The following is a 71065-nucleotide window of genomic DNA, read 5'->3' as shown; positions in this document are numbered from 1 at the left end:
CTCACTCTCAGGCTCTGAGCCACTTGCCTGCAGTGGTGGATTAGAACCAGATTAAGCAGATCAACCAGAGTCTTAACCTCACGTCACAGAGGGATTTCTGGTTACCTGGGTACGGAGGAAACAGGCAGCCAGGTATCTAGGAAAAGAGGCGTGTTTCTCAGTGTACATTCCTGGCAGTGCCCACTTCCCCACAATGGGGATGCTACATTTTTGATCAATCCAGGTCACATTTAGCCACTGGATTCCACTGGGGCCTTTGTGAAACTGATCAGAAGTTCTGGAATGAGATACTCCAGCAGGCAATGAGGGCAGCTTCTTAGTCCTCTGTCAACCCTTCATGGGAGCCAGGTTCTCCTTTCACTCTGGCCCCTGGAGTCGTTTGGTGATAGGGATTATGGAGTTAGACCAAAGCGTGTTCTACATTGTACCAAAATGTCGGTACAAACGAACTGGAATCCGGACTTTAGTTCCTGTGTTGTTTGCTTCTGCTCCTGGAAAGAAAGAAAGAAAGAAAGAAAGAAAGAAAGAAAGAAAGAAAGAAAAATTAATTTGCAATATTTTAGCACAGGTATTGTACTTTTGGGGAGGTGTGGCACTTTTACAGCTGACTAATAAGTCCTTGAGCAATTACACTTTGTACCAGAGAAAGAACCTTCATCCACCGTTGTTCCTCAGTGACTATCACGTCCCATATTAGCAGATGTAATAGAGACTGCTCTGGCCCATCAGAGGGCAGGGGGTGGGGTCCACACCTCAAATCCCACATCGAGATCCACATATTCCAATGTTCAGGGGTGTTTGAGTCCCGGCTCAGGCCCATCTTTAACTTAAACCTTCAGGTGATGTGCCCTATATACATTTGGTGCCCAAATATAATGATGAGAGGGTAGGTAGGCAGGCAGATATCATGAGAAGCAGTGTCTATCAATCTGTGTTATAAATAAATCCCTTAGTCTCCTTTTCCCACTCCTATATGAGTTGCTGATGTCCTGCAACAAAATCCATTAGCAAGGATCTTGTCTGAAGAGCCTCTGAGCCCTGTCCAGCCTTTGATTCTTTACACAACTCTCCCTGTCCCATCCTGATTGAGATAATTCATTGCCAACCTTTGCCTTGGGTCTCTGCAGAAGTGATCATTCATGCACAAATGGCACAATGCCAGATGAGTGTAAGCGACACAGACCATTAGGAGAGTTGGAGACACAGCCTCCTGAGTTCTTCCTCCAAGACGTTACCCCGCAGGGACTCAGAACAGGAGCTGGGAGGATACCTTGACCACTACAGCCTATACCTGAGCCCCACAGCCATCCTCAGCTGTGGTCTTTGCCAACTTGGTTAAACCCAGGTGTGGACAGGGAAAGGGCTCTTCTGAGATTCATTTGGCATTGGAAAAGGAGATGGGAATGGTAAATTTTTCATGAAACATACTGTCCTGAAGATGAAAAGTGCTGGATTGGCGGCTCCATGGCCTTGTTTGCACACAAAAGTTGCACCAGTTTAGGAACCGATTTAGTTAAATCCATGCAGTCTCCTAGTATGTGTGGACATGGAGAAAGCCCCACAGTCACAGAGAACTTCCTCCTTCTGGATTGACAGACAACCATCTTGCAGCCCTGGAGTGTGAAGTCCTCTTCTCCATCTGTCCAGCACTGTCTATCCTGGGCCACTGTCCCTTCCCACAGGAGACTGATGTGTCCTTTTAGCCTTCCTGCAACCCGACCTTCATGCCTTGATGTCTCCGCTGAGGCTGCCGACTAAGGGAGAGAGTTGTCCTGCTGGCTGCCGTATTTGGTGGCTCTTCTACAAACGTCTCACTGGACATGGCACCCTCAGGGTTGCCAGGTGTCTAGTTTTTGACCAGAAAGTCCGGTCGAAAAGGGGACCTGACAGGATCCAGTCAGATCCACTGACCGGACATCCAACCTCTAGTTTCTGCAGCAGGGGGAAGCGCTGGGTCATCAACCTGCCAGTCCTTACTCAACCGAGGCCGCCTTCTACCTGCGTCGGGCGGCTGCAGCTCTCAGTCCCCGGCTCTGCAGGCGAGTCGCTCTCGACCTAGGTGGTGGGGGGGGGGAAGAGAAGCAAATGGGGGCATGGCCTCAGGGGAAGAGGCGAGACGGGGTGGGGACTCGGGGGAAGGAACGGGGCAGGGGAGGTTCTGGCACTCCCGTTGGAGTATCCAGTTTTTAAATACGACAAAGTTGGCCACCCTAGGCACTCACAAGGCTGCTGTCCGCATCCGGCGCCTGAGCTGAGAAACCACGCCCAGCAAAATATTGCCATGGTGGAGTCAATCCACAAGCCCCAGGGAAGATGAGGTAGTGCCCCCCAGCCCTCCCTTCCCCCCGCTGTCTGCCACCTCACATGCTAAGGCCTACGAATAGCTTGTAGGGTGACGTTCCTCAGGGGTGCTCGACTCCTTCGCCCCCCGTAACAGAAGGAAGCCCTGGGAAACCTGGGGCCTGATCCGCAGCCCACTGAAGTCAATGGGAATCTTCCCGATACCGTCCCAGATCTGCGGGCATCTGGCCCCGCACCCCCGAGGAGCAGGACTGCAGATTGTAGCAGCAGGGCAAAGACACGAGAGGTGGCTCGTGGTGGCAGGGAAAGGTCAGCAGGGCCCCGACCCAGGACTGGCTTTTCAATCCCTCGGCCACAGAAAAGGCGGTGGGGGGTGGGGGGTGTTTGGCTGCAGATTTTGGCTCCAGGCCCTGCGAGGGAGACAGGTCGGCTACAAACTCCAGACCTAGGTTGAGAGTGCAACCCCCTCCTCCAAAGTTAAGGGGCTCTTGTGCCCCGAGTTTAGTTTGGGGCCCATGGAGAAACCAGGGGTGACTGCAAATGATAAAAAGGCTGCTGTTTATAGGATGCCATATGGGGACAATGGGGGGGGGCGGGGTGTGGAGACAGCAGAGAAGATGGAAGCACACCAGCCCCGTCTGCTCCCCCCCCTCCCCGCCGGGCACATCACCAGCTCCTTATGGAAGCCACCAGCTCACTTAAAGCTGCCCCCGTGAGTGGATTGATTTCTAATGGCTCCATTTCACCTTGGCTCGGAGTCATTCCTTGTCTTTATAGCCCTGCATTACTCTGCCCGGCTGGCGCTGGCAAGAGACCCCCCCAGGGCCCCCCCACCCCTTCAGCTGCTGCAGGGGAGGCAGAGGACCCCCCTCTGCAGACCGCAACACCCCTCCCCTCACCCCCTCCAATCAGCCAGCTCTGCAGATGGACCTAGCAAGAACGAGCCAGTGAGCAGAAAGCACCAGGGCTGCAAGGAATAATCAGCAATCTCATTAGTTTTCATTAGGGGCAGCCAGCATGGTGCGGCTCAGCCAGTCCGGCTGCTGGAGTCTTGCTGGAATACGGCTCTGCAGAGTGACTCGACAGCAGATGCAGCCTGGAGCCACTGATCTGTTCCTGGAGGGTTGGGGCAGCCTCCCTGCCTTCTCCAAGGGCAGGGCACCCCCTATTCCCGCTGCATGTCATGGGAGACTGACTCCCAGCCACACCGGAAAGTCTCCTTCCAGAAGGGATCTGCATTCTAGCGCGGCTGCTGGTCAGAAGGAATCCCAGTGCAGAATCTACAGGGACCTCAGTAAAAACACACCAGCCAATGAGCAAGTGTGCACACATAGGTTCTGCTTGCCAGGCAGTCATATTAAAAAGTTGGCCTAGTGGTTACAGCTGTGGATTGGGAGCAAGGGCGTCTGGGGTCTAGCCCCAGCTCTGCCACTAATGCACCGCATGAACTGGAGTAAGTCTCTGTGCCTCAGTCTCCCTCGGTGTAAAACTGCCTCTTGCGGAAGATTCCTTTAGCGCTAAGGAAGACGTTCTCTATTTAGATGGTAAGCTCGTTGGGTCAGGGGCTGTCTTTTACTATGTGTCTATGCCACATCTAGCACCATGGGGCCCTGATCTCAGCGGGCACTACTGCAATGCAAATAATTACGAGTAGCATACTCCTCAGGGAGACCAGAACCATGAGCCACTGTGTTATCTCTGCTTAGAAAGAGAGAGCTTTGCTGGAGCTTATGCTGCATGATAGCTCCCTGTCACACCAGTCTGTCCACCTCACCAGCAAACTCCTCCAGGTTCTGCCAGTCTAAACCTGGCCTTGCAGGTAACAGCCAGGTCCTGAGTTCCCCTTTTATGGGGACTTTATGTTTGTTCTTTCTTGTTACTCTCACAAAGTCATTTTCATCTGCACATGGCCACTCTGCACGCAAGGAGGAGCGTAATATTACTAATGATGGATACCGGCATTTGGGTTTCGCAAATCTCAATTTTACCCAGGCCAGCCCAGTGCAGGGAGGGGGGAGACGCATTCTTTCGGTTTTGTCCTATGTCCCTTTATCACTGCGGCCGCTCATGGACTTCCTGATGGACTGGCAGCAGCAGGTGGGTCTTTTTTTCCTGCACAATGTGGATGAACCAGTCTGTGTAATTTGAGTGGTGCTGCAGAGACCTGGCTCCTTCGGGTCGATTCAAGCAGTTGATGGTCAAGTTCACAAGGTCAGCACTCAGAGCCTGAGGCAAGTGCCTGTATATAGCCCCTGTGCCATATCAGTGTCGTGTCCCCCGGTTGGTGTGAGCACCTCTAACGCATGCTGCATGCCTGCCCTGAAGCAAAAGGGACTCTAGTCCTGCTGCTGCTCATCACGGAGGCTCAAAATAAGCAAACGCTAGTCACAGATCACAGCAAATGGCCCATGTGGTGCCCTCAAGCTGCAGGATCAGCTCTGGTCTCTGACCACTCGCTCGGCAGCACCAAAATCCAGCTCTGCCTGGGGAAAATCCCTGCTCCAGGAAGTAGATTATTAGGATCAGCTCAGGGGTCCCACACATGGCTCTGGAGGGGTCAGAGGAGGAAACAAACAATTGTGTGTCCAATTCCCTTGGGGGGAGAAGGGAAAACTCTGCCCTCCCTTATACCACTGATTCCCTGCTGTCTCCCAGGGTCTTTCACTGGAGTAACAGAGGGCAGACATGGGTTTAAGCAGGAGCAGGATTTGGGCCCTGCAATTGGAAAGCACATAATTCTGGGGATGACCCGTGAGCTAGAGTAGAATAGGGTTTGTCCTCTCCTAGCTGGATCTGCTCGGCAGCGGAAACAGTGAGACCATGTGTTTGGCACTGTCGAGAGCCGATCTGACTCCCAATGTGCAGTGGGGCCCGATGCTCAGCCCCTTCGTTCTTGCACTTGGGGCAGGAGAAGGAGGCAGCTTTTACACGTCTTTGCGCTTCCCATATTCTGGAGCAGCCAGGACCCAGTGTAAATTAGAGCAGCCTCAGGGCTGCGGTAATTCGTGCCCCAATCCTTTTGTGCCATATTTGGCCCTGACAAGCAGTGCACTCTGTCCTCTCCCTGCCCTCAGCCCGCTCCTGACATGGTCCCGACACTCCAGGCTGGGAGCTCCAGCTCTGCACCGGTCTGGGGGGCAGCTGGGACTTGCAAGGTCCCTTTTGTCACCAGAGTGTCCTGAGTCCCAGGCCCTGGAAGTGGATCTGCTAGGTGAGGAGGTGCCATTTGTACGTGGCCACTTTCGACTAGGCTTCTCTGGCTTTGACCATGGGCAGCGTGGACCAGCCGCCAGCACAAGCCAGGAGGGGCAGATGCTTTGTGCGGGACCATGGCCTGCCTGGGATGATTTCCTCCCCTGCCCCGACCTCTCTGCCCACCTCCCTTTCGGAAAGTGATTCTCCCCCCAGCGTCCGGCCCTGTGGCTCTAGTGGGGTGTGAGAGGAACCGGTCGCAGCCGTTAAAGGGCCAGCGCCTTGCTCTGCTCCTTGGGTACTGACAGCAGCTGCGGCTCTGACCCACCGCGAAGCCAGAGGGGATTTTAAGGACCTCCACCACCCGGAGAGCAGGGAGGCAGGCCGGCGGCTCGCCAAGGGGGCCCTGAGGCAGAAGCAGGGAGGTGCTGCTCCACTCGCCCGGACCCCAGGAACAAAAGTGGCAGATAGTGCACACACACACACCCCGGCTCCCTCCATGGGGCTGCCCTGTGTGGGGCCAGAAGGAGCGTGGGACAGATCCCCTAACCAGGAGACTCTGCTCCCCAGCAACCCCACCCCATTGCACGTCCCCGTCAGAAACAACAAAGCATGAAACCAAACTGGGGCCAGGAAAGCCCTGGCCCTGTGGGGGTAAGGGCCCCATCCCCTGAGGGTGAGGGGAGAGGAAAGTGCCCCTCCCCTGCCCCAGCAAGGAGCCGGGGTCCCAGTGCGAGGCTGTTTGCCTGACCGCGGTTTCAGGGATGGGGTGAACTGGAACCTAGCACTTCCTGGGAGCAGGCTTTGGCCCCCTGAGCCACTGGCCTGGGGTCTGGCCCTGCACTGACATGAATCCCAGCAGCCCCCTGCAGCCCCTAGCCAGGTCCCTGCCCATGGTGCGAGACATTGTCCACACACGCTCAGAGGCAGTCCCTGCCCCAAAGAGCTCACAGTCTAAAGAGGCCAGGCAGACAACGGCCAGGGGGGAAAGTGACTTCTGCCTTGACACTCCCCAGGTTAGCAGCCGAGCCGGCTACCGAGCCCCAGTCCCCTCCCACCCAGCCCAGCGCTGCGGCTTTCCACCACTAGGCTCTCAGGGGCCAAGTCTCCAGGCCACAATGTCCCCACTCAATGAGGCCGGGAGCCTGACTGAGCCCCCCCAGACCAAATCCATCCAAGGTGCAGCACCACTGCAAAGAAGGGGTGTCTCTGGCACCTCCGGCGCAGACCCTACCCTGGTGCTCACTCCGGGCAGCCCAGGGCAGCAGGACCATGGGCCCTTTAAATCAGTCAGCAAGGGGCAGGCCTGACTTTAAATTGCTTTTCAAAGTTCACCTGCCCAGGTGCTCATTACAGAGGTTTCCTGGCTTCCTTTGCAGGGGACTCAGGGCTAGGCAGGCTGCACTGCACAAAGGAGCCTTCTGCCTAGCCCCAGTGTGGGCCGGCTCCCACCCTCCTCCGCTAACGCCCTCTCCAGCAGCCTTTCTGGAGAACGGCCTGGCCCACTAGCTGCTCCGCTGAGTCTGCTAACAAGGGGCCTCACTGGGTGACTCTGATTTTTAAGTGGACCTTTGGGAGCAGGGCGGTGCTCACCTACATGTGCCATGCAGGACAACAAACAGCTGCCCCATGGAGTGGTATTCAGCCAGCAAGAGCTCTGCTTAATCCCCTTCCAGCTCGCCCCGGGCATCACAACCAGAGCTTCCCAGGGCCCTGCCCGGACTCTCTGGCTGGGAAGCTCAGCCCTTAAAGGCACAGTGCCCCCTACCACTACGTGGTGCCAGCTTTCAGCTATGTGGTGCCAGAGTCTGGGGCCACAGCTAGCGCCACTGAAGTCAATGGTACTGCACTGATTGACACTAGCTGAGGATCTGTCTCAGGGGGGTTTCAATTTGAGGGTGTAATTTTGCTGGTATTCACACATTTGTGTCTCCTAGGAGAACCTCAGGGGTCTCCTTTCCTCTCTGTCCCCTGTCTCCCATCATCCCAGGTCTGTGCCACAGCCACCGCCTTCCCAGCCACCAAGGGCTAGAACTCCAGAGCTCATGGGTTCTCCTCAGTCAGCCAAGGTGAGCGCTGGGGCATGATCCCAGGGACTGGGCTAGCTATGCACTGGTGCCTTGGCCCTAGGAATGGGGTGACATCATTACTCAATGCAAACACCCGGCAGACGGGGGAGTCCCCTTTACCTTCCCCTGGGGCAGCAGCCAGGATCCCATGCCACTGCTGCCAAGTCCCACCATGCAGGAGACGGGGAAAGGCATGACACCCGGTCCTCTACCTGCCTAGTATGCTGATCTAAAGACTGGTGAGATCCAAGGGCTCATGTTGCAGCTCTGCATCCCCTGCCCCACTCCGCAGCATTTTGGTGTTGGCCTTGCAGGTGCTCTGCACCCTGGGGATGAGTGTGGCATGAAAACCTAGACACAGGAGATGGCCCCCCAGTCTCTGTATTCCCAGAATGACTCCACGAGCTCCCACCTCCCTCCTTAAGCAGAACAACATCTTCCAGCCAGCCGGGCAAGTGCGGGTGTGGATCACCTTCCCAAGCTGCCACAGTGCTGCTCCTGGTTCATCCGGCAGAAGAGCAGGTGCCCTGCCGCAGGGGGTATCTGTGTTCACACACTCCCCCATCCTCCTCCAGGGAGAGAGGCTGAAACTCCAGCACGACAGCTGGCCTCCATCTGCCTCCACTCAGGGGAGTCCCCGCAGCACTTTCACACTCAACTCCCCTAGGTAGGTGCCACCCTCATATTTATTTAGATCAGAGCCAAGCCCGACTGAAAACCTGGATCCAAACATCCCTGGATTCTGGAGCCTCTGCAGGCCGGATCCGGAAGTAGAGCCACCTTTTTGCAGCTTGAGCCGATCTCTAATGATGGGCCCACAATAGCTGTCGTCAATGCAGCGTTAACTCAAGTTCTCTGTGCCTCTAGCTTGAGTGTGGTGCAGAATAATACCGGAGCAGCACCGAGCCATGATGTTAGCCGAGGGCTCACTTGAGCTGTAGCCTGAAACTCATTGTGGACCAGCCAATGCAAGATAAAAGCACCCCCACACTTGAATTATGGGGTTTTGTGTGTGGGCAGGACTTGAGTTAGGGCCAACACTCGTGTTAACTCTGCATTAAGGACAAGGTTAAAGTCACAATGTGGATTCTGTTTAAAGCTAGTCGAAACAGAACCAGGGGCTGGCTTTGCCTTTGCAAACCCTTCTAGTGGGACTTAGCCAAGACTAAGGACAGTTCAAATGCGGGGCCCATTTTAACAGAACTAGAGCTGAATAGGAAATTGTTTTCCATCCCACAAGAAGTTTTGCAATTTTTGAAGTTTGTTCCTATCCCAAATCAGGGCAAAAAGTCGAAATCTTGAAAATTTTTGTGGGCCGAAAATCGGAAACACATTCAGCGTGGGTCAGTTGAAACATTTGCATGTCAATAATTTTGAAACATTTCCTTTTGATTTTGACCCTTATAATTTTTCCTATTTGCATTTGTTTTTTACTATAAGTTAACTTGAATTGCAAAACGAAACATGGAATGTTTTGTTTCAAAACTGGCAACATCTTGGCAACGTCAAAACTCTCGTTCCAAATTTTTTTGAAATGCAAAATTCATCCAGACTGACCTCTTGCCACTAATGGTGTCAGTCAGGACAAATCAGCATTTTCCAGTGAAAAAAAAACATTTTGCCACAAAAATTCCCAGCCAGGAACCCCTAATCTGAACCCCTAACGTCTATCTGGGTGGGGCAGTGGATTGATTTTGTCCTAGAAGATACTAACCAAGAAAAACAGCCTTGAGATGATTCCATCAGAGCGCACCACGGAGGTGAAACAGAATCACTTCTATGTGATAGCACCTCGCCAGCTGGCAAACCCCTCCCCGCTCCCCTCTGGAACTCCCATAGACACAGGTTCGGGACCTTGTGAGGAACGTGGACTGAAACGCACATCACTTGTGTTGCTGTGAGTTAATGGCGTTCATGCCCTCTGTAAATAAAAATGACTGCAGTGCAGGCTGACAAGTTGGCTGCAATAAGGATTACACTATTGCTCTGAGACCCACAGGGGAATCGCCCCAGTCACGGGGGAGAAAAGGATAGATGGAAAATGTTGCCAATGTGGATATTTACCCGTCTCAGCTGGAATCCTCGGAACCTCGAGGATAAGTGGAGATACAAATCTTTGTGCCGCAAGGGTTATTGGTTTCCGTCAAAACCCTGCCAAAGCGACGGAGCGAAACTACAGAGCGGCGTCAAACTAGCCCAGCCTTCGCTCCTTGCGTTGTTCACTGTCTTGCCAGTTCAGAAATTGCATTGGTGACTGCACGGTTCCTGAAATAGCTCCTCGTCACTTAACTAGGGCTACGGAATGGAGAGCCAGAGAGGAAGGATGGTTTTATGTTTAAAAACCTGGGGCCAGGAGTGCAGGTCCCAGCTCTGCCACAGTCTCTCAGTGTGACCTTGGGCATGTCACTTGGGGGCTGATTTTTAAAAGAGCTCAGCCTGTGGGGATTGAAAATTACAGCCCTGATCTCTCATAGTTCCCTGTCTGTCAAAGGGGGATCATAACCCTTCTCCTCTGTCGGGGCCCAGGGAGACCCTCTAGGCTCGTTATTCTAATGAGAAGGCCTGCTGGATCTGGGCCATCTCAGTCATCTCCGACACAGGCATGGGGAGAAATGGCATTGGCAGAGCAGTGGGAGAAACCCAGGCTGCTGGTGCTGCCCATAATGATGACGGATGGAGCTCGCTGGGGCTGCACTTCCCTGTGGTGCCCTCTCTAGGGCGACCAGGAGGAAAGTCTTGATCGCAGTACCGATGTGGGCGGCCATGGTGGGCCCGATCCTGAGTGCCATCAGGCACCAGCAGCTCCCACTAACACCAGTGGGTGCCCAGCACCTCTGAAAAATCAGCCCTTGTATTTAGGTGCCCAACTTTAGACTGCCACGCAGGGGTGAGGGGGAGGCTTTAGCTGGTGGCCCCCGGCACTGCTCACCTAAGGTGGGTGAGAATTGTTATGAGATGGGAAAACTGAGGCAGAGAAAAGGGAAGGGAGACAGTGGCAGCGCTAGGACAGGAACCCAGGTCAGCTGCTCTACGCACGGATAACGCTGCCTCTTGTAAGCAGCTGGACTTGCAGGGAACATCAAGATGTGTAAGAAATGCTCGGTGCACCCTCTATCACATCTGTAGTGAAAGGGTCCAAACATTGCAACATGTGACCTCATCGTCCCCAGGCAGAAGAGCGGGTAGGTCCATATCCAAACAGGGAAACTGAGGCACAGAAGGGTTTGATGACTTGGGCCCAGGAACAGGAAAATGCACAAAAACAGGGTAGTTGCTTCCAGCTGTACAACTGCTTGTGCATTGAGTGACTCATGCCAGCTCCAGTGCTGGGCTGCTCAGGTGTCTGATGGCCTTAAAGGGGCTCATCATCATGACACTCGGCCGGCTCGGCTGCTCCCTTCCCCTCAGACCTACTCAGAACCACAACACCAGAGCCAGCCCCTGCACTTTGGAGCCGGATAATAAATCAATATGTCATAAGACGTGGATCAGAGCTGGGCAACTCCGGGTCATGTCTGCAATGGGGCAGGCTGCCCCCCCATCCCCAAAATACACCCGCACTCCCCCCGCATTGGGGGACAGAACCCCCTTACAAGACACCAGCCCTCCATGTGGGAGGATGCCTGTTTTAGGGCCTGGGCCCTAGCCTGTTTGAAGTCAGTAGATAGACTCCCATGGATTGCAGTGGGCTTTGGATCGGGCCTTGAAGGCAGACCCCACTCGGAGCAGACCTCTGTACCTTGATACCCCGGGCAGCTGCAGCCAAGCCAGTCCCCACCCAACCAGGGACCCACGGCCTGGGCTTATCTTTTCCCTCCCGCTTTGGGTTGGTTTCAAAGGGCCGACGCAGCTCTACCCTTACCCACGACTGGAAGCAAAGGCAATTCTCAGCCAGGCCAGGTCCTGCCCACAGGGCTCTCTCAGGGTGCTGGCTGGGCGCCCGAGCTGGCTGGGGCTGGGGGCACGTCTGACACTTGGCTCGGCAGGTCTGTAGTCCCTGCAAAGCGGGGGCAATGGCTCAGCAGCGCTCGCCAGCAGCCTCTGCACTAGGCGGCACTGCCCGTTTGGCACAAAGCTGGGGCCGATTCTCTCTTTTACCAAAGCCGGATTAAGGTTGGAGGAGTAAAGATCCTGAACCGCTCTCCACACGGGCCCATCCTGAGCACAGAGACCGCTCCCTGCTAGTCGTGAGGGGCATCAGTCACCCCCCAAGGGACACCCCACCCCTGTTAGGCTGCACTGGTCTCAGTGGGGTGCGCGCGCGCGCACACACACACACACACACACACACCTGCTTGCAAGCTGGCTGCTGGGTTACCCGGAGGCACATGTGATTCCTGCTCTGGGCCACTCAGGACTGGCATTAGGAAAGGGGAGGGGGGATTTCCCAATCCCTCGGGCTCTCCTCTTCCATCCCAGTCTTCCCACGCCTAGGCACTGCTCCCCGGGACTCCGGCAGCAGCAGAGCCCATAGCTGCAGGCTAATTTAAGGGCAAGGCCTGCCAGTTTGAGGCAGGGAGCCGTGGATCCAGGACTCCCCAGCGCCCGCTGTAAGCTAGTGTAATGAAACGAGGACCCTGCCTTTCTGCTGTGGACACAGCACAGAGCCTGCCCTGGGGGCCAGCTGGATCCAGAGCTCCGGCCTTCCCTAGCTGGGGGGAGCCGAGCCCTGGCACCAGAGTTCTGACGGCTCTTCTGCTCCTGACCTCCAGGACAAGCGGTGGGACGGACCCAGAACCCCAACTCCCGCCCCCAGCTGCAGGGATCCAGAACCTGGGTTTATGGGCTTGATTCTAGGTCAGAGCCAAAGCCAGAAGTGGCCAGGTTTTCTGGATGCCGTTCGGAAGCAGCCTGGCATGGTGGGAATCTCTTGAGAACGATGGATCGCAGAAGGCTCTCACCCCTTGAGTCTGAAATCACCTGAGAACAGCTGGGAATATAGGAATCATCAGACTGGATCAGAACAGGGGCCAGAATCCTGCCTCAGACAATGGCAGCACCAGATGCCCTGAGGATGGTGTAAGAATCCCCCAGTAGCAGAGGCAGGACACTCTGCCCCCCACATTAGGTCTCAGGCCTGGTCTATAATAGTCAGAGATTGATTCAGCCCCGGGAAAAGCAGGTTTAAGACCCCTTCCAGAATTTCTGTTTTCATTAATTACAATCACTCGGGACACTCTTGTCCAGGTTAGGAGATTTCACCTCTTGTGAATCTTGCTCGAACCTCAAGCCGCTGCTGATCTAAATCGAATTCAGATCCTTGGCCCGTCTCTGTCACACAGCAGCCCCTGGGTACCTCCACGTTGGGAAACCCATCCACTGAGTGTCCCAGATGTGCCCCTTGGACGCCACAGATCTGGAACCCCTTCAGGCTAGCACTGGGCTTGAACCAAACTGGCCGTGCTCAGCCTCTGCCCATGGGAATCAGAGTAGCAGCCGTGTTAGTCTGTATTCGCAAAAAGAAAAGGAGTACTTGTGGCACCTTAGAGACTAACAAATTTATTAGAGCATAAGCTTTCGTGAGCTACAGCTCACTTCATCGGATGCATTTGGTGGAAAAAACAGAGGAGAGATTTATATACACACACACAGAGAACATGAAACAATGGGTTTATCATACACACTGTAAGGAGAGTGATCACTTAAGATAAGCCATCACCCACAGCAGGGGGGGGAAAGGAGGAAAACCTTCCATGGTGACAAGCAGGTAGGCTAATTCCAGCAGTTAACAAGAATATCAGAGGAACAGTGGGGGGTGGGGTGGGAGGGAGAAATACCATGGGGAAATAGTTTTACTTTGTGTAATGACTCATCCATTCCCAGTCTCTATTCAAGCCTAAGTTAATTGTATCCAGTTTGCAAATTAATTCCAATTCAGCAGTCTCTCGTTGGAGTCTGTTTTTGAAGCTTTTTTGTTGAAGTATAGCCACTCTTAGGTCTGTGATCGAGTGACCAGAGAGATTGAAGTGTTCTCCAACTGGTTTTTGAATGTTATAATTCTTGACGTCTGATTTGTGTCCATTCATTCTTTTACGTAGAGACTGTCCAGTTTGGCCAATGTACATGGCAGAGGGGCATTGCTGGCACATGATGGCATATATCACATTGGTAGATGCGCAGGTGAACGAGCCTCTGATAGTGTGGCTGATGTGATTAGGCCCTATGATGGTATCCCCTGAATAGATATGTGGACAGAGTTGGCAACGGGCTTTGTTGCAAGGATAGGTTCCTGGGTTAGTGGTTCTGTTGTGTGGTGTGTGCTTGCTGGTGAGTATTTGCTTCAGATTGGGGGGCTGTCTGTAAGCAAGGACTGGTCTGTCTCCCAAGATCTGAGAGAGCGATGGGTCGTCCTTCAGGATAGGTTGTAGATCCTTGATGATGCGTTGGAGAGGTTTTAGTTGGGGGCTGAAGGTGATGGCTAGTGGCGTTCTGTTGTTTTCTTTGTTGGGCCTGTCCTGTAGTAGGTGACTTCTGGGTACTCTTCTGGCTCTGTCAATCTGTTTCTTCACTTCAGCAGGTGGGTATTGTAGTTGTAGGAATGCATGATAGAGATCTTGTAGGTGTTTGTCTCTGTCTGAGGGGTTGGAGCAAATGCGGTTATATCGTAGCGCTTGGCTGTAGACAATGGATCGAGTGGTATGATCTGGATGAAAGCTAGAGGCATGTAGGTAGGAATAGCGGTCAGTAGGTTTCCGATATAGGGTGGTGTTTATGTGACCATCGCTTATTAGCACCGTAGTGTCCAGGAAGTGGATCTCTTGTGTGGACTGGTCCAGGCTGAGGTTGATGGTGGGATGGAAACTGTTGAAATCATGGTGGAATTCCTCAAGAGCTTCTTTTCCATGGGTCCAGATGATGAAGATGTCATCAATGTAGCGCAAGTAGAGTAGGGGCATTAGGGGACGAGAGCTGAGGAAGCGTTGTTCTAAGTCAGCCATAAAAATGTTGGCATACTGTGGGGCCATGCGGGTACCCATCGCAGTGCCGCTGACTTGAAGGTATACATTGTCACCAAATGTGAAATAGTTATGGGTCAGGACAAAGTCACAAAGTTCTGCCACCAGGTTAGCCGTGACAGTATCGGGGATACTGTTCCTGACGGCTTGTAGTCCATCTTTGTGTGGAATGTTGGTGTAGAGGCTTCTACATCCATAGTGGCTAGGATGGTGTTTTTAGGAAGATCACCAATGGACTGTAGTTTCCTCAGGAAATCGGTGGTGTCTCGAAGATAGCTGGGAGTGCTGGTAACGAAGGGCCTGAGGAGGGAGTCTACATAGCCAGACAATCCTGCTGTCAGGGTGCCAATGCCTGAGATGATGGGGCGTCCAGGATTTCCAGGTTTATGGATCTTGGGTAGCAGATAGAATATCCCAGGTCGGGGTTCTAGGGGTGTGTCTGTGCGGATTTGTTCTTGTGCTTTTTCAGGGAGTTTCTTTTTTATGGCTGACTTAGAACAACGCTTCCTCAGCTCTCGTCCCCTAATGCCCCTACTCTACTTGCGCTACATTGATGACATCTTCATCATCTGGACCCATGGAAAAGAAGCTCTTGAGGAATTCCACCATGATTTCAACAGTTTCCATCCCACCATCAACCTCAGCCTGGACCAGTCCACACAAGAGATCCACTTCCTGGACACTACGGTGCTAATAAGCGATGGTCACATAAACACCACCCTATATCGGAAACCTACTGACCGCTATTCCTACCTACATGCCTCTAGCTTTCATCCAGATCATACCACTCGATCCATTGTCTACAGCCAAGCGCTACGATATAACCGCATTTGCTCCAACCCCTCAGACAGAGACAAACACCTACAAGATCTCTATCATGCATTCCTACAACTACAATACCCACCTGCTGAAGTGAAGAAACAGATTGACAGAGCCAGAAGAGTACCCAGAAGTCACCTACTACAGGACAGGCCCAACAAAGAAAACAACAGAACGCCACTAGCCATCACCTTCAGCCCCCAACTAAAACCTCTCCAACGCATCATCAAGGATCTACAACCTATCCTGAAGGACGACCCATCGCTCTCTCAGATCTTGGGAGACAGACCAGTCCTTGCTTACAGACAGCCCCCCAATCTGAAGCAAATACTCACCAGCAAGCACACACCACACAACAGAACCACTAACCCAGGAACCTATCCTTGCAACAAAGCCCGTTGCCAACTCTGTCCACATATCTATTCAGGGGATACCATCATAGGGCCTAATCACATCAGCCACACTATCAGAGGCTCGTTCACCTGCGCATCTACCAATGTGATATATGCCATCATGTGCCAGCAATGCCCCTCTGCCATGTACATTGGCCAAACTGGACAGTCTCTACGTAAAAGAATGAATGGACACAAATCAGACGTCAAGAATTATAACATTCAAAAACCAGTTGGAGAACACTTCAATCTCTCTGGTCACTCGATCACAGACCTAAGAGTGGCTATACTTCAACAAAAAAGCTTCAAAAACAGACTCCAACGAGAGACTGCTGAATTGGAATTAATTTGCAAACTGGATACAATTAACTTAGGCTTGAATAGAGACTGGGAATGGATGAGTCATTACACAAAGTAAAACTATTTCCCCATGGTATTTCTCCCTCCCACCCCACCCCCCACTGTTCCTCTGATATTCTTGTTAACTGCTGGAATTAGCCTACCTGCTTGTCACCATGGAAGGTTTTCCTCCTTTCCCCCCCCTGCTGTGGGTGATGGCTTATCTTAAGTGATCACTCTCCTTACAGTGTGTATGATAAACCCATTGTTTCATGTTCTCTGTGTGTGTGTATATAAATCTCTCCTCTGTTTTTTCCACCAAATGCATCCGATGAAGTGAGCTGTAGCTCACGAAAGCTTATGCTCTAATAAATTTGTTAGTCTCTAAGGTGCCACAAGTACTCCTTTTCTTTTTGCCCATGGGAAGATTCACTTCCAGAGCTGAACGTTGCAGGTCAGGCTCGTCTGATCCAAGGAGAGAGGGATGGACGAGGCCGGAGCTGGACACTGCCCAGACTTACCCACTTTGGCCAGGATCAAAAATCACCTTGATTTTTCCTCACCTCTCCTGGAAAATGCTCTCTGTCCCCTTTAAGCAAGGCTTTCCAGTGTGGCCCACTGGCCGGGCGCTACCCTGGCACTCAGGGAACTTGTGAGCTCGTCCCAGCTCTGCCACTGACACATGGTGTGAACTAGGGTGAGCGGCTTGCATTTTCCGTACCCCTGTTTCCAGCTCCGAGGAGAGGCTGATGCTGCCCCGGTGCCGGGGCGATGTGTTCTCTAAGGGCCATGGGCCAGATTTTTTAAAGCCCCAAGTCTTATTATTCCAGAATTCAGTGAAATCAAATTCAAGCCCTGCCCCTTTCCCCTGCTGTCTTGGGTTTTTTCAGCTTGGTTTAATAATCTCCTTCCCTGTTAATCGCCCCTCGCCCGGACACAGACTCATCCCTTATTCCTCAGAGGCCATAAATCCAAACCCAAGCTCGCCTGGGCCTTATGAAATATTTATTCTCTCCATCTTGCGCCACCGTCTCCCGTTCAAAGGGGACGAAGGGAACCGCTCGATGCTATTGATCTGTGTAGAATTGCAGTGGCTCCGGGCAAGAGCTGGGGAAAGCAAAGGGAAAAAAAGCTTACGGTGGCCAGTACAAAAGAGCCCATCTGGTGCGCGCTTGTTCCCTGAGCATTTGATTAGATGCAGCCATTGCCCACAGATGGGGCGACTTCCTTCGTCTGTGCACAGGCCATGAGATCAGGAGCCTCAGCTGTGCTCTTCCTGTCGCTTGGCACATGGGAAATAAGCAGCCAGGAATCCCCCTGCCGTTCCCCACTCCTGAGCCGGGTCCACCCTCGCCCTTGCCTGGAGCCGTGACTAGAAACAGCATCTAGCTGACGTGGAAGGGCCAGCCAGATCCAAAGGTGGGAAACACGGGGACTCAGGCTTTTGGCCCAAGTTCTTCTCTAACATTGCCACATTAGGGCCCCATATGGTCTTACTAGGTAGCCATCCCCAGCTCTGGTGGGTAATCTGGAGCCAAAGGAAACTCAGTTTCTCCAGCCTAGGTCCTGCAGAAGGACATTTGCCCGGATGCATTGTGCTTTGCAGGGCAGCAGCAGTGCACTGGGCCCAGAAGCCAGAGACCAAGGTCAGACAGAGGGAGGGGACTGGGTCTCCCCACCTTCAAGCTAAAGGGAGCGAGTTGTATCTGACAAGTACAGAATACGACCCCAGAAAGGCACAAGACACCCCCCTACGGGCCTGAGATGGGAGGGAACAGGTGCTCTGATGCTACCCTTGGACCTGATTCACTAGAGCATGGTGGGACGCCGTATACAGTGTGACACATGGCACCTATGCACAGTGGGGTAAGATACTCCCAGGGATTTAGGCACCATAAATGCAGAGAGACCCTCAGGCGGGACTTTAATACTGCCTGAGCAGGTTAGGCACCAATGTCCCATTGAAATCCAGGGGGCCAGGTGCCTTCAAAACTCCTACCAGGCCTCTCTTTAGGCTCCTAAATCCCTTTGACAATTCTGGCTCTATGTGACTGGAGATCTGGGGGCGTTTGAAACCCGCCTAGTGCGAGGCAGTGGAGAGCAAGGCTCTGGCGTTTGCTCTGCTGCCCTCTCTCCAGCAGGACACAGAGGGCTAGAATATCCATAGAACGGTAGGACTGGGAGGGACCGCAGGAGGTCACCTAGTACAGCCCCCCGCACTGAGGCAGGATTAATAGATAAATAATTGCTAGCTCTTCTATAAGTGCTTTTCATCAGCAGATCTCCTAGAGCTTTACAAGGAGGTCATTGTCTTTATCCCATTGTGCAGCTGGGGAAACTGAGGCACAGTGGGGGCAGTGACTTGCCCAGAGTCACTGGCAGAGCCACGAACACAACCCACGGTTCCTGAGTCCCAGTACAGTGCTCTAATCCCTAGGCCACACCACAATCATAGTTGTCCCGATGCAAATGGATCCCTGCTCAGCTCAAATAGTCCCGTGGGGGGTAGGAAAAGCAACCCAGGATGGCCCAGTGGTTAGGGCACTAGCTTCGGACTTGAGAGATGAAAGGTCAGTTCCCTGCTTGGTCACAGACTCCTGGTGTGACCCTGGGCAAGTCACTTGTCTCTCTGTGCCTCGGTTCCCTATCTGTGCAATGGGGATTGCAGCCCTGCCTTGCTGGGAGTGCAGAGGGAGGGGGGTGATGTAAGTGTCCCAGAGACAAGCCAAAGCCTACCCCGGGGGTTTGCTTAGGGACCCCTGCTGGTCCCCCATCCTGAGTGAAGTAAAGCCCTGGGAGGAGACCCTGGATCCTGGCTCACAGAGCCCAGGAGCTTTGCCCACTCTGGCTCCTCTGAGGTGGTTGGTCTCCTTCCCTGCTGACGGAGCAGAGCCTGGTGCAGGCAGCCAGTGCTCCACTGCTTCCACCAGTTCCTCTCCTCCCGGCTCTCATGAATCCCTCTCCTCCTGCAAGGCTGCAGCAGGGAGGCTGGCAGTGCCAGGCTCCGAGCCCTAGCTCTCTTTCTCAAGTCACTCACTCTCCAAGGGGGCGTGATGTGCCTTTGAATAATGGGGTGTGTAACATATCCCACAAGGACTAATGGGGAGTTACCCGGGGAGCCCAGAGTAATGACTTTATACCACATCCCCGGGCTCCATCTTCCATGACAAATCAACCCCTGCCACGGGCAACCTGCAGGCCCCAGGGCTGCTCCCCTGATCTCTCCGACAGGTTGCTGTGGCGCCGGGAGTATCCTCAGCTCCCATCCCTTTCCTTCCTCTCTTTTCCCAGCAAGCCGTCTCTGCCACCGCTTCAGCATCCATCTGCCCTTCCAGGGAGGGCAGAATGGCTGGTGGGGATGGGATGGTCCCGGAGCAGAAGTCCAAGGCTGGCAGGTTATCCAGCCAACCAGTAGCCGGCCAAAGAATTGGTCTGGAGGTTTTACCCACATGAGGGGGGACCCTGGGGTAAATGGGAGGGAGTCTAATGGATAGAGCCGGGAGGCAGGATTTTGGGGGTCTACGTCTAACTCAGCCCCATTTCTCAGGTGGAGAAACTGAGGCACAGAAGCGCTTTGATCACACTGCAAGTCAGGGGCAAACAAACCCCTCCCAGGGGTGTTGTGAGGGGGCCATTCATTGTAAAGCGCTGTGAATTCCTCAGATGAACCAGGCTCTGGAAATGGCAAGCATGAGCCTCACGACAGATCCTGGAGCAGCAAATCAGGAGCCATGCCAGCCAGGCCTTCATCAAGCTCTCCCTCCTTTGCTAGAGGCATTAGCCAGCATCTAACGGCTGGGATCCGTCTGGTGACGGCACCTCGCCACTCAGGTGGTGACAGATCTAAACGAGGGAGCATCTCACCATTACCAGCTTGCTTGGCTGATGGTGGAGAATGTCTGAGATCGCTTGCTTGCTGGCATGTGATGCTAACCGAAGCACTCACAGAGGCAGAGAGAAGCCAGTGAGAAACCCTGGTTTTATCCTGGGTTCAACAGGCCAGAGGTCCAACTAAGTCCCCATTTCAACTATTCAGTACTGGCACACCATGCACGACACAACATAGGGGCCAGATGCTTGGTTGGTGTAACTCAAAGTTACTCTCCTGACCTCAGTGGAGTTGCACTGATATACATCAGCTGAAGATCTAGCTCTAAAAATATAAAAAAATCCAAAACCTATGGTTTGATCATGTATTCCAGGCAACTAGAGTACAGAAAACCTCAGCCCATACTTCTGATATGTGACACCGGTGTAAATCAGGAGCAGCTTCCTTGACTTCAATGAAGTTACTTTGAATTTGCACCCTCTGGTGCAGCCTGTAACCACAGTGACTGTTCAGAATCCATTTGCCACTGAGGGACTGACCGCAGCCGGCTGAGCTGTGATTCACAGAGCAATGAGTACGCTGGTTCTCAGCACACTTCAAAAGGGCTTTTATTTATTCACCCAAAAAATGTATAAGAAAAGTGGAAAACCCGGAACATGCACACTCAGTTATTAACAAAGGAATTATACCGAGAATTGAGAGGCCCGGGATTGCCCGCGTCGTAATTAAGCAAGCTGCTCCCTTTCCGTCTGCCAAAAAATAGTATTTCTCTGGTCTCCCGGCAGGGGAAATGACAAAGGGTTAATGACAAACTTCGAGGATCCCAGCAGGGTTCTGGAATTCTTCGCCAGGATCCGAGACTGCAAACAGAACTTCCTTGCGAAATACACAAGACCGAGTGGGGCTACACGGGCGTCTTGGCTGACAGGAGGAGCCACCCAAGTGGGTCCACGAAACGCACTAGTTCAGCTCCACGTTTTTATTCACCAATCCCCAGGAGCCAATTCGGCAGTCAGGTCTGTGCTGGGCACAGAGAGTCCCATTGACTTCCAGGGGGCTCCATGCAGCAAATCCGAATGGATCTGATTCTGGAGCGGGGCCTAAATTTCTAATGCACATGGGCCTGCAAATGGATCATCCAGGGGCAGTTTCACAAACACCCTTTTGATAAGCAGGTCAGGAGCTTTGCCTGTGGATCAGTTCTGAGGGCCATTGCAGGGTGGTGGGTCATTCTGATGGGAACACGTGGCCACAGGGACTTGGACTGAGACCTACTGCCAAACACATCTCCCATAGATCCGCCAGCCACCATCCAATTCCAACAGGATGTGGGGCAAGATTTTCAGAGGCTCCTACGGGACTCACAAGGCCAAGTCCCTTTTCAAAAATGACTTAGGAACTTAGCTCTATTGGCTTTTCATGGGATTTCGGGCCAGATTTTAAGATGCAGAAGCATTTAGCAGGATTTTGGGGGGGCAGGATACCTCAGTGGTTTGAGCATTGGCCTGCTAAACCCAGGATTGTGAGTTCAATCCTTGAGGGGGCCATTTAGGGATTTGGGGCAAAAATGGGGGATTGGTCCTGCTCTGAGAAGGGGGTTGGATAAATGACCTCCTGAGGTCCCTTCCACCCCTGAGATTTTATGATTTTCTAAAGCACCTGCCCGCCTAATTGTCATTGAGAACTACATCTTTAAGTGCCTAAATACCCTAGGGCCCAGATCCTCAATGGTGTTTAACTCCATTGAAACCAATGAGAATTAGGCACCTAAATACATCTGAGGATCTGGTTCTACATCACTTCTGAAAAGGGGACACTGGCACATATGAAAATGTGACCCTTGGTCACTATCACCGTGGGCTGGATTAGAGCTGGCCACTTGGACACAGCTAGTATCTGAGCTCCAGCGACTCTGCAGAATAGTCCGGTCCAGCTCCCCGTGACTCTCCACAGAGACTAGCAATGCTAGATTGGCACCAGAGTTCTCTGCCTTCTCCATGGGCTCTGCTTCTTGGGTATGTATGTCTCTGCTGTTTCTCCTAGAGACTCTGCGGGGCAGCGGTGTTCCTTCTTGCTTTTCTTCCGTTCTGGGGCTTTTCTTGGGACAAAAACCTCCCCTGCCAGAGAGTTTGCAAAGATGCCCATGAGTGGCTGGAGCTCTGCTCTGTGCATCGTGGATAATGTTCAAGTAGGCATTCGCCAGTGCCCCTAGAGAAATCTCCTCGGAGGGTGGGGAGGGGCCTGGCAGCGAGAATAGGGCTTCCAGGCCCGTTATAGACATGCTATATACAGCGATGTACAGGCCACGTGGGGGTTCATCTCCCACAGACATCGGTGCCGTGGGCGCACCAGCAAGCCGGCCCGCACCATGCCACGTACCGCTGGCATCTGGAATTCCCCGCAGTTTGGGCCAGCGTCAGTCTGAAAGAGAAACAGCCAACGTCAGCTGGCAGCCAGGGCTTTTCATCCGGCTGATCGGCCAAAGGACAACTCAGGGCGGATCCTGGGGCCTGACTCCTCTTAACGAAACCGCTTTCCCCTGGCGCTTTGCTCCAGTAAGCTGAGCCAGCTTTAGCAACAGGCCGGGGAGCACCACGGCAAGGTGGCTCTTTTCGCTTTAGGCTTGATTTAGAGCTGCTGGCCTTTGAACAGCTCCCAGGAGGGGGGGGGAGCGCACTCCTGCTCCGCTACCAGGAGAGTCGGACTCGTTCTGGTTGGGACGGGTGTCTGAGCTCCGGGGTTGCCCTCACCTCCTATGACTGGCCACTGTCCTTTAATCAGCAAAGGTGGGTCCCTCGCCCTGAAGGCCCGGTCTGCCCTCACTACAGACATGCTACTGGGCTTCGATGGGGCACGGTAGGGGAAGCAGAGAGACATGCAAGGGGATCTACCCGCGCCCCCCCCCCCCCCGGACTCACCCGGGCGTCTCTGGGCGGCCGTGGGCACGGAGCCGGTCATAGCAGCCCGCAGAGGGCGCCGGCATCTTCCGAGTGGTCGCAGTTGTGCACGTTCCAGCGGATGTGCGAGCAGTGCAGCAGGGAGGGCTCGTCACCTTTGCACTTGAGGTTGTCGAGGAAGATGTAGCCGGTGCCTGGGCCGTAGTGCGCCTCCCCCCAGGCTGCCCGGGCGCCCCCGCAGCCCAGCTGCCGGCACACCACCGTGACGTCCCTGAGGTCCCAGGTGTCGTCACACACGGTTCCCCACTGGGACAGGTAGAACATCTCCACGCGGCCCTCGCAGCGGTGGCTGCCATCCACGAGGCGCAGGGATCCTGCGGTGTGGGGGACAGCACAGGGTGAGGGGACCCGGGACAGCCGGAGGCCCTGCCCATCAGAACCCTGCACCCGGCGGCCCTCCGCCTTCCTCCTGGGGACGCTCAGCCGCCCTCTGATCCCAGCAGGATGGACGTAAGGCTGCTCCTTAATGGGTCTAATACGAATGAATTGTTTCCTTGATCCCCCTGGGAAGATGGGGAGTGAATCCACCCAGCCGAGCCAGCGGCACTGGGCACTCAAAGCAGCTTCCAGCCTAGAACCTGCGAGCAGTCGGCAGTCCCCCACTGTGCCCCGGGATGCAGGCAGGTGCTCAGAGGAGAGAGCCAATGAGGGAGCCAACATAGGGTCCCGCGAATCCAGATTCCCCTTCCTTTAGCTCACTTTGCCCTGGGAGCGAGGGGCCAGCGGTGGAAGCAGCACTAGTGCCTCCGTATTAGCAGTTCAGTGGAGACGAGAGAGCACGGGGTCCAGAACAGGGGAGCAGGCCTCAGGACCCCAGAGCAGTATAGGCCAGTGGACAGAGCATCTGACTGAGAAGCAAGAAAGCCTGCGTTCTGTTCCCGGCTCGGCCTGACTGCGTGACCCGTGCCACATCACCCAGTGTCACTCAGCTTAACCTCATCTACCTCACTGGGATAGACAGAGGCTACAGTAAAGGTGCTTTGAGATCCACTGATGACAGACACCATGAGAGGTAGTCAACCGTACACTGCCTGCCACCCCTGTGCTGCAGTATCACTTCTGCCACGGGCGGTGTCACAGAATCAAACTCGTAGGACTGGAAGGGACCTTGAGAGGTCTTCTGGTCCAATCCCCGCCTGGACCAGGCATTATCTAGACCAACCCTCAGCTGCCTTCATCTCTGGCTTCTCTGCCAAACCCCAGGAGGTTTCTCTGGGAGGAGACCTATGGCTGCCTGAAGATGGTTTGGGGGTGGCTGCTGGCCCCATGGGGTACCTACCGTCCTTGGGACGAGTTGTGGCTGAGATTGTGGTCTCAAAAGCATCTTCTCTGAAATGGTCTTCGGACTCGTCCACACCTGCTCCAGCAAAGGATGGATGAAAAGAAGAATGATCAGCCATCTCTGGTCTCCAGCTCTGGGGTGGATGTCATGGAGCATGAGTGGCTGGGCTGGAGCTAGGTAGACCCAGACAGCTAGGCGGGGAGAGGAGATGCACTGCAGATTGTTTCCTAAACGCACCACATGTCAGCAGAGGAAGGACAAACATCCCCTGAAAGCAGGCACTGAAATTCACAGGGGAGGCTGAAGGCCTTATCTATCTGTCACGTGTAACAGTAGCATCCCATTCCCCAGTGGGTGCCACTCCGGAAACAGGGACCGGCTTCAAACCCAGGGACTGGGCCAAAACTAGCACCTCAGACCTGAACTCTCTGAAGTTCAGGGAGCTTGGATTTGAATCCCCACATCTGAACCTGGCTCTAAAGTTTCGGTTCTGGGGGAATCCAGAAGCAGGAGGGGCCTTTCTGGGCGTGTCTGAAATTCCCCCAGGGTCTCATGGGATTCCCACCAAGAGCATCTGATTCCAATTCCAATTCCAGTTCCAACCTGAACTAAACCTCGAGCCCCGGACTAAATACGATATGATCCCTGTGTGGCCCATCTCCCACTTGAGAGGCTGGAATCCAGGTTCCCAGTTCAGACGGTGCACCCAGGGAGGCTGCGGGAACTTGGGTGGCACTCCCTGGGACCCATTAATTCTGCCCCGAGGCATGCTGAGGCCAGCAGCTCGTGGCATGACCTAGGCTCAGCTTCCCTTGCACAGGATGGAGCTTGGAGCCATGCGTACTGCTTGGGGCGGGGCAGATGCGCTGCATGGAGCACACACACGTATCTCACCTCTGCAGATGACGCCGGCGTCCTCATGGTGCCCACAGTTGTGCTGCCCCCAGCCCAGATGAAAGCAATTCGCCAGGTCAGCCTCCCGGCCGGCACAATCCACATTGTCCAGAAGGATCAGCCCGGTGCCATAACCAAAATACCCCAGGACGGTGGCCGCAACTGCCACCCCGCAGCCCATCTGCCGGCAGACCACCTGGGCGTTGGTGAAATCCCAGTCGTCGTCACACACCGTGCCCCAGGTGCCACGGTACAGAACCTCCACCCGGCCCTGGCAGCTGCTGTTCCCATTTGCCAGCCTGATGTTGCCACCTGTTGGCCAGACCCAGAGAGCAAAGGTGACGTGGAAGGCCAGAAAGTCGAGAGATTCTGGTTGATGCTGGAGGTAAGGAGGGATACAGTCAGGTGCCCCGTGCAGCCCGGTGCTCTTCAAAGTGCTCTGCAGCAGCTGCCCTCATCTTTGATACGAGGTGGGGCCCAGAGAGACGACAGGTCCCCGCATGCCGTGCTCCCATTTAGGCTCAAGACAGAGCATGGCATTGCTGGGACTCGTAGTTTCTACCAGCTACTCCGCCATATAAATGGTGCAACGTGCTCCATGTGGTTGGGCAGGGGCTGAGTTAATACCGCAGGGCTTTCATTCCAGCCTTGGCAGCCCAGTGCAGGCGTGCCGTGTGGCTGCCTTGGCTTTGCGGGGAATCTCTGAACACACCCTGGGCCGCCTGGAGCCAATGCCCACCTGCGGGGAACGTGCACACTTACTTCCCTTGCCCGCGGCCAGAAGGGCCGCTGTGATCACTTCGGTCTCTGGCGAGGGCTGATCTCTGGCGTCCGTGACTGCAAGGACAAGCAGTGGCATTAGGCGGGTGGGAGTTCAGGGGAAAGCCTGCTCCCGGGCTGTTCTCCATTGACGGGGCACAAGGGCAGCACCCTCCCCCATGATGGCAGCACGCACCATGCAACCTCATGCCCAAAGGACACAGGATCTGACGGGGCTCCTGGGCACAAGGGTGAAATTCACTGCTGGACTGATGGGAGAGAAGCAGGCCCATTTAGACCCGATGGGGGGCAGTTCTTTTTGCAAGGCATCACCCTATGCGTTGAAGTGGGACCTTGGTGAATTTCACCCACAAGCGCCTCGTTCCCTGGCATCACAGCCACCCCGGGATGCCCCTGTAGCAACAAAATCAGAGCACAGTGCCCCCGGGGAGAGCAACATCATGGCACGTTGTGCAGCGAGCACCCGACTAACAGGCTTTCAGGGATCTGGAGACGTTTGTTTGCAGCTCCTGTGATCCTGCTGCTGGGCCCCAGGAAGGATCCCACCCAGTGCTGTGGATCAAGTGAAGCTCAGCATGACCTGAGCAATACTCCAGACTGGGCTGAATTCTTGGCAGCCCAGCCATGTCTCTAGGTCACCCAGCGTCTCTACTGATGACTCCAAAGGAGAAGGGGAGGAGAAAGCCCTGGACAGGGGATCTGAGACCTGCTTCCCCAGTACGGGTGGCTGGACCAGGAAGGATAGTGAGCTGGTTTGAATCCCAGCTGTGTCCTCCCCAGGACAATGTTATGGGGTAGCTGCTCTGATCAATGCACTAGCCTTGGACCTGTAGGTCTCCTCACATATCATCCATCCAGAGAGCCTCCAGATGCGGGAACGGGCAGCGTTGGCCTTACCTGTGGCAGTGTCTGTGAATGACTCTCCGTAGTCCCGGCCAGCCGAGGTGGTGAATGGTGCCACCGTTGAAATCCGCAGCCCTGCGGAGACACACGTAGGGGCAGAGACCACATGACCAGCGGCTGTAGCTTTGTTTGCACTGAGTCATTTCAAGAGGATGGGCAGCCAGAAGGGAGCCCATCCAGAGAACAGAGACATGTGTCAATCATTCTACACTCCTCCAGCCGCTCTTAGCAGCTCCTACGTCAGACACTGGCCGGTGCCTTGGGAACATGTGTTCAGAGCGTAGCGTCCTGCTAAATGCACCTAGGTAACCCACGGTTGGGATCAGTGTGTGTTATACAAAGGATTGGAAGGATTCAATTTTTATCGGTAAAGGTCAGTAAACACGCATTTCCCCGTACATGCCCACACACTGCTGAACAAATATTTCCATCAATAACAATCGAAGCATACAAACTGGGAACGTACAGGTTGAACCTCTCTAATCCGGCACTCCCTGGTCCAGCAACATCCGTGGTCCGGCATAGGCGCCGACTCTGTGGGTGCTCTGGGGCTGGAGCACCCGGGGGGGGGAAATTAGTGGGTGCGGAGCATCCACCAGCACCAAGCTCCCCCCTCTGCCCCCCTCCCCTGCGCCTCTTGGCACTGGCGGCCCCGCGCTTACCGATTCCTCTTCCTCCCTCCCAGTGCTTCCGGAGTGACGCAAACAGCTGATTCATCCGTTCAAGCTCTGGGAGGGAGGGGGGAGGACCTGGGGCTGGCGGCTGGGACCAGGGGCCAGCATCGGCGCCTCCAGGCCGGGGGCCACACTGATTGCAAAGCCTGGGGGTGCTGCAGCACCCCCTGCATCTCTACTTCCCATGCCTATGGAGACCCGCTGGCACTCTGCACTGACCTCCCGTGGTTCGGCAAATTCTCTGTTTCGGCACCGGTCTGGTCCCAAGGGTGCCGGACTAGAGAGATTCAACCTGTACACAAAATGCCAGTTGAGGACTTACTAGAGTTTGATTTAAGGCTATTTCCTTTGTATATTTTGACCTGTGATATTGACAATCTGTGTTCGAGCGGTTACAAAGCTTTTAACCTTTGGAATCTCCACCTCTTCTGTCATTAAACAATCATCCGGCCCCCTCCTATTGGCTGACCCCAGCAATTTCCCGCAACTGTGAACATTCAAATGGATCCAAATTTTAAAAAAATGCTTAAAAGCCATCATTTGGGGCAAATTTCAATAAATACAAATGTAAAAATAAACATCAATATTATGAGTCAATATTGTAAAAAAAAAAAAAGTTGAATTCTGCCCGGCCCTGTTATCCAGATCCCTGGGGGGGGCTCCAGGCTGGGGGAAGGGAGTTGAGGTGCGGGGAAGGGGGAGGAGGGCTCCATCTGGGAGTGCAGGCTTTGGGCTGGGGCCAAGGGATCAGAATGTGGGAGAGGGCTCAGAGCTGGGGCAGAGGATTAGGGTGCGGAAGGGGGTTTGGGGTGCGGGCTCTGGGCAGCACTTAGTTCAGGCAGCTCCCGGGAAGCTACCAGCATGTCTCTCCAGCTCCTAGGTGGAGGGGTGGCCAGGTGGCTCCACGCACTGCCCCAGACCGCAGATGCCGCCCCCGCAGCTCCCATTGGCTGCAGTTCCCGGTCAATGGAAGCTGCAGAGCCAGCGCTCAGGGTGGGGGAAGCACGCAGAGTCCCCGTGGCCGCCCCACTGCTTAGGAGCTGCAGGGACATGCTGGCAGCTTCCCGGGAGCCGCGCAGAGCCAGATAAGGAGCCTGCCTGCCCCTCTGGTGCTGCAGCCAACTGGTCTTTTAGCGGCCCAGTCAGCGGTGCTGACCGGAGCCACCAGGGTCCCTTTTTGACTGGATGTTCCGGTCGAAAACCGGATGCCTGGCAACTCTAATATTGTAGCACCTGACCGGGCTTGGCAGTGTCGGTGGCTAGGCCCAGATACAGTGCATCGCTCACACCACAGCCCTCCAGCCCATTCTGCCTAGCCGTGTTGCCCCACCCAGTGAGCCAGAACCAAGACCCCCCTCTCTTGCCTTGCCACTGATCTGATCATCACTAGCATCTCCCCTAGAGGTTCGGTTCTCCCAACTGGGCCTCACCCACCCTGTGGACCCGCTGCCCCCATTCAGAACAGCCCCCACACCTGTACAAGCCGTCCCACTGAGGCTCTCCGGGCCAGCGTTTTCATCTCCCCGGCTTCCAGGACAATGGCTAGTTAAGCAAGAAAGGAACAACCTGAGAAAATTGCTCATTTTGCGCGCATCAGTCTCTTTGTTAGTTAATCGCTGGGAAGCGAAAGTGACGGCACTTAGTGCTCCAGTCATTAGCTGCGATAATGAGGGAATTCAAGGGGATTATTAACATTATAAATGGTAATCAACAGAGATACATAATTGAAAGAGGGGAAGAGAAAGGGAGGCCGGGGATGGCTGAGTGCCCAGCCGCTGACAGCCAATCACTCCACTTCCTGACCAAGGCAGCTTGCTTTCCACCAGAGCCAGGAAATTGCAGGCAACCAGAGTCATTTCCCTTGCAAATTGCTGCTCAGACTAGTCCCAGCCTCTCTCCATTGTGTTTTATCCATCTCCTGAGTTAGACCCTAGCAGGTAATGAGGAAGGATGGTCCAGTGGCTAGTCCCCTAGGCCTTCTGAGCCCTACTTTCAAGTCTCTGCTCTGCCACAGACTCCCTGTGTGACCTTGGGCAAGTCACTTAGCCTCTCTGTGCCTTAGTTTCCCATCTGTGTAATGGGGATAACAGCCCTGCCCTGCCTCTCCAGGGTGCTCTGGGGTATATTAGACATTATACGGCCACCAGATCCTGTGGCATTGGGGGCCATTTAAGTAACTTAGGGCATGTCTACACTACAAAATTAAGTTGCCCTAACTTATGTTGGCATACAACCACCGCAGTAATTACGTCGCTTGCGCATCTACACTTTCCTCCTTGTGTCGGCCGTGCGCAGCCTCACCGGGAGCGCTTGCACCAGCTGCATTGATCTTGTCTCTACACCTGTTTTATACTCCTGGGAGAATTCACAAAGACAATGGGAACAGTTCACTAAGCAGGCAGGCTGCTACATTCTGCTCTGCCTGAGGGGACAGAGCCTGCCCCATGCCTACCTCCTCAGAAACACCCTGAAGCCTTGCCCCTCCACGCCAAGCGTGCTGCAACAACAAGCGAGAGGGACAGAGTGTCTCTCACTCATACAACTGCTGATCCCCCCCTCCCTTCGGTGGTGATTTATGTCTCTATGTACCTGCTCCAGGCACCTGAACCAACCTGACTGCGCTGCCGGGGAGGGGTGTGCAACCGCTCTTGCGGCTTCCCTTTGCTTCCCTGTCAGGAGTCATTTTTCTGCGTGGAAGCAAAGAAATCTGCGGGGACATGAATTCTGTGCACGCGCAGTGACGCAGAATTCCTCCAGGAGTAACACCAGATTCCAACTTCTCTGGCGTTATGATCCCAACTCCCTACCCCACATTAGTCACTTGTAGTTCTGTTCCATTCATCCTAATAGTCCTTCCGCTGCCAGGACTATCCTCCCCAGGGCTAGCACTGCATCTTTCCCATTCATCTCCAGTTGCCACCTCTCTGTCCAACTCCCAAGGCTATTCGACTTCCTGCAGTCCTGGGCTTGCCACAAAACTGCTCCTCCTCCTGGATTGGCATCATTGGATTTAGATCCAACATCTCTGCATTTAGTGCAGATATGGGACCTGCGGACAGCTCCTTCCCCAAGGAGTCTCCAGTCTACAAGGGAGAAAGTGGCGCGACGGGAACATTGAAATCTGAAAAAACATTGACATCTGAAAATGTCAGCGTGGATTCACTGCTGGGTTCTGGGGCTTTGAAATGTTTCTCTTAACAAGATTGGACAGATCAAGCGAGGCTGTGGGTCCGAGCAGAAAGAGAGCTGCAGAGAGACTATGACTAATAACAGAGGGCACCCACGGCACAATGCAGAGCAGGTGCCGCATCACTGAATGTGCACTGCCCGTAGCGTTCACAACAGAGCTGTGCGTGGTGCGATCCGGAGCGCGCTGACAGTGCACATCCACCAGCAGAGGGATTGGGCATGCTACTTCAGTAACCGCTCATCCTGGGGGCAGGGCTGAAGTCAACGCAGGGGCTGGAGCTCCCTCAGGACAGACCACAGGGGCTGCTGGCAGGGTGTTCGAGGGGGGCCCTGGGCTCGGTCTGCCACTGCCCGGATACGTTAGCTTTCTGCACACGCTGCAAAATGGTTCCAAACCAGCATCCAGGTACGAGCATCCCTGATCTATGGGGACATTTGGAGCTGGATCAATGTTCAACCCATCTCATCTGCACCCTCTCCTTTTTTGCACCTGCAAATGGGACTGGCGCAGCTGGTGCTGTGGAAAGAGAACTGTGTGTGTGCAATGTGGAGAAGGGGACAGCTCTTGTTTTCACGCCAGTAGCAGCTTGCACAGACACCGTTGTGGGTGCCGATGCACGTGCCCGTGCGAATGGAGGCCGCGTTAAAATCCACGGCCCGGCAACATTTTGCTCCAATGCGTCATGATGGTAGGAAGCAGAGTAGGGTTGTTTAGCACAGCCCTGAACAGCAGCAGCGATTGGGGATGTAACCCATGGCGTGGTGTGTGCTACTCACTCCTCTCCATAGTCGATTTACTGCCGGCTTCCCCCCATGGGCCTGGATCTACCTGTAGAGACTCAGGCATTCTGCTCGGAAGGGCTGGACTCGATGCTGGCCAAGGAGGCAGTCATCGCATCGGTCAAGGCTTATCCAGAGCTTGCACTGTCATGGCTCAGACGCTTGTGCTGAGCTGCCTCTGGATGGGGGAGGACGGTAATCCTCCCCGCAGCCTGGCCCCCTCTGCGCCCAATCCACATGGGCCGCAGCATGTGCCTTGATTCCATCCCCGGTGGGTCAGCCAAGATGGCGGCCGTTTCCATGGGGCTTTGCTCCCTTACCTGTGCAGATGACCCCCGCGTCCTCGTGGTGCCCGCAGTTGTGAATTCCCCAGCCCAGGCTGTAGCAGGCCGCGAGGCGGGGCTCGCTGCCCTCGCAATTCACGTTGTCCAGCAGGATGCGCCCTGTGCCGTAGCCGAAGTAGGCGTTGCTCTTGTGCGCCACTGCGCGGCCGCAGCCCGCCTGCCTGCACACCACGCTGGCATCACTCATGCCCCAGTCGTCGTCGCACACCGTGCCCCAGATGCCTCGGTAGAATATCTCCACTCGGCCCCGGCAGGGGTCGGCGCCGCTCACCAGCCGGATGCTGCCATCGCCTGCACAAGGGCGGCCGGGGTTAGCGTCAGGGTCTCCCTGGGGCGGGCAGAGCACCGAGCGGGATCCCACGGGAGCGACAGGAGCAGGCCGTGCGGGGATGGGGAGCAGCAAGTGAGACGTGAGTTTGCACGTGGCAGCAAAAGCAGCCCATGGAGTTGGGACGTCCCATCCCCAAACTGGGAGACCTGCTCTGTATAGCCACTGCTCTGAGCAGCACCACTGCAATGCAGGGACCTCAATAACTCCCTGGGGTCATCCTTGGCCTTGGTCTCACCTGTCTCTTCTGCTCTCCGGGGGGGAGCTGGCCCAAGCCTGGGGGTAAGGGATGGGGAAAGTCTACATGCACTGCTAGGGCGCCCTGGCCTGGCCTCTGGTGGAAAGATGCCAGCCAATGCAGGCTTCGAAGGGTGAGTATGAGGCAGGGAGGGAATCTGATGAGTGAGAAGCCAATCTCCGAAATGCTTACTCTTCCCGTTCGGCAGGGGGGCTGTGGTGGTTCTGCTCGTCGGTCCTTTGCTTGCCCGGGTGGGTGAGAGCTCTGAAAAGAGAGCCAGAGGCAGGCTGGGCGTCAGTGTGGCTTTACTAATTTTCCTTTCCCGCGTGCCCTGTAATAAATACACCTGCTGGATACGCAGCCCCAGCACCCAGAGCCCAGGGGAGGGCAGCGATGTTCACCCACACAGACGCACCGGCTAGAAAACTGGCAAATATCAGGAGACTCACGATCAACCTGCAAGAGCCGGCAACGCTGAGCAAAGAAGCCGAGTTCTAATCCTGGCTCTGACCCAGATCACTCTTGGGGGAGTCACCTCACCTCTCTGCCTCGCATTGCCCTGAGGGAAACTGAGGGCAATGACACTCCATCCTGCTGCTGGGGATTGGTCCCTGTTTGCAAAGCGATGGAGAGGGGCTAAGTGCTGTTCAGATCCGTGTGTGATGCTGAGTGCTAGAGGGAAGGGTCAGTTTTTCCTTGCAGGCCAGGCTAGCTGGAGGGCTGGTTACTCGTTATTAGCAGAGCAACACTCACATCTGTGTCTCTGAGCTCAGTCTGGGCAGGAGGGAGGAGCCCCAGACAGGGCAACGTCACCCCATCACTGCATTCACCAGCCAGCAGGGTAACATCTTGCTCGGGGTCAAAAGCTGGCGCTGTCCGCTGGGACCCCCCTCCCAGCACATGCTGGGAATTCTTTCACACGGTGCCAGGCCTCTGCCTCCCTCTCGTCAGCATCCCGGCTCTGAACAGCGATGGACAAACCTCCAATGGCCTGAGCAGAGCAATTCAGCCTGGAGACTCAGCAGCAGGATCAAACCGCCAGAACCTCCTCCAGAGATCTCCTCCCCAAAAGCCGACCTGAGCTCGCCTCCCCGACCAGCTCCTCTCACTCCCCTTCACAGCTGCATCTTGACACTCATCACCCCTTCCCCTCCAGGTCAGCCCCCTTTCTTCAGTCAAGGCTGGACGCCTTCCTTAATCAATCAGTCCCTGCCTCCTTCCCGTTGATCCCCAGCCTCTTAGGAGAATCACAAATCCCCTGTCTCTCTGCTAGGCCTGGGCCGGCATCAGTCTGCAAATCTGGCCCAGCTCCAGGCATCTGCCCCCATCACGCTGACTAGGTCTGAGAGGGGAGCCCCTGGTCTGTGAGTGATTGGGAATAAAAAACCAGGCCCCGCAGAGAAAAACTAGATCTTACTGGGTCTGTGAACCTTTCAGTCAGAGCTAGCTTGGGGAGATCTACACGCACTGTCCCGACTGCAGTGTATCATAGAATCAGAGAAGATCAGGGTTGGAAGGGACCTCAGGAGGTCATCTAGTCCAACCCCCTGCTCAAAGCAGGACCAACACCAACTAAATCATCCCAGCCAGGGCTTTGTCAAGCCTGACCTTAAAAACCTCAAAGGAAAGAGATTCCACCATCTCCCTAGGGAACCCATTCCAGTGCTTCACCACCCTTCTAGTGAAAAAGTTTTCCTGATATCCAACCTAGACCTCCCCCACTGCAACTTGAGACTGTTATTCCTTGTTCTGTCATCTGCCACCACCAAGAACAGCGGAAACAGCACGGAGCTAGATTTGATCTAGCTCACGCCACTAACGCTCACAGTGAAGCTGCTCCTGCACAGACGGACAAGGCTGCCCGAGACCCAGGGTGCGTCCTCGAAGGGGCGGATGACACTGCTATGGTTCTTGGAGCCAGCTAGATCCAAACTAGCGCAGGTACATCTCCACGCCCCACAGTTGCCTCTGACTGTAGTACAGACCTACCCTAAGGGGGGGTGACAGAGATGGCAGATGGGAATGTGGAGCCATGGGCCAGGACCAGAGTGAGAGCAAAGGGCAGGGCAGAAAGAGAAAGATGTGGAGGGAGGGTCAGTTTAATCAAACAGAGCCAGGCCCTGGTGCTGCTCAGTTCCGGTCCCTTGCTCAGGTGGCTGGTAGATGCAGGTGCAAGCAGCTGGCCCATCCCTAGTGATGGGCCCGGACTCTGATCCCCAGCAGCCCAGCCCTGCGGCACCATCTCCTCTGAGAGCCCAGTGCCGGGCACGGGGGCCCTGGTGAGGAAGCCACAGTGACCTCCGACCGGAAATCCCATTAGTCCATCACAAGAGGGACATGAGACAAGGGGGCTGCTGGGCCCTGCCTGGTGGGTCTGGAATCTCCTTCCTTTGAGGTTTTTAAGGCCCGGCTTGACAAAGCCCTGGCTGGGATAATTTAGTTGGGGACTGGTCCTGCTTTAAGCACGGGTGGGACTAGGTGACCTCCTGAGGTCCCTTCCACCCCTGATCTTCTGTGATGAGGCGTCAGTCACGTAACCCCATCACTGCCCCTGCCCCCGCTGTAGGATGGAACCAAACCTTTTTACCGTTACACGTGACAGCCACATCCTCATAGTGGTAACAGTTGTGGATTCCCCAGCCTCGGCTCCCGCACTCGCTCAGGGCCACCTCCCCGCCTTGGCAGTCCACGTTGTCCAGGAAGATGGGTCCCCTCCCATGGCCAAAGGTCAGGGTGGCTGGCATGGCAAGGGCATGGCCACAGCCCAGCTGGCGGCACACCACGTTGGCGTCCACTAGGTCCCAGTCATCATCACACACCGTGCCCCAGGAGCCGTTGTAGAGGATCTCCACGCGCCCCTGGCACTGGTTGCGCCCATTGACTAGCCGCACCTCTGCAAGGAGGAAGGTCACAGTGAGATGAGTAACAAGGCAACAGGCTAGCCCTAATTAGGTAATGAATGCACCACGACCCTCACCAGGGGTCATCAGCAGGGTTTGAACCTATGACCTTCTGCACCAAATCCCAGACTGCTACCACGTAAGCAAAAGGAGTAGCTCCATTAGTTGATACCAGTAGTAGGCTGCTGTCTTGCTGGCATTTGCTTTGATTCTGGTGAGTGGGTTTCTATTTGTTTATGGGAAGCAAAGGGTCAGGAATACATCTCTGCACTGGACACATTCACTTGGCCATCTTGAAAGCTCTTGTTGGGTTAGGGAATCGTCCAATGAGAGAAGAGAAATGGTATCATGTGACTTGGGTGACCTGTCACCTGGAGCAGGTAACAAATTGCTAATACTCACAGCAAACCAATCCATGGATAATTCCTGGGCTGAAATCAGCCACACATAAATGATCTGTCAAATAATTAGAAATAGAACACGCGTCTGTATAAATGCCTTGCCGAATCAGTCGGTCACTCACTAGAACCATGGACCACCCACTTCTATGGCACTGCCCATCAGAGATGGCACAGAACAAGGCTAGAGAGCTGCAAAATTCCCCTATTGCTTCCAGTAATAAGTAGAGCTGGTCAAGAAAAAGTTATTTTGCCTCCACAAAAAATTTCATCAAAATTTTCCTTTTAAACCCATTTGGTTTTTTCAAAGCAAAACTCAAAATCTCATCACCATTCCCCCCCTCCCTCCCCGCCGCCAATATATTCCCCATTTTTCAGGTCCAAAACTCTTCGTCTAAAAGCAGTCCTAATAAGATCTCACCTGGGAATGACAATGGAGCAGAATCGGAGGCGTTGCCTGAAATGGAGAAGGAAAAGGATCACGCATCGTTGGTGTGCCAGGAGAACACAGATAGGAAAGGGTTACTGGATAAGGAATATCAGAACTGACCCATAACATCTTACCAAGCAGCATGAATGCTAAGGGGGATGACTTAGTACATTAAGCATCAGGTATAATGCACATCCCAGCCCCAGCAGAGCCTTTCACACTTCTCAGTTTATAGGGTGTTCCCTTCCATGCACAATAACAGGGGTGCAAACGAGTTACTGAGGACAGAATTTGCCCCTTGGGATCTTTGTTACTGCTGTTGAGGTCTGTGGTTTGTCACAGATTAAAGGGGAAACATTTCTGGAGTCCTTGTTAGCTTACTGGCCACAGTTCACCCATCACACTCAAGTCCACATGACTTCTCAGAGGCTTCTATCTAAGGGGAGTTTTGTTTTGTTGTTCCATGCAGCTATCTTTGTGCTAGCAAATTCGACTGCATTCGCAGAACCGTCTTCGCTGTGGTGGCATCTGGACCCTGGAGGTCCGTGGAACGAGGAAGCAGTTGGGGGAACTGAGCAAGCAACTAGCAATTGGTGAAATTGTCAGGGCCAAGGTGTTATCCCAGCCACTGGAACTTGCTTGATTATTCAGAGCAGGATGAAATTCACCCCCATGCAGAGACCCGGCACAAAACCCTGTGCATCACTCAAGCCCTAAAAATAGTGGCTAGGTCCGTGGAACGAGGAAGCAGTTGGGGGAACTGAGCAAGCAACTAGCAATTGGTGAAATTGTCAGGGCCAAGGTGTTATCCCAGCCACTGGAACTTGCTTGATTATTCAGAGCAGGATGAAATTCACCCCCACGCAGAGACCCGGCACAAAACCCTGTGCATCACTCAAGCCCTAAAAATCAGAAGGACTGATGCAAAGGCATTGAGCTAGGCCATTTGTGTGTAGGGGTAAATTTCTCCCCCAGTGAGGCCGGTCACAGACTGCTGCAATATCAAACTCCGTGATCTGTGCTTTGGCCACTCCTGCCTGAGACAACGGAGAGGAGTTAAGTCTCCAAACATGTGAGCACGTGAAGTTTCCGCTTACCTGTCTCTTCCCTTTTCCACACAGATCTGAGGTCTGGGAGCGGAGAAAGGGGAGAGCAGGAGAGAGAAAGCTGTTGGTTTAAAAAGAAAAACTCCCACAAAATGACAGATCATTTTTATCTTCACTACTTTGGCGATGGGGAAACTGAGGCACAGAGCAAGGGCTGTGAGTTGCCCACTGTCATGCTGCGAGTCAGCGTCTCAGAGATAGAACACAGCTCTCCGGATTCCTAGCCATGTGCTTTAATCACTAGGATACAACGCCGTCCAGGGGTGCTGGGCGTCAGTTCTCTAATGTTGGTATAGGGAGATCCTTAGACAAAAGGCGATGGAGAAGTGCCAAGGACTATCATTAGCAGGTTAAATGAAACAAAGCTGTTCTTCTGGCTCACACTTGAGAGTTACCAGCTTTCAGACAGAGAGACCCTTTTATAGCTGGGTATAATATTGTCGCGCTTTTTTCCCCCACTATGGTCACACTACTAACAGCCTGTTTTATAAAAATGAAGAGGGACAGCAGTGGGCCTAGTGGACAAAGGCCTGAGACACAGGAGACCTGGGTTCTATTCCCGCCTCTTGCCTGTTGGGTGACCTTGGCCAAGTCACTGTGCCTCAGTTTCCCATTTCTACAAGGGAGATAATGATCCTGAACTCCTTGGTAAAGAGCTTTAAGATCTACTGATGAAAAGTGCTGTAAAGAGCTAAGTATTATTATTTACTTGGTACCATTTTTAAAAAACACAACGAAGTCAACAGTCTTTACAAGTTCTCTGTCTGTCTATATGCACAGATCACTTCGCCCACAGCTGACAGGCAGCTACTTCTGGGGCAGAAGATGGCAGCCTCTAAACCACAACAGAACAGGAGAGAAGTTATCCCCTGGAAACCATTGAGGTGGGAGGAATCCCTGGAATTTGGCACTTGGGTTAACGCGCCAACTTGGGTGGAAAGTGCCAGTGGCTCCTTGGTGAGCACACTTGGTAAGCACCAGCTTCTCATCTCATCTGAAAGACAGACCCTCTATCACCACCACCGGGGTATTAGTCCAGCCCCGATGTAGAGGGGGACATGTAGTCAATGAGAAAGGATTTTGGTGGGGCCAGGCGTTCATTCAATAGGAGAGGTGCTTCCTACTGATTCACCAGCATCACTTCCCCACAGCATCTTGGCTTCCTTGGGCTATCTCCTTTCCTGGTACGTACCAAACTTGAGTATACCTGCCGTAGAGCAGCTGCTGAACTCGCATCCACAGTGGTGTGGCTGCCGCTAAGTAACACTCCTGGTATGCCATAATCCATCCCTCTGCCTGGCCACAGTCAGGTCATGGATACTGAGCTCAAAATTGCCGCATAGATGTCCCTACTCAGACTGGAGCTGGGGATCTGGGACCCACCCCCACTGGGTATTATATCCCGAGCTCCAGTCTGAATGGGAACAACTACACAGCTGTTTCTAGCACTGCAGCGTAAGCTATGCAAGTCCAAGTCTGTAGACCCGGGCTCCGAGACTGGCTGCTGCGGGTATATTTTTGCTGCAGCAGCTCCATGAAATTTATAATCAGTCTTTTTTTTCAGAAAATAAATAAATAAATAAATAAAAATGCAGATTCAGTGACTCCAAAATGTTTGGCAAATTCGCCTTGGTTTGGCTGAGTTGCGCAGCTCAGGGAAAACAAACAAAAAAAGACAACCTTCCGACATTTTTGAAAAACCTCATTGTGATTCAAAAGCACTTTTCCTGCACTCTTTCCTTCAATTTTATTAAAAAAAATTTAAAAAAAAAACACAAAAGCTGAACTTTCAAACAATTCAATGTAATTTGACCCCAAACTATCCACACACACACACACACACACACACACACACACACACACACACACTTTTCAGTTTGCTGAAAATTTCAAAAAAGTTTATTGTCAAGCCCCCCTGAGATCATTTTTCTCTAGACGTGCCAGCGAATCACAAAATCAGTTATTCACCCAGCTCCTGTCCTAATACCTGCTAGCGGCGCGCGATGGGTCGCAGAAGATCCACCCCGACCCCCCCGCTGGCACAGAGGAACTGTTCTGGCTCGCCTTTACTAGCATAACAGGAGCTCCAGGCAGTTTGATCAATGCTGGGAAGAACAGCTGTGTGCCCAGGTAGCGAGGAGGGGAGCATGTACTCTACTTCCTACTAGCTCCGCCTCGGAGCAATTCTACTGGAAAAGTGCCAATCAAGGCTCGTCCTAAATATCCCCATCTGAATGGGTGAGGAGTGGAAGCTAACCTGGCCGTCCAGCTGCAGTGACAGATGGAGGCAATGATCACTTATGCAGCAGGTGCAGTTCTACACACAGCTCTAGAAGGGTGGCTGAGAAAGGGCTGAGTAACAATAGAGCAGATGCCCCAGGGGCACTGAGGTTGTGTCACGGCTGGGCCAGGGCGGGCTTTACCACGCACAGGCATCCAGCCTGAGAGCGGTAACAATGCCGCTCGAATGTGAAGCCGCTGGAGCTATGAATGCAGCAGGCCTTCATAGCTGGGGAACGCTGAACTTTACTCCACCCCCAGGGGGCTTGATTCCCCATGGCCCTCCTATACCCGGTGTCCTCACTCACACCAGCGTGAATGGTCACCATGCTGAGCCGCTAGCTCTCTTCAGCCCCTTTGTGCTGGTGTCAATGACGACACCAGGTGCAGGACAAAGGGAATCGGGCCCATAATCAGTACCAGGCAACAGCCCAGTGCAGCAACCCAGGGGATGCCGGTCCCCTTAAGAAGGAACGCTCAAGAGCAGGACTGGCTGCAGGTTACCAACACATGGCCAGATTCTGCCGTGTCCAGGCATTTACACCAGCAAAGTGATGTAAAATGCTCCCACTGATCTAGCTGCACGTTACCCCCACGTTGCCCTGGTGTAAATGACTGCACAAGGACTCGGGCTACAGCTTCTGCTTCCAAGGAACCAAACAGAGTATCTGGCAGAGGGGGCTGGTCACATTGGAGATCTGCTCTCCTATCTGCCGAAGCTCCGCAGCAAAGACAGTCTGGCTGAGTCCCGGAGAGCAGAAGATGCACAGGAAAAAAAAAAAACAAAAAACATTTACACTAGGTGTAGCTGGAGACAGAGGGGAGAAGCGAGTGGGAAAATCACAGGCAAGGATCCCATACCAGTAACTGATCCTCTCTGGGAAACCAGAACCAAAGTGCCTCCCTTCTCAACTTGTGTTTATCCCCATAGGCAGTGTAGTTGGATCCCTGTGGATCAGAGAGAGCAGGTGCTGCAGAAGGGAGGGGCAGCTCATTGGTTTTCCTAATTAAACAGAAGGCTTTTCATAGCTTTTTGGTGATTTAGTGGGGTTGGTCCTGCTTTGAGCAGGGAGTTGGACTAGATGACCTCCTGAGGTCTCTTCCAAGCCTGATATTCTATGATCCTATGAACCAGGCAGCACCAGCTGGCAAACAACACATGGGAAGTGCATTTGCTTGGAACGCCTGTCCCATCTTCTGGCTCCACACGCAGGACTAGCTCCTCAGCTGGTGCCAGTCGGGGCTGTTCTCTCGAAGGCAGGGAAGCAATGACAAATGACACGAGCTCAGCAGCGGGCTCACCGCTTGCCAGGTTTGTGCCGTGTCACCAGTTACTGCCATTCCAGTCTGAGTCATGCAAAACCTGGTGCTTCCCTTAAAGCCCCAACTCCTGGCAAAGGGCAGGTCGGCACTTAAACTGCTGTACGGGAGCAGCTGTGCCCGTGTAGCCCTTCAGTGAAGACGCTCCTACGCCAACGGGAGAGCGCTCTCCTGCCGGCGCAGTTAATCCACCTCCCCAAGAGGCGGTAGCGATACCAGCGGGAGAAGCGCCCCCATAGACATAGTGCTGTCCACACGGGAGGTTACGGTCGGTACGACGACGTCGCTCGGGGGTGGATTTTTCACACCCCTGAGCGAGGCAGGTCTGTAGTGTAAACCTGACCTAAGTGTCTGAGCCCCAATTCTAAGCCATCTTCGACAGGGCTGCCCTAGCTTAAGGTGACCAGACAGCAAGTGTGAAAAATCGGGACGGGGTGGGGAACAATAGGCCCCTATATAAAACAAAGCCTCAAAGATCGGGACTGTTCCTTTAAAATGGAGACATCTGGTCACCCTAATCTAGCCAGGGATAGCCGGCCACACAGAAAGACAGGAAAACTCCCACAGACCTCAGCCAGCTGGACGTTACCAAGGGCTCCCCAGAGGACCCCCTCCAGGATGCCAGTCTCTCCTCGGCCACGTCTCCGTGCGCTTAGCCAGACAGACACCCGATTCTCCTGGGCCTCACGCACGTGCCCATCGTGGCTGAGAAAGCGCCCGCTCAGAATGGTGGTGCAATGCCCCCACAAGAGGCCAGGCAGTGGGGCAGGCCAGAGGCATGGAGCTCTCTACGCCCGGTCATTGGAAACCTCGCCCCCAGGGAACACAGAGCATCGGCGACGTCCCCGGGATATACAGTGCAATGGTGACACCCAGTGGCTTGGACAATCAATGGCTGCGATGCCAGGCCTGGTCTTCCTTCTGCTTTGCACCTTGGGGAGCCTTTTACACCCCCAAAAACCAGGCTGGGCCCAAATTCTGAACCACGGCGGGGCCTCTCTGGCCGCGGGAAGGGACTGGAATGCATGAGGCTCCTCCCAGCTGGGAACTCCCCCAGCCTAGGGGGTTCCCCATGTGCCAGGAGGGTGGCGTGGGTGACCCTACACCGTCCCCTCCCAGAGGAGAGAGGGCATGGCTGGAGCAGTCTCTGCTCTGGCTGTGAGAAGTGGGTAAGGCTGGCGCCTCCCCATTGGGCTGCATCTGCTCTTAGTGGCTCCACAGCCGGGGCAGGGGGCCCTCCCCGGGTTCCCCACTCCATGGAGCTACTCAAACCCCAGCCTGTTACTTGGGATGGACACTGGGTCCCCAGAACCAGCTCTGAGTGGGTACGCCAAGGGAGAAGGTTTCCCACTGGCCTCCCTGCCGTCCCCAGCACAGGCTGCTGAGTGCTTTGAGTAGCAAACCAAAGAGAGGGACCCAAACTGGGACACGGGATCGGATCACCCACAACCTTGGGGGCCATTTGGCTCCAGGTCCAGACTTGAGTGTCATGGCTTGGCCCTCTCTCTTTAAAGTGTCTGGCCCAGAACCCCCACCCTAAGTGCGCCCTGAACTCAGGGGACAGCCTGACGCAGCACAGAGTTCTTGGGCCCCTCAGCACTTGCCAGAGACCACCGCCCACAGCCTCTCCTTTGCAAGTGCCCTAAAGGTGAGGGGCGCGGTGTGGCGCTGCGTACTTCTCACACAAAATCTGAGCACTGAATTGTTTCGCACGGGCCACAATCTATTTACAGGTTTCAGAGTAGCAGCCGTGTTAGTCTGTATTCGCAAAAAGAAAAGGAGGACTTGTGGCACCTTAGAGACTAACAAATTTATTTGAGCATAAGCTTTCGTGAGCTACAGCTCACTTCATCGGATGCATTCAGTGGAAAATACAGTGGGGAGATTTATATAAATAGAGAACATGAAACAATGGGTGTTACTATACACACTGTAAGGAGAGCGATCACTTAAGATGAGCCATCACCAGCAGGAGGGGGGGGGAAGGAGGAAAACCTTTCATGGTGACAAGCAAGGTGGGCCATTTCCAGCAGTTAACAAGAACGTCTGAGAAACAGTGTGGGGGAGAAATAACATGGGGAAATAGTTTTACTTTGTGTAATGACTCATCCACTCCCAGTCTTTATTCAAGCCTAAGTTAATTGTATCCAGTTTGCAAATTAATTCCAATTCAGCAGTCTCTCGCTGGAGTCTGTTTTTGAAGTTTTTTTGTTGAAGAATAGCCACTCTCAGGTCTGTAATCGAGTGACCGGAGAGATTGAAGTGTTCTCCGACTGGTTTTTTAATATTATAATTCTTGAGGTCTGATTTGTGTCCATTCATTCTTTTACATAGAGACTGTCCAGTTTGGCCAATGTACATGGCAGAGGGGCATTGCTGGCACATGATGGCATATATCACATGGGTAGAGGCGCAGGTGAACGAACCTCTGATAGTGTGGCTGATGTGATTAGGCCCTATGATGGTGTCCCCTGAATAGATATGTGGACACAGTTGGCAGCGGGCTTTGTTGCAAGGATAGGTTCCTGGGTTAGTGGTTCTGTTGTATGGTGTGTGGTTGCTGGTGAGTATTTGCTTCAGGTTGGGGGGCTGTCTGTAAGCAAGGACTGGCCTGTCTCCCAAGATCTGTGAGAATGATGGGTCGTCCTTCAGGATAGGTTGTAGATCCTTGATGATGCATTGGAGAGGTTTTAGTTGGGGGCTGAAGGTGATGGCTAGTGGCGTTCTGTTATTTTCTTTGTTGGGCCTGTCCTGTAGTAGGTGACTTCTGGGTACTCTTCTGGCTCTGTCAATCTGTTTCTTCACTTCAAGTCACCGTGTCTATTCCCCGGCATTGTTGAATTAGTCCAAAAACCTTTATTTCCAGCAGAAAACCCACCATTGATCAGCTCGGATGAATGGGCGCATCTAATGCCAACTCCAGAGAAACCCCAGACCTGAAAGTTAGACTCCCCCCACCCCACCTTTCAGGATAACAATTCCCAATAAATAAAACCTGCCTTCGAGTGAAAGACTCCAAAGACTGAAAGCGAAGGTTAAGGGGGTGACAATCACAATCTCTACGTACCTAGATGGGGAACAAACAGTTGGTAACAGACTCTTCAGTCGAGCAGACAATGGAAGTTGAACCTGGACAAATTCAGACTGGAAAGGAGGCTTACCTTTGTAACAGCAGGCGTAACTAAGCATTGGAACACTCTACTAACGGTTTCCATCACTGGCAATTTTTAAACCCAGATTGGCTTGTTCCCTAATGATTTCACAGCAGTTCTCTGGCCTGGGTTATACAGGAGGGCAGCAGATGATCACAGAAGTCCCTTCTGGCCTGAGAATCTATGAAAATCCCTGTCTTAGTCACGGAACACAAACGCGTGATCAGGGTCTCTCTTCTACATCGTCCCTTTGCCTTCTTTTCTCTACCTTATCCCTCCTCCCACCTCTAACCCACCCGATCCTGCTCTTTCCAGGCCGGCTCTTCTTCCATAAGCAGAGCACAGCCACAGTTGTCCGTTCCGTGTAAGCGTGATGTCTTGTAACTCATGCACCAGATGCCGTGGCCATGAAGAGGATAATTTAAAGGTGACTCTCATGGCATGAAACAAACTGGGCCACTGCCCTTTTGTGCATCTTGAGGATGACAAATATGGCTTCAGAGGGTTCTAAGTCAGCCACAAAAAAATCAGCTTGTATCCACCTTGGAGGACTCTATGGGCCACAGGAGAGCTTGTGAATAGACAGGATCATTGTAAGTATTATTTATTACTCAGCACCTAGAGGCCTAGACGAGAGTGAGGGCCTATTGTGCTAGGCGCTGTACATACCCATAGTAAGAGATACTCCCTGCCCCAGAGTTTACAATCTAAATAGACAAGGCAGGCTAAAGGTATAGAGAGATTCATTGATTGAGCTCAGGGATGGGGGCAGGGGGTTAGTTTTCCAGGGCTCTGCACCCACAGCTGGGGCCAGTTTCAAAAGAGCTCAGCTCCCCACTTGGGCACCGAAATAAAGGCCAGGTTTGCAGAGGGGCTCAGTTCTGAGCAGCTTATAGTGGGAAATGTAGGGGCCAGGTTGTCCAAAGACCTCAGCATCCAATACATGGAGCCCTTCTGAAAATCTGCTCCTTGGTGACTTGCTCCAGGTCACGCAGAGAGTCCGGGGCGGAGCCAGGAACTGAACCCAGATCACCTGAGCCCCAGCCTACTGAATGAATCCCAAGGCCCTTCTCCTTGTCATCACTGCGGCTCTCCCCACCATGCCCAGCAAATGTCTTCCAAAAGGCAGAAGGACACAGATACCTGCCCCTCAGTGCAGTGCGCCGGGCAGATGCAAGCATCGCCACATGTGTGAACAGAAGCAGCAAAGTGTGGGCACTCTCCACCAAAAAAATTCTTCCAGCCGCACTAAGATGACAAATCTTATACCAGTGCAACTTGTGCATGTAGGCAAACCCTAAGAGACAACGTTAAGTGTCAAGAAGCTGGATCCAGGCCTTGCCACCAGCTGGAACGAAGGCCTCGGACAGAAATCGGGAGCCCATCAAGCTAGAAGTGGTTTACTTGAAGGAGTTGCCAGGTTCACACTACTTCCGCCCACGTGCCCAGAAGGGACAGACAAATTCTCCCACAATACACTGGGAAAGGATTCATAGGGCAGCTCAGTTCTGAGAACCACGGGATGGGCCTTGTGAAGTCTTAGTGCAACACCAGTAGTGATACAGCAATTCCAGCCTGATCTCTCAGTATCACTGATCTCACCCATGCTGGGCTGACTCAAGAGAACTGACTCAACTTTAGATCACTTTAGTAAACCCCACAGTGAGGGAAAGTATTTTGAGTCAGATTGTTTAAAACTCTGTTTTGCATTTCTTTTTGCTGACACCTATTTAACTCCAAAGCCTAAAACACACTTGATAGAAAGGACATCTTTGGTAAAGTTTCATATCCCTGCCCCTTTCATTAAGGTGCAAGAACTTGCAACATGCATCTGAGATGCCCAATCGACTTTCAGCAAAACCAGCAGACCCCCCCAGACTTGACATTTCTGGTATTTCTATGTTTAAAAGAAAACAGGAAAAAAGGGTATTTTGGAAAGCCAATCTTCCAGATAGAGCCAGCTGAAAATTTTCAGTGGAACATTTTCCCTAAGAAAATGTCCTTTTGTCAAAATCTAAATGTTTTGCAAAGAAGTACCAATTGATAACATTTTTGCCAGAAATATTTCAAACCAACTCACAATCAGAATGGAGTTTTTTGTTTCAACATTCTCATTTTGTTTCATTTCAACTTTGCCGCTTTATTTAGCCATTTACATGAGATGACAAAATATTAATGTGAATAATATATATTTGACATTATGTTTCAAAATGAATTATTTTGACATTCTCAAAACAAAATGATTCAATAAGGTTGTTTTGATGCTTCCAAACTGACTTTTTTTTTTTAGTATTTCTGTTCCCGCAATAGTTCTAAATTTTGACTTTTTCTCCCAATTTGGGATGAAAGCAAATGTTAAAATGTTTTGATTTCCTGTGGGATGGAAATTCCATTTTCCAATCAGTTCTACTTCCAGGTTTCCTTTATCCATCTTAGCAAAGCAAAAAAGCGAACAGACCCAGTGGAAATAAAATCCACCAAATAACCTAGCACCAGATTCCCATCTCAGTTACACCAGGGCAGGCAACAAGGCCCTGGTGCAATACGCCTACATAGACACCCATTTCCAGATGCTGCTTCTGCAATAGTGTACCTTGGAGGACAAATCGCCCTTTGTTATCCACTTAGCCAAGTCTCATTCACAAAAAGAAATGAATGAAACACTAGAGGGCAGCGCATGCTCTTCCTGTCTGAGTGGTTTAAGGTTACAAAGTTCCTGTCTCAAATTCTCCCTGGGGAAATCTGTGATTTATTCCAAATTCCATGCAATTTATTGGGGAGGGAGAGGGATTGCAGGAAAGTTAGTTGCCAGTTGTAGTATAAGCACATCAGTGAGAAGTGGATTGCCCGCGGTCAACCAAGCTTTTCCCATGGAAGGGCTGAGAGGTGCCAGCCTGCAGCTCCTCACTCCAGACCAGAGCAAGCATGCTTCCAAGCATGAATCAAAGCAGAGCACTCATTTTCAAAGGCTCTCCCTGGAGGCCAACACGGACGACACACTCACTCGCTGATGTTCAGTCTGCACAACGCTTGCCTTGCCAGTGCCACCAGTGCGTCGGGCTTCCATTCCAGACCCCAACCCAGTTGCTGAAAAGCTTTAGACTTGAGCCAGTTCCGAGTGAGGTGGAAGCACCAAAGCTGGGAGTTTTCAAAGACCCTACGGGAGTGAAGTGCCAAAATCTAACGGAAATGCAATGTCAGCGGGGTGCCTCAAAGATCTGCTCGGGGAATTATTTTGGGAAAGTTCTGGGCTACACAGGAGGTCAGACTAGACGGTCACAATGGTCCATTCTGGCCGTGGAATCGATGACTAGAGTAACGAGAATTCCCAGTTGGTGGGAAGTTCCAAAAAAACTTGTTCTGAATCGGAACAAAAAGCTGACATTTCAAAAATTTCCCACAGAACAAAAATTCCCCCAAAAGATCCAGAGCCACCAAAAAGCTTTGTTACACGAATGTTGAAATGTTTTGTTTCCAGCGTCAACTCATTTTGGTTTGACTTTTATAGGATATTAAACTGTTAACGATACAATATTACATAGATTATATTTAATATCCTATAAAAGTCAAACCAAAATGTTATCATATGGAAAGGTCCCTGAAATCGGCATGCTCCGATGCAATCTGTTCATTTCAGTGAAATCGCCTTTGTAAACAGATGACTCTTCCATCAAAACTTTGCAACCAGCTCTGGTGCCAAACTCCTAATCTGCTGTGACAATCCCGGGGCTACCTGGGAAGTTAGAATGGTACAGCAGCACTAGTATAGCTCTCTGTGTGGACACTACTGTTCCCAAAGAAGAATGGCTTTTCCCAGTTCAGCTTAAACCCCTTCCAAATTGGCATAAACTAGACCAAACAAAACAAAACAAAAAAGGCACTCACATTAAAATAAGAACATCCATATAGGGACTACCACTGCTAAATCAATATACATTCACACCGTAGCAGCTTGTACTAGTATAGCTTTTCTATGTAGACAAGGCCTTAGTGTTTAGACTGTGCCCAACATTGTGATATCTGAGCTGGGTTCAGGTGGCACATTTCAGATCTGAGTTTTATCTCCTCCCTGCAGAGGCTGGGGCTGTAGGCCTCTCTCCCTAGCCCAGAAAGTCTTATCAATCCCTTCCTTCAGAGCACGGTTTATTCTTCAAACACAACAGTTCAACGTTAGGCTATGTATAAACCTAGTCGTTCCCCCAACTCAGGTCTTCTGCTAAGGCCTTTCCGTTTGTATCTGTGTTCATGTCCTAATCTCCTCCCTGCAGCTCCTCTTTATAGCTGAGCCACTGGGTGGCTTTTATAATCACTGGATCAAACTCAGCTGGGAAGCAGCTGATCAGTCACAGGTGAGGCTGGACCCAATTCCCCTTAAAGGGCCAGACACCATGTGATAGAAAGCGTTTGAAACTTAGTTCTGGCCCAGCTGTAACCAAAACCTCTCTTCATCAGTGGTAAAATTCACCCCCTATGCAGAGGAGCCAGCAGATATAAGGCCTAGGCCCCACTTAGGTCCCACTTGAACCCTTACAAGGTGCCTACAGCTTCTGTGGCCCTCTGCCCAGGGGTGAATTTTTATTTTACTCCCTGTGAGTTTTTTATGATTTTTTGGGGCGGGTGGGATTCAAACCCCCTAACTCCATGGGGGGAGAATCCCATGTGAACTCAAGCCACAGAAAGTCTCCCTGTGCTGCAGTGAATGGAAACAGGCACATTTCACGCAGCTCTGGTTAATGCGCCCTGTGAGGCTAGCAAGCAAATACTAAAAAGCAGAGAAATGAAGAAGAAATACAGTGAGCCCCATGGTTCCTGCTGTATTCACAGCAATGCTTGGGGGGCCCAATCTCAGCCCTGCTGGAGCTGGTGGTGAAACTCCAGTTGACTTGAGTGGCATGAGCTCAAACCTTTTCAGACCTTGTCTACACGGGGGCATTTTCAGGCATTCTCCGCCACCACACTAACGCCAGCGCAGCTCACCGGGTGCTAGCAACAATGTAAACTAGGGGACGGTGTTTTTCTCGCCCTGCCGGTTAGCTTCTCCACCACATGAGCTTCAGGAGAACCCCATTATCGGCTGGATGGGGATGAGAGGTGTGTTATAAAGGGAGATAAGTCTCATTAGCCTCACTTTGCAATTGGAGAGACTGAGGCCTGGTCACACACTAAGTCAATGGCAAAGCCGTGAATAGAATCCAGGTGTCCTGACTCCCTGTTCAGTGCTCTTCTCCTCTGTGGGTCAGCCAATACACACACACACACACACACACACACACACACTACAGGGTAATGACTGGGGTTTACACAGGAGCAATATCCCCTGGAACAAACGAGCATCCGGCTCTGCAGAGAATCATCTCACTCAGAAATGATACAGTCTAGGTAACTTTCCCTCTGGGGCTGAACCAGGGTTGTTCCCTGTAATGTGTACCTAGGGCTTGCCTGGAGCAAGGTTGCTAAGTGCAGATCAGCTTGAGGGCTTTGGGTGTCCTGATTTGGGACCTCTCTCGTCTGGCCATTTCCCAAGCTTCACCCCCATTTCTTTACGAGAGCAGCACCCACCCTGCCAATCTCCCTCCAGAGAGGTTTCAGTGGCGTGTCCCCTCAGGTTCCAGTCATCAGGGCTTTGCCCCTCCTATCGCTGTTGTGACTTTCAGGCTTGTACGACCCCTATATCTCTGTGATGGCAAAGGCAAGTTTTGATCGTCTCCATTACGATGCCAGCAAGTGCTGCAGCAAGACAGCTGAGTCAGTCAGCGTGGTACTGAGTACCTAGCGAAGAAACTGAATAGCGTCAGGTGCCTCTTTCACCAAAACCCACTGACTAGCTGCCTCTGGATAGGCACCAAAGAAGGCTGCCATGAACCTCAGCCAGTTCTGCTGGCAGGCTTCAAACAACTCAGGTTTCATTGTTAGGATTCTTCACGGCATTATTTCCTACCCAAACCGATACTCCCTCAGAGAATTCAAACTTCAAGGCCCAGTCCTGCATTCCTTGGGAATTTGGCCAAGCAGGGACCACAGCAGCTGGTACCAAGTTCATGCACAAGAGAACCTGCTTCCCCATCTCCCCAAGAGCAGCAGCTGAGAGCAGTGAGTTTCAATAAACAGCTGACCCTGAGATTTCACCCTCTGCACATCTTTCAAGGCTTTCTGCCCTGTCTAAAAAGAGCCCTTAGCATTAGAAGCCAAAGACTGATTGGTGCCCATAGTGATAATTGGGCCTACAAATCTACCCTCATTGTGAGCTCCCCTGTACAGAGTGTGTGAAAGTTCATAAGCTGTCCCCAGCCCCTATAACAACAAATGCTGATGGGAGAAGGTGCAAAAGCGAGACGGACTAAGTTAGTCCAAACCAAAGAGCCTCCTTCCATAACTCAAGGACCATGTTAATATCATGCCTGGTAAGCAAGGGAAGTGAGGGACCAGAAGTGAATGGACCAAAATTGGTGAACCAAACAAGGAATGACGGGCTACTCCACCCACCATTCCCCTTTGTGGGTCCTCAGAAAGAGCCTTTGGGGTGACAGGTTGGCTACCACCATGCTGGCTGACCAAAAGATGAGAGACGGGGAAGAAGAGAGCATCACCATCTTGGCTGCCACCCCACCATCTCCTGGGACCCCAGGATCCAGCATGACACCACTGTGCCTTTGTCACCCTGATCCTGAGAGATGTCCTGACCTGACCGGGCCAGAGAGACTCCGGTGACGTCGCCACCTCCACGGGCTCCAGCTACATCCTGACCACAGCCTGGGACATGAGACTTTGTCTCCTCCCACCCCTAGACAGGCACTGGGCCTATACCATCTCCTAGTCCACACTCACAAAACTGGTGGATGAGCACTTGGAACCCACACACCTCCTGCGTGTGGTGTTCTGTCCCATGTAGTGGCACCAAGACCACTTAGAGAGAGATTAATGTGTTTGCTCTATAGCCTTAGCTAAGGGCCGCATAAGAAGCTCATGCATTTAGCTCCAGAGGTCCCAGGTTCGATCCCACCCACCGCCGGCCGGAGTCTGTCGATGTTACACGCTGTTCACAGGACTTGTGCGGAAGAGGAGCTTAGCCCTGTATGGGTTCACTAGGGGAAAGGGTGTTCTCTACTCCTGGTACCTAACACGAGGAAAACCCTAGTGAAGCCAAGGCAGGGTGTAGTTTTCACTTGTGTTAGTGTAACCCACACACCGTCTGGGTCTGGAGGTGTGTGGGTTACATTAGTAGGTCGAGATAAAGGTGATGGGAGAGTCTAGGAAAAAAGAAAAGGAGTACTTGTCGCACCTTAGAGACTAACAAATTTATTTGAGCATAAGCTTTCGTGAGCTACAGCTCACTTCATCGGATGCATCTGATGAAGTGAGCTGTAGCTCACGAAAGCTTATGCTCAAATAAATTTGTTAGTCTCTAAGGTGCCACAAGTCCTCCGTTTCTTTTTGCGAATACAGACTAATACAGCTGCTACTCTGAAGCCTGTCATTGGGAGAGTCTAGGAGTCACCTTGGCCTGCTAACCCATGTTAAAACTACAGCCGCCTTGTCTTCACTGGGATTTTACCTCACGTCAGTTACCACGGGATAGCAAACACCTTTCTCCCTAGCGAAGGCAAGGCCTGTGTGTTTGCCCAGGGCCCCCATCCTGAAGAGGGCCCCTGTCAAATGGATAACAATGGTACTAACTGCACCAGGACACCAGGCAATTCCACTGATATTCAGGAGAGTGCCGCTGGAGAGGAGTCAGACTGGACTCTTGTGGGGCTCCACTGAGCTGCACCTTCCCTCCAGGGGCTGGAAGGAGCTTAAGTGTGCAGGGCTGGAGGGCAATCAGCATTTTGTCCCTCTATTGCTCCCCCCCACCCACTCACATTCAGCTGGGGTTTTCCAAGCTGCCTAAGGGATTTAGATGCTCAGTCTCCATTGATATTAATGGCAATTGAGCATCCAACCCTGCTAGCCATCTTGAAGGCCCTTTTCTTCTCTCTTTTCGCTGGACCCATCCAATCACCCCCATTCCTCACCTTCCTCCATCTCTGCTGGGAGGAGGGCAGCCTCTGCTCCCTCAGCCAGTCCAGTCATGATCGCGCCCCATGGGGCATGGAAGTCACAGGCAGCGTGTGTGGGGGTGGGGAGCCAAGCACTGGCTAGGGGAGCCCTCACATTTCACAGAGTCATAGGTTCCAAGCCCAGAAGTGACCAATGTGGCCATCTAGTCTGATCGCCCCGTGTAGAACTTCCCTGGAACCATTCCTGTTTGCCCTTTGAAAAACATCCCATTCTGATTTAAAATGGGAATCCATACAACCCTTGGTAAGTGGTTGGAGCATTGGCCTGCTAAACCCAGGGTTGTGAGTTCAATCCTTGAGGGGGCCATTTAGGGATCTGGGGCAAAAATGGGGGATCAGTCCTGCTTTGAGCAGGGGGTTGGACTAGATGATCTCCTGAGGTCCCTTCCAACCCTGATAATCTATGATTCTAAGTTGGTCCAATGGTTAATCATGCTCTCAGTTAGAAATGTCCACCTTATTTTCAGTCTGAATTTGTCTAGTGTCAACTACCAGTATTAAAGCAAGGAATCCTTTCCTGGTCAGTGCTCTTTGTGAGTGTCAGGAAAGAGGAAGGGGAAGAGGCTGGCACAGCAACTTGGAATGGCCAAAGAAGAATTGCAAAGAGGCTGGCAGGAGATGGGGGTGATAGAAAATCCCCATGCACAAAACCCTGGCACATCTGCATATAACAAGGTTAGGAGCTGTTTGATCAGCAATAGCCCTTCCTATGGTTACCACCATGTTGGTCAGAACGTGTTCAGGAAAAGGGGGTTTCGATAGCAAAGGTCATTTTTGCCTAAAATCAAAAGGGTTAGAAACATTTGTCAGTTTCAACGCGCTTTTATTTAGAAAAAGCCTAAATGCAACATTTTAAGAGCGTCGAACCGTCCCCATTTTGGAATGGACTATTTCAGCTTTTCATTTCCAAATGACCTTTCAAACACAAAATTAATTGTTTTGCCTATAAAAATGAAAAGCAAAAAAAGTTCAAAAGGGTTGAAATCGGAACGAGTCATTTTGATTTTCCCAAACCAAAATGGCTTCAATTGGCCCCAAATGAAGAGTTTTCGGGAATTTCATTTGGCAGGAAATGCAGAAAAGGTTTCTTTTTGTTCCATTTCAGAATGGAAAAAAATTACAGAAATTACAGAATTTCCCATAACAAGAAAAAGCCGATTCCCTGCTAGCTCTGATTAGTAGCTGACTCGGGCCACTGCATTTGCCAACACAAATATCATTCACCAGACTGGGGCTTGGTTTGGAAAATGTCCTGGACCGGCAGCATCCTTCTTGTGCCTGCAGTTATTTGCAGACACAGTTAAAGTCATGTGGAACGGCCTGACTGTGCCCAGAGATCAAGGAAACCTGTTGTCTGTGTGACACCGATTAAGCCTTGAAATAATAGCAGGGGATCTGCTCCCACAATTTGCGGGTGTCAAAAGGAAGACGTCTGTGAAACTCACCCCTGCGCCGATGCCAGCACAAAGTGCTATTTAAGGCCCTTTGGGCTTCAGTGGGACTTACGCGAGGCACAGACCTTCAGCTGGTGTCGCGAACCCTCCAGGAATTAAAGATTAATCTTTAATGAAAGATTATGGCATGTGATGAAACCTCCAGGAATACATCCAGCCAAAATTGGCAATCCTACCTTCCGCTGACTCTCTGCCCAGGAATAAATACCAAGGCTTTACAGAGCACTTTTCATCAGGAAATCTTAAAGCTTTTTACAAGGGAGAGCAGGATCATTATCCCCATTTTATGGAAGGGGAAATTGATGCACAGAGCAGGCTAGTGAGTAACTTACTCAAGGTCACCCAGCAGGCCAGTGGCAAAGCTGGGACTAGAACCCAGGCTCCAGAGTCCCTCTTCAGCACTCTTCCCATTAGGCAATGCGTCCTGCCAACTCTGGCCCGTGGCAATTGTGTTCAGAAGCTGGAGTGACTCTCATATGCATGTTTTGGAACCAGCCTTCATTTTTGCTGCTCCGCACACCGACTCGGGGGACCAACCAATTGGCCGGTGCACCTGTACCAGCAGCTGGCTAGAGGTTCACCATGTGGAGGGAGAGATTTACCTCGATCAGCTGATCCTGGAAGTGCCCTGTCCTAGGTTCAGCTCCCTAACTGTGGGCAAAGTTCTCACCCTGGCTGCACCCCATGCAAAGCAAGAGCTCACCACTCGGGCCAAGGAAGAGGAGCAGTGCTGCTGGAAGCAGGAAGGCAGGGAATACCCAGAGGCCCGGCCTCCACACTTTGTGCTCGGTAGCTGGGCGGGGACCAATTCTCATTGCTGCTTTGCACTCGTCAGCTGGATGGTCGTCCGGTTGTCTCTCACGGAAGCAGATGCGAAGCCACACCTGGAAAGTTCAGAGACAAGCATTAGTGATTATTCATTGTTATTATTTCTGTCGTGCCTGGGACCAATAAAATAATGATAATCTTTCATTTATACAGATCTTTATATCCTGCAGGACATAAAACCTACATTCAGGAATCATTTTGCCTAGCTCTGAAATGCAGTCACCTCTGGGGTGGAACCAGGCAGCTGTTGAACAGCAAAGAAGAACAGCTTAGGAGAGGAAATGAGGAATACTGTACCCAGGTGACATTGCAGGGGGAATCTGAGCAGGCAGAACGTAACAGCCTCCAGTGAAGTTTCCTTCACTCCCTTGCTGTGGCTGAGATGCGCCAATGCAATTTTTTATGACCATATGTGGGCGGGACCTTACATCTCACCGGAAAGACAGCAGCCCACCCCGGGCTGGGACATTGGTTTTGTTATCACCAACCTTTCTCCTGCAGCACCTTGCGTTTCTCTTGGGAATCTCCCATCCAAGTACTGAGCAGCCTGGACCCTGCTGGGCTCCTGGCACAGGACTAACACACCCAAGGCGGAATGGCGACTGCATGAGATGTAGCCAAATGTCAGCTAGTGCATCCTACAGCATGAACTGCCCAGATTGTCCCACAGCGATCTGTGCACGGAGGGATCTCCTCCCCCATGTAGATCTAGTTGAATGTGGGCTCAGCTATCTGGGCAGCGCATTCCCCAGGTCTCTGTGTGATCCAGTGACCGGGCTGGGGAGTGGGTGGGATATGCCCCAGGGTGGCTGGGTGAACCACATCAGGGGGATCCACCTTGACTCTCCTGGCCCCATGGAAATTAGTCAGAAAAGATAATCCAGCCCTAGGTTCCCCACCCCACCCCCTGTATGGAGCATCCACAGCCTGGAGCCAGCTATCCCAGCAACACGACTCCAGAGGAGCACCTTGCCAGGTGCTCCTGTACTGGTGGCCCAGGCCTCTCCAATTCCCAGGCCTGGGATTGGGACCTACAGCCTTTTCTATGGGGAGCATCAGGACAGTGTGTTTGGGGTGTGTGTGTAGGGGGTGTCCTATTAGAGATCTCTTCACCCCAGCCCTCTCCCATGGGTTCTTCCACAGGGCAGGCTGACCTGGGCTAGCATCGGTCATTTCTTTGTGCACACTCCACTCAGTAAAATAACTGGCCAGGGAATCCTCAGATAATTACAGGTATCCAGGGGTCCTGCCTCAGCATAGAGCCGGACTAGCTGACCTCTCACGGTCCCTTCCAGCCCTGCATTTCTATGAGTCCCTGACATTCCACCTCCTTGGCCCTTCTACCTTCTAGGCCCAGCTTGGCTCTCGCTCCCACCAGCATATGGGCCTGACCCAGACCCCATTGAAGTCAATGGGAGTCTTTCCATTGACTTCAGTGGACTATGGGTCAGGCCTTAAGGCAGTAACTGACTGAAGTCAATATAGTTGTGCTTGCATAAGAGAATCAAAGCCCACAGCATTCAGCCTCTGGGAGGGCACGCAACAGCTGATTGTACAGGCAAATTCCCTAGGTCTGTGGGCTGTGTGCTAGGGAGGTCATTGAATTATGGAAATATGGGATTGGAAGGGACCTTCAGGGTGTCATCCAGTGCACACACACACCCGCTTCCCAATGCTGAGGACATCATCCCTGACAGGTGTTTGTCGAACCTGTCCTTAGAAACCTCCTATGATGGGGATTCCCCCATCCCCCTTGGAAGCCTTCGCCAGAGCGTAACTACCCTGAGAATGATTAAGTTCTTCCTAATATCTACCTTCAATCTCCCTTGGTACAGATTAAACCCATTGCATCTTGTCCTCCCTTCAGTGGACATGGAGAACAATTGATCACCGTCCTTTTCAGAACAGCAAGTAACATGTGTGAAGACCGTCATAAGCATCCCCCTCAGTCTCCTTTTCTCAAGACTAAAAATGCCCAGTTCTGTCAGTCTTTCCTCATAGGGCCGGTTTATTAACCCTTCCCTTATTTTTATTGCTCTCCTCTGAATTCTCTTCAATTTGTCCCCATCTGTCTTAAAGTGCGGCACCCAAAACTGGACACGATTCTCCAGCTGAGGTCTCAACCAGTGCCAAGCAGGGCGGGACAATCACCTCCTGTGTCTTACCTACAAAACTCTTGTTAATACCCACCCCCCAGAATCATTCCCTCTTTCACCACTGCTTCACATTGTTGGCGCATATTCAATTTGTGATTGAAGTGCAGCTGGATAAAGGGGACTTTGATCGAGAACACCCTGTTTGCAAAGAACTCCCCCTTTATCGCCAAGCTCTTGACATGGAAAGGAACATAAAGATATAGATGCCCAAGCTGGACCAACATCTAAAGAGCTTTCAGTAACAATGTCAAGAGCTGAGGCACGCTCATAGGTTTGAACCTCCTGAGTTTGCCAGAGTTGTAGGACAGTGCCCGCTTTATACCCAGCAGACAGAGTTTGGTGGGTATATAAGCCCTGTCTCTACGTTTTCAGAGGGCATCAGTGGACTAATTCATTGGGCCTTGCATGAAAAGTCTTGGATCTGCCCCTTGAGAGCAGATATTAACACGTTCCCCCATCTACTGCCATTTGGGCCCTCTGACCTCCTCTCGCTCGGGCTCCCAGAGGCCACGCACCATGTAACCTGCCACACTGCAGCACACGGCTACAATATGCAGCTTTCCCCTGCCAGTGGCAGCCCATGGAGATAACCTGGAGAGATGAGAACGCAGCCTGAACTCTGAGGCGGTTGGCTGGGAGACGTCTGAACTCCCCCCACAAGATCAATGTGCTTGTTTCCTTGTCAAACACAGCTGCCATGTGACCAGCCAAAGACGACTGGCATTTGGCTTGAGGACCATCTTCACGCAAGCTGCCTCCCCAGAGAGACTCACAGCTCCCACTTTATTCTCCTGGCCCAAAGATTTGGAAGGGGCTCCCTGAGGCCTGGTCCCCCTCCCCATGATGGGCCCTAATCTACACCATGCTTACAGTGTACTGATCTTATCTTGCTTTATGAGACACAAGGCCCAATTCAGCCCTGCTCAGAGCTCCACTGACTTTCAGTGGAGTGCCATCCATCTAAGGCACTTACGTTGCTGCATCACTGTAATACCTGATCACCATCTTTAATGTATTTCTCCACACACCATCCCTGCACAGCAGGGCACTGTTATTATCCCCATTGCACACCTGGGGAGATGAGGCTCAAAGAGGCTAAGTGACTTACCCAAGGTCACACCAGGAGTCTGTGTCATAGCAAGGACTTGAATCTGGGTCTCCCAATGCCCAGACTAGTCCCCTACCCACCATTTTATTGCATTGAAGCCATCAGCAAAGATCATAGCTGCTGGGGCCACATGCCTTTAGATGTCAAAGACCATCCTATTTGGGCCATCAAATAGCAAGCCCCCATGAAAAGTGTGAGGTAACAATGGGGAAAAGTGAGCCCACCTGGATAAAGTATCAATCAACCTGACGCTTCACTCACAACTCACGCTCAAACCTTCTTTCCCATTTCCATGCTTCCCGACTTGGAGGGGCCGGAAGAGCAGTACAGAAATACCGCAAGACAGGCCTGTTCAGTGAGGCTTGAGACCCAGCCAGAAGTGACAAGCCCCAAACTTCTCCCCAGGAAACCAAACTGGGTGAGATCACAAACCCAAAGGAGCGAAGAGGCGTTCAGAAAAGCTTCAAATGAGCAACCGAGCTTCCAACCCGACTTTGCTCCTTACTAGTTAAAGATCGATTCAGAAACACCCACCCAAACCTGAATTCCATTCACTGCCTTGGAAGAACGCCCCGATGTGATACAACCAAAGCCTGGTTTATGTGTGTCATGGGCGACCTCACAGACAGGTGCTGCGTTTGCACTGTAGAACTAAAGACACTGGAGACCTACAGACAATAGAGCGAGCGCTTTAGACCTATCGGCACGATGGAGCAAGCGCCGTAATGTGGATCTACAGAAAATGGAGCAAGCGCTGTAACGTACGGGATGTGCCGCCGTGGAGAATTCCCCACTTCCTGCGCTCTCCCTGCTCGTATGCTGCTCGCCGAGCTCGCAGCGGGGACCCGCCAGCAGACAAACGGCTCCGTTATGAAGGGATGAAAAATAATCTTGTCCCCACTAGTGTGTTTTTCAATACTCCATTCATCCCTAATGTGCCAAGGCTCCATTCCGAATAATGGCGCCTTTTGTCCTGCCCGGCCCGCCCCGCCCTCAAGCCTAGACTGGCTGAAAGAGGGCAGATGAGGCTCTTCTGGGCCAGCGGCACATACCTGTCCCCTACCAAGGGAGGACGTGTGGCCAGGCTCAAAGGAAACTATCCCAGCCTTCCCCCAACAAGCACAGCTCCCAGTGCCATCCGCCCTTCCCTGCCTGTTTTAATGCAGTCAGACGGGGAGGAGGAGCAGCCTTTCCTAATTGCCTTCGCTACAAATGATCATCATCGGTGACTTTTGTGAAAGAGCCGGAGAGCGATGGACAGCCCCTGGCAGGGGCACCGGCAGGTTTTAACCATTAAAATGCCACCCTCCGGTTACCAGACTGCAGTGGCAACACCCAGCCTGTGCTGTGTTGCTTGTGTGTGTAAAGTGCCCGGCAGCAATTCACTTAATGGATCCTGGCTCCCAATCCCTCTGCACTGGCACCAGCTCTCAGCCCTCTCAGCTCTCAGCCCCCGATTCAGGATTACACCCACTTTTCTTTAAACCCCAGGGGAAACCCCTTCATGAATCCCCATTGATCGAAAATTAGCTTTAATCCATTACTGGTTATCACAACTCTGCAACAAGCACCCTTTCCATCCAGGGGCTTTTTGAGCCCAATGTGTTATAGAACCATCTTTAAAAAACTAGCATGTATTCTACACCCAGAGTAGATATATTGCTCACAACCTATGCACTCACCGAAATATTGGACAGGGCATCTGGAGTAACCTACATGCAAAGCAACATTGATATCGCACAGGGCATAGAAAGTCCCTACACTGTCGTTCCACAAATTCATAAATCTGGTATCAAACAAACGGTGCTTTAAAACAGCTCATTTAAAAATCCTGCCTACAGCGTGAATTGGAAATGCATTGGATACAGAAATGAGCCTTTCAGAGTAGCAGCCGTGTTAGTCTGTATTCGCAAAATGCATCCGATGAAGTGAGCTGTAGCTCACGAAAGCTTATGCTCAAATAAATTTGTTAGTCTCTAAGGTGCCACAAGTACTCCTTTTCTTTTTGAGAAATGAGCCTGTCTTTCATTGTTCTAGGGTTGGATCCATCTCTCTTCGTAGCCGTGTCTCCTCTCTAAACTATTTAAACACGCTTATGAAAAAGTAAACTCTTTCAAGTTCCATTTCCCTGCCCAAGTGCTATGTATAGGTAATGATCACACAGATAAACATAAAAAGGGAGTGCCATAAAAATCACGTACCTGCTTGGTATTTTCTTTCCAGTGCAGTGATGGTTCTATAAAATCCCACAAATAAATCTCTTCTTTTGAAATAAAGAAAAGAGCTGGCTAGTTAACGAAAGGAATAACAAAAAAATACAGAAGTCACTTCCCCCTACCTCCCCCCCCCGGCACTAGGAAACCAGGAGGAAAGAAAGGAAACTTTGGGGAGAATTTTTTTTGCAAATGAAAGGGGAAAAAAGTAGGAAGAGGGAAAAAATGTTTCACCCAGCAACCAATGAGCTCCAATCTGTCGTCACGTTCACCTTTCGGGAATGGATGTTGCTGCTGTTGGATGTGAAGTTGACTTAAAGCGCTATGGTGTGGAAACAACCCTGCATTTACAGTATCACATCCTGGGGTGGGTTTTCTCAAGAGGGAAAGAGAGAAAGAGGGGGAAAGGGACACGTTTAAAGAGACATAGTGGGGTGGGGAATGACTCGGGTTTCAGGCAGGCAGGCAAGAGATACACTCTTACGTTGGGTTCTAGCTCTGCTGATGAAAAGTGGAGGCTGATTTAGCATCTTGGAGGAGGGGATACCACATACTGAAGGCATTTCTATTTGTATTTTTTCTTCTCCTACAAAATGCCTTCACTGGTAGTCTGCGCTAACCGTTCTGCTAGCTACACACACGTTGGCCAGATCTCTCGGGATGGCCAGCAGCTGTGATGCACCAGCAGGGAAGGGGTCACAGAGTCTGATGACCCCTTGATTAGTGGGCACAGCGTATGCAGGATTGCTGGCTGACAGCCTTGCACTACTCGGAGTCCAGCCCATTTACGCCAGGTAAAAGGGACAGAGCAGGTGTGAAGGAGCCCTAAAATCCTGCGTTCCAGCTGGGGGAGGATTCTCCTGGTGCAGGGACTGTGGAAGACAGGTTGTCTTCCAAGGACAATGGTTGTGCCGGGGGTGAGGATGGGGGCTGCAGGGGCATGAGGAGGATATGGCCACACTGCACAGCCTGGAGGAGATTCTGGGCAGCACTGGGGCCCATATAGCAGCCTAGGGAGGCTGCTGCCTTCTGAGCTGTCTAAGGCCTGGTCTACATTAAAGAGTTTACACTAAAGAGTTAGGTTCATGCATATTTAAAATCTGCACCCCTGAGCAATGCAGTTAAGCCGACCTCGCCCCTGGCATAGACAGTGCTAGCCTTCTTCCATCGGCCTATTTACCGCCTTTCGGGGAATTGGATTACCTATGCCAATGGCAGAACCGCTCTTGTCTCTGTAGGGAGCAGCTACGCTGAACGTTGCATCGCTGTCGCATTTCCAGTGTAGACAAGCCTGAAGTTACATAGAGGGCCCCTACAGCCTCCTGAATAGCCCAGCATCAGGAGGGCACAATGGTGACTTAACACCAATTGATTCTCCCCTTCTGCCTATAGTTCTGTGCTACGCTTCACCCCCCCTGGCTACTAAGCAGGGGGCAGTCGAATTCCTTGGGTGACTGATTTTCATTTAGCTGCACCAAGTCAGGCATATTCGGCATGTACATTGAAATGTTACACCCTTTCCTCATCCACCTCCATTCCATTGCACGCTACACTTCTGCTTTTTCTCCTTAAATAATAGTCGAGGGCCAACTTGAGGAATTAGGAGAATGGGCAGGAGTCTAAACTTGTTTCACTCAAGCACAAAGGGGCCAGAAAGAGGTGCAAGTGGAGTGTATAGGAACTGCGTAGTATCCCTTTAAACGGCGCATGAATCTTCTCGCGGCGCTCACTGTGTTCTGTTGAGGAAGCCACCCCAGCAGCAGGGCTCTATGTAGCTAGGCCTTGTATGTTTGTAGAAAGTTAGGAAACATGTTATTTGGAACCCAACTGTGCTACTGTGGTTTCCTCATGTTCTGAATGGTGTCTAAAGAGCAAAGACACAACAGGGAGGAATCCATGATTTCACCCTTACCCCATTCGCTGGCATTCTTGCTATGTCCCTCTCTCGTGGCCCTTCAGTGTGCCCCTTACAATAGCTTAGACTTCCATGAACGCAGGCACATCCACATACGCACATCTCACTTACATGTCACCCTCTGCGGCTGAAGTTTTGCTCCCCACTGAGCATCTTCCAAACAAGTAGATAACAGGGAGTGGAATCACTTCCCTTTGACATGCAGCCCATCCAAGCCTCCTGCTTTAAACTGCTTTTGGAAACCAGTCTGGTTGAAAATTTTCTGTCTAAACTGGTTTTGGACAGAAAATTGGGATTTCGATTAAATGATTTTGTGTGTGTGTGTGTATATGAAACGTGTCTGCCTTCCATGGAAATATTAGATTTTTAATTAAAAAAAAAAAAGCCTGAAAACCAAAATATGTCCTTTTGGAAATGCTGCCACTGTGCCCAGGGGAGTTGTAGTTCAGAGTGCCTCATGCTGCCATTCTCCTCTATGGGGTGGGCTACCCAGCCAGACTACATCTCCCATGATGCACCCACCCAGTGACTCACATGATGCATCACTCATGCTCTCCAAGAGGGGACACCGTGGTGCATCATGGGTGATGTAGTCTAACCAGGGAGCCCAGTCTATAGAGGAAAATGGCAGTATGGGGCACTGTGTCAGAATTGCCAAATCAAAGTATTTCAGTTTTCAGCCGAAATTTGCTAGTATTCAAATTTAAAAAAAAAAATCCATAAATCCTCTGCATTTTCCAACCAATTCTATTGAAAACCCATTTATTTCCCAGAGCGTTGCCGATGGAGTCATGTTTGGGCCCCGTCTTTAACGGGGCCAGTGTGCTTATTTTTCATTTTCTATATAATCTTTGAATTCCTACAGCACTTCCTGAGCACCTTGCTGGGGTGGGAGATGGGGCACAGGCCAGAGAAAATGCTTTACAAATAACACTGTTGTGATTGTGTTACAATAATGGATCATGTCCAGCCCTGTCCATGTATCTGTGCAATGTGCAAGGATCACGTATGGATGATGCCAACACACGAAACGTGTGTCCTGCATGGAAGGTGTCCTCAGCCAAGCATGCTCCTGCCACCAACGCTCCAACGACTGTTCCCTACACGCCTTGCACTTTTGTCAGCGTGAGCTGGTACAGAAGAATGACTCCCATTGACTGCACTGAGAGATTCATAGATTCATAGATACTAAGGGAGATGCGCTGCTTTACACCAGGGCTGAATTTGGTCTATTCTTGTCAAGAAGCCAAAGGGCCAAATCCTGAGCAGTAAGGAAGGTGGGATTGGATGTTCTGAGAAAGATGCAGAATATCTGAAGTACCTGCTCTGTGCACACTCTGAAATATTGATCCTTAAAGGACAGGAGACGATCAAGATCCGGGGGATGTTATGAACCCAAACTGACCAGTATCTAACTAGCAAATCTTGAATACAGGCTGTGAACACAGGGTCTGCTCCTAGTCTCATTGCAGTCCATGGGGATTTTGCCACTGTCTTCAATGACACAGGAGCCATCCCCTTAGAATTCTCTCTTTAAACTCCTTTGTTTTGTTTTCAAGCCAGGATCCGAATACAAGTGTCACTAATTGCACTGTTAACCATCTGTTATGACTTTAATCTCTGGACTCAGTAATTAGCAATTAGGCATTTAATGTCTCCTTTCCAGTAACGTCAGAGTTTTAATTAGGCAGCTCGCACATGCAAGAGCGTTGCATTTAAAGTCTAGTTTGCCTCAACTTTGCTACACTTCTGACCATCCTGGCCTTTTGCCGGGGGCGTCAGGGCTATAAATAGTCTACATCAAAACTGGATCAAGATCCAAATCCCAAGTTTGAACACCCCACACCAACTCTCCTTAAGTCCAGAATTCAGGGATCAGGCCAGCAGCCTGAAGAAGCCCTGAGCACTACCCTGTTGATCATATAAACTCTCAGGGGGAATTTCATGATGAATCAAGACTGTACTACTTTTAATCTCTTTACTTCCATGGTGTTGGTGCCACCTTGCTTGGCAGTGCCAGGCCATGCACCAAAGCGGGTCTGGGGACCAGAGAACACCCCCACCCCATCCTTGCATAGGGGAGCATGATCAACACCTACGTCAGCAACACTGTGGATCCCAGGTGGGATAAATGTATTCTGTTCGCTGAACTAGAGAAAGACCCTCACTTGCTGGAACCTGCTGTCTAGGGAATCACCAGGACTCTGCTAATATTCAGGGAGCTCACACAGCAAGAGAAGTCTCCGGCTTGGCCAGGATTCTGCCGACGGATCAAGTCCGTTCTCACGTCCAGCACAGCAGACTAGGGAACGGAGCACCTCACTGTTCCCTCTGGAAGCTCCAGCAGACCACTCCCCTAGTGGTGTGAGCAGGACCCACGGCTGCTGTCTTGAGGGGTCTTCTACAGGGGCAGTCACCACAATGAGGGGGGAGGAGCAGGAGAGAGCGCGCTCTGGAGCTGCTGCAAAGCTACCGGGACATATCATGGTGCTTTATAGCTAGGGAACAGCGCAATGTAAACAGCCAGGCAGGTTTTTGCTGAGTCGGGAGGACACGGGGCAGAGGCATGGTTCAGGCCTTTAGCTAATGAGGCAGGTGGCCACACCAAAAGCCACCCTCACTGCTGGCAAGGACCACGGGGACCAAACACCTACAGGTCCCCGTGGAGTTACCAGCTCAGGAACCAGTCAGAACCACTAAGACTGGGGAGGGGGGCACTTTCACTTACCCAAATGAACCGGGCACCAGCTGCTGGGGTTCCCACTGCAGCAGGCTGGATCTGCTGCCCAGGCAACACTTATCCCAGAGGGTGCCCCGGGGTAAGGACTTAGGATCTGAATCTGAGTTGTGGTTCTTTGCCACTGGTTAGCACAGTGGATGGCCCATCGCCATATGGAGTAAAGGACTGCCACGTTTTTTGAGCTCCTTTTTTGCTTGGGATCGTTTTCCAGTCTCTTTAACCCCATCTTTTCATTTCTGTCTCTTTCGCTTTTTCTGCCCGGAAAGAGAAGGCCCACTTCTCCTTTCACCTGCATTCATGCGAGAGCAGGATCAGGGCCAGAGCTAGTTATTCTGCCTCTGGACAGGAACACTCCATCCAGACAGCCAAACTCAGTCCTTCTTAAGTCCCCTTTGGCAGCTGCTGCGGATTCCCTAGTGTAGGACAATCCTCAGATGGCACAGGGTGTGTTCCAGGAGTGGTCGGGACAAGGGTGTAGCACGATGCACTGTGGCAATCCTGGCCAGCCAAATAGCTTCTTAGGAACCATTATTTCCTGGTGCAAGTTAGAGCAGCCCCAAGACTGCTCTAATTTGTGCCAGGAACTGATGTGTCTCCCAGCAGCTCCAAGATGGAGGAGAAAGGCGGTGGGAAGCCATCAATGCCCATCCCCCATTAACATTTACCAAGCACTGCACAGGTGCAGCTGCGGGGGCTTTTATTTGATTTTTGTGAATGGCCTGATTCATTTCCATTTTGTACATGTTTTCAGAACCCTGTGTGCACTAGTAAATGCTGAAGGAAGGACAAGGGCAGAGGGGAGAAAGGCTGGCGCAGCAGCTGACGTACCCACGAAATGGTGCTGGCAGACAGCTGCACTCAGAAGCATCTCAGTCAGAGGTGCCCATCCCCTTCCTAAACAAAATCACCTTTGTTTGTCCCTGGTAATCTGCTTCCTGCTGCAGAAGCCACCCTGGCCAGGGGAGAAAGAGCAGCCCAAGGACGCCTTGTTGAAATGGAGCTGCCTGGAGGGGACTCAGGGCAGTGCCAAGCGAGCCGTGCTACCGACCCACATGGCTGCCAGCCTCTGATCTCGGGTGGGAGCATAGAAACCGCACACCACGGGCTGGAAGGGGGCAGGGAGCAGCCAGGGTCCCTTCCCACCTGCCAGGTTGGGGATCATTCCAAAAGGCATCAGGGGCCCACAGAGGAGGCTCCTCGACACAGGAAGCATCCTGGGGACCCTCCGGCAGCCCTCTGATTTGGCAGGGCGGGGACAGCCCCACAGGTGCTGCCGCAGTGGAGTGCGAGTTTGAGCCCACCCTAAAGCTGCTCCAGCCTGCACGGGCAGCCGAGCCAGCCCCTGGCAGGGCCAGCCTAGGGGAGGTGTGCAGCCTCCCATCTCGGACACCTCAGCAGAGACCTGCATTCATCCGGATCTATCTCGGTACCTCCACGGCCCCCCATCGCTGAGCACCAACAGAAAGTCTGTCATTTAAAAGCCCCATTTCAGCGGAGAACAGGGCAGCCGGTGAAGATCCAAGCTGCTGCCCCTTGCCCATCTCTGTCCTAGCAGCTGGGCAGGATTCCAAGTTAACTCCCGAGGGGCATTAGCGGGATGGAGCCACTGCCATACCAGCTAGTGCAGGAGGGTGCCCGGGGGAGTGCCCACTGCTTTTGCCCCTGTGCAGCCTGTCATGATGGCAGGACTAGCTGCAGCTCTGGCCCCTCTCTGTTCCCTGAGAGCACCGCATCTGGTATCATGCCTTTACTTCTCCATTCTCAGACTGGGCTACAGCACCCTGGGGACTGACTGTTCAGACCCAGCAGGTCCAGTCTGGGTTTGGCCGCTGCTGGTTTTCCCTTCGGGAGTCTGAGCGGGGTGAACAGGAGCAGACAGCCTTCTGGAAACCAGAGTGTCGTTGGTTTTAAGCCTCGGAACAAAGCATTTAGAGGAAAAGAATTTTAAAACAACAGTCTGCTGATTCTACACACCTCTGTCTTACTGAGAGGCTTCCCATCCCCTGCTGGCAGCCCTTACGTTCAGACACCCCAGCAGGTCCTGTGTGTCAAGACCTGACCAACTCCCCCTCCGAGAGAGTGTGTTCCTTTCCAAACTGCTCCAGCCTTTTGATCGAGTGGGTCCCAGGCCTTGGCTGCCCATCAAAACCAGTTCTGCAAGCTGGATGGAACCCAGAGACACACTCTTCACAGCATCTAGTGCCGGCGGCGTCTATCTCTTCCCAACCCTGCAGGGGGAGCCGCAAAGTGGCTGGCCCTTGAAGGGGACCTGGGCTGAGCCTCACCTGTGATGGATCAGTTACCTTCCAGCTGAGGCTGCTCGGCTAGGGATAGGGATAGGGGATTATCAAAGCCAGAGGGGGTCAGGTGGGGAGAGAGCTCTGGTAGGTGGGGGGAAGGCCTGAGAGGTGGAACTTGTGTTACCAGTTTTACATGGAAGAAATAAAGCTGAAGCCCTTATAGCCTGAACTAGACTCTGGGGTGGGGTCAGTCCTTCCCCAGCTGGGGAGGCAGGCCTGCAGGACTTATCTTGAGCCACTCTGTGTCCTTCATGCTTGTTTTCTTTACAGACCTCTATTCAACTGGGATTAATATTACTGCCATGCCTAGACCCCTCTATTCAAACCGAAAACGTCCCCAGTACCAGGTCAGCCTCCCGCATGAATTATTACAGAGTTGCTGTCACGTATTCCGCATCCCCTTAGTGTCATGGCTAGGCCACAAAGCGAGGCTGATGAGCCTGGGGTGAACCTCCCCTCTGAATTCCCCGCCCCCGGTGGCCAACGCCGCTCTCATTTCAGTTCCTGAGGAAAACACTGGCAGTGGATCTCTTAGCTCAGGCAAAAAGAAAAGGAGGACTTGTGGCACCTTAGAGACTAACAAATTTATTTGAGCATAAGCTTTCGTGAGCTACAGCTCACTTCATCGGATGCATTCAGTGGAAAATACAGTGGGGAGATTTATATACACAGAGAACATGAAACAATGGGTGTTACCATACACACAGTAAAGAGAATGGATTTTTTACCTTCAGTCCTTTTGGTATGATGTCCATCTGTTTACATTTGGAAAGGAAGATGATGTCTGTCTGTATCTGTATGAGTTTTTTCATGAAGTTGATAGATTTCCACTCCATACGGCTAAATTCAGTGCCTTGCATAATGACAGGTTTCAGAGTAGCAGCTGTGTTTAGTCTGTATCTGCAAAAAGAAAAGGAGGACTTGTGACCCCTTAGAGACTAACAAATTTATTTGAGCATAAGCTTTCATGAGCTTCAGCTCACTTCATCCATTCTCATTAGAGTGTGTATGGTAACACCCATTGTTTCATGTTCTCTGTGTATATAAATCTCCCCACTGTATTTTCCACTGAATGCATCCGATGAAGTGAGCTGTAGCTCACGAAAGCTTATGCTCAAATAAATTTGTCTCTAAGGTGCCACAAATCCTCCTTTTCTTTTAGCTCAGGCAGTTTAAGATCCAGTTCAATCCTGGAAGCCAGTGACCCACCAAGGCACGTGGGTTAAGAAGTTACAGCCTGTACGTTCCCATCTGCAGCATGTGCTAGGCAGTGATGTGGGCAGCTGCTTTCCAAGGTGTACTGACCAGGCTGTCTCTTGGAAGTCAACGCACAGCTGGCACTACTCTGTTCCCCTTCCAGCCCCACGTGGATCCCGTCCAAGTGAAGCATGAGGGCTGCAAACTCACCTCCCCTGAAGCAAAACCAGGAAAAGGCCTTGTGTTCCATTTGGGTCGAACGATAACACCCTGTCCTGTCCCGCCCACTCCTAGGATCTGCTCTGCTCTGCTAACTACTTTTGTGGGGGGTTGTTTTTTAGTGGCGGGGCAGAGCTGTTTATATTAGCTCAGCAATATCTGCCTTTAGCCGACCACGGAGCAGCAAACAAACAACAAATGAAAACAACAGGGGTGAGGAAACAATCTAGGCAAAAGCAGTTGTGAACTAGAGTGTCACTCCAGAACCACTAGCCAGCCCAGGAGAGCTAGAGCACAAGAGGAAATTTACCCCAGTTGAGAATCTGCCCTAAAATGCTTAGCTCTCAGATCTTTCCACCTATACATCTCCAAGAATTGTATAAAGATGGGGAAACTGAGGCACAGAAGCCCTGGGTTCTATTCTTAGCTCGGCCATTGACTTGATGTGTGACTTTGGCCAAGTCACTTATGCCACAGTAGTCAAATTATGGGATACCGATTTGGAACATCTGCATTTTTAGGCGCCCAACATGACACCCTGGGTAGCTTTTTAATGGCACTGAGCTCCCTGCAGCTCCAACTGACTTCCGCTGGAGTTGTTGGGGCAGGGGGAGGGCTCAGCATCTCTGAAAATCAGGCCCTGGGTGTCTCACGTTCAGCTCTCGCAATCCAGGGCCATTTCTGAAATATTTATCCTAGGTGACTCAGCCTTCTATTTAGCAGCAGAGCCAGGAAGAGAAGCCAAGAGGGCTGCAGGCTGGCATCTTGCCCACAACAGCCACTTCCCAGGGACAGAGGAGATGTAGCCTTTCTCCAGCAGCAAAAGCATCAGCTGGTTCCTGGGGGCCAGAAGACAAGACAACATCTTAGCAAAGCCATGATCCATCTACTCCACTATTCTGTCTCTGAGCTGCACCAGATGTGTCAGGGGAAAGTACAAATCTAATAACCTTCCTGCAGGGGAAGTTTCTTCATAACTCCTATCACTTAGGACTTGTTTGCATGGGAAGTTATGCCAAAGTAAGGTAGGGTGTGAATTTAAAGTGCTCTAGCTATCCCGATCAATATCCTTATACAGACAGGCCTTGTGTAATTCGTTTCCTCCCTGAAGTATCAACCTAACCCCCATCACTTAGCAGAGCCTGAAGCATGAGGGTTTATATACCTTAGTACAGGTCCTTGATTCAAAAACACGTAAGAGGTGGTCATCATGGAGAAGTTAACTCAGCCCCTATGGCCCTGCTGCAAGAAAAGAACAAAGGCGAGGACAAATCTTGAGCTAGCTGGTTCCTGTCTACTGACTACACTAACAAGAGACTCTCCCACGCTGGGTGCTCTCAGTCTGTGCTTTGGCAGGTTGATTTGGATAGCTGGGTACGTGCGTATGGGGTATCAGGAAGCATCCACCCACGGAGTAGCGTGGGAGAGAACGCGGAGTTGTGCTGGCCATAGGAACGTGATGTGCGAACAGGGAGTCTCTGCGGCCCACATCCTCGAAGGTGTTTAGGCACCTGATGCCTGTGAAATCAATGGGAGTGAGGTGCGGATCTGGGCCCCTATATCCGGCATGGCTCTGTGCCGATGCTGCCACTGAGATTGGGCCCCATCGTGTTGGGTGCTGTACGTACACATATTGCTAGACAGTCCCACTCCCAAAGAGTTCCCCATCTAAACATCCAAAGGCAATCCCAAACCAGCACTCGTCTTTCTCAGCTACCTCTTAGCAGACTGGAAGGCTGGCCTTGTGGTTAAAGCCCTTAACTGAGACTCAGCAGCTCTGTGTGCAGCGCCCAGCGTTGCTTCAAACCTCCCATATGGCCTGGGACAAATCACTTACCCTCTTTGGCTGGATCTTCAAAGGCATTTAGGCTCCCAACTCCCAGTGATTTCAGTGCCTCAGTTTCCCAGCTGTAAAACAAGGATAAAAATCCTATCTTGTCAATGTAGAGGCTCAGCTCTTTGAGGCAGGGGCTGTCTCTTATTGTGTTTGTACAGCGCCCAGCACAATGGAGACTCGATCTCATCTGGGGCCTCTCTGTGATTCTCTAATACAAAGGTGTTGTTGAGATTCTTGTGCTTCAATACAGTGTTGCTGGCTATTTTACCTCGACACTTTATGCCGAGGAGTCAATGAAGATGTCTCATGTAAACACCATCGAGCTCTTTGATAGGGCTCTGGTAGCAAGATCACATCTCCACTGCACACAGAAGGGAGCCCCTGTTTGTACAAAAGCAGATCTCACCCTGCTTCCACACCCGGTTCTGCTGACGACCAAATGCAGAACTTGTTTTCTGGATATGCAATGTAACTTCTTCATCTGTTAAAGGGTGATACAGGAAGACCCTATCTAAGGTTTGTAAATGTGGCCCTGGTGTGTAGAGCCATATCTTTACAGCTGTTTGGGTTGACAATCTGAACACTTGGGCTCTGGTTAGTGCAACCTGTCTTTGGAATGCAAATTGTCCGGCCAAAGTTCAGAGAGAGATGCAAAGTGAGACGTCACATCCTTATCTGTAGGGTGTGCTGTCAGCAGGCAGCAAGTTGACGATTATCACCAATGAGCTTCCAGGATCTTTGTGGATGCACACAAACATAATAGATTAGAAAAGGAGTACTTGTGGCACCTTAGAGACTAACAAATAGATTAGAGTTCGTCCAAGGAGAACCTTATCTTTACTACCAGGGTGGATCACAAATTGCTTCATTTGACACAGCTTCAAAGAACAGTCTGATGATTTAGCAACAACCGCATTTATGATGTCAGAGTCATCTGATACCATTCTATCCATCCATGTCTTCACAGAGTGGTCAAATAGTGTTCCCTGGGCATCTCCAGAGCCTCAGGAGCCTCCGAAAACAGGGCCCAGATTCTCACCTCAGTTACAATGTGCGAATTGGTGGCAACTATTCAAGCTGATTGAATCTGGCCCAAGGACAGTTGATCATAACCAAGTCTTCGGTTGGGTCTACTGTTTTGTTCCCTGGGCTGTTCTGGAAATTGTGGAACCGTAGATATATCCCAGGG

At 52.0% G+C, this 71065-nt stretch overlaps 1 protein-coding gene across 1 annotated transcript; it reads right to left on the bottom strand.

Annotated features, from left to right (window-relative positions):
- Positions 1 to 20484: 20484 nt before the first annotated feature.
- SSC4D (scavenger receptor cysteine rich family member with 4 domains) lies at positions 20485 to 51922 on the bottom strand. The gene is made up of 12 exons (XM_043499714.1): positions 51865 to 51922; positions 37092 to 37124; positions 35986 to 36021; positions 34854 to 35159; positions 32459 to 32530; positions 31677 to 31991; positions 26708 to 26788; positions 25793 to 25867; positions 25031 to 25342; positions 24134 to 24211; positions 22816 to 23168; positions 20485 to 22318 (listed from the first exon to the last, which is right to left on the bottom strand). Exons 1-11 carry the CDS (start codon positions 51920 to 51922, stop codon positions 22852 to 22854), a joined length of 1683 nt encoding a protein of 560 aa, XP_043355649.1. The 3' UTR covers positions 20485 to 22318; positions 22816 to 22851.
- Between the last annotated feature and the right edge of the window lie 19143 nt (positions 51923 to 71065).

The sequence above is a fragment of the Dermochelys coriacea genome, chromosome 17 (assembly GCF_009764565.3).
Source record: "Dermochelys coriacea isolate rDerCor1 chromosome 17, rDerCor1.pri.v4, whole genome shotgun sequence".
In the NCBI taxonomy this organism is placed as follows: domain Eukaryota; kingdom Metazoa; phylum Chordata; order Testudines; family Dermochelyidae; genus Dermochelys; species Dermochelys coriacea.
This window is presented reverse-complemented; position numbering and strand designations above follow the sequence as displayed.

Bases quoted from the DNA above. Each gene is read 5' to 3' on its own strand.
- SSC4D (XM_043499714.1), bottom strand. From the start codon at position 51,922: ATGACTGGACTGGCTGAGGGAGCAGAGGCTGCCCTCCTCCCAGCAGAG. The intron at 36,022-37,091 runs GTAAGCGGAAAC...TCTCCATTTCAG, and splicing joins GTGGAAAAGGGAAGAGACAG to GCAACGCCTCCGATTCTGCT. The intron at 25,868-26,707 runs GTAAGGCCAACG...TTGTCCTTGCAG, and splicing joins ATTCACAGACACTGCCACAG to TCACGGACGCCAGAGATCAG.